Below are 72089 nucleotides of genomic sequence, written 5' to 3'. Positions count from 1 at the left end.
CTGCCTTTCATAAAAAAAATATGGGATCGAGGTATGTTGAAGCCCGAAAACTTCATTTTATTAAATTGAAGCAAAGGGACCAAACCATATCCGAGTATGAGGCTGGGTTATTAAGCCTGAACCGGTATGCACAAGGGGTGGTAGCTTCAGAGTAGAACAACTGTGTTAGATTTGAGAATAGGCTGAGGTATGACCTCAAGGTCCAAGTTGTCATATTGTAGGAGAGAGTCTTCGAGACTTTAGTAGACAAGGTGAAGATCCTTGAAAAGGTGAAATAGGATAAGCAAGATAGAAGAGATAAGACCAAGAATCTAGTGAAGAGAGATTTTGGTCTGGGAAATTCTAATCCATGCCCAGTGAAGAGGGTCCGTGAAAATAGACCACGTCAGTACCCTGCTATTGCAAGTAACAGAAATTAGACCCGCAATTATGCTTACTGTGGGAAGTCTCACAATAGGAAATGTTGAAAGAGCAAGGGAGCATGCTCTAGGTGTGGGGCGTGGCAATAACAAAATGATAATAGTGGGTGGAGGACAAATGGTCAAGGTACGAACTGCACTAATGTTAGACAGCCCACCTTGGTTTATGCAGCAAGGCACCAAGAGGACGGTAATGCGGCTGATGTTAACGCAGGTACTTTTATAATAAATTTTGTACAATACTTTGCTTTGATAGATATAGGATCAACTCATTCTTATGTTTCCTGCTCTATGACTGATAAATTGGGAGTTCTAGTGGAAATTAATGTTAGCGGCATAACTGTACTCAGTCCCCTAGGACAATTTATGTATGTGAATAAAATATTTAGGAGATGTCCTCTAGAAATTTAGGGTGAGTTGTTTCCAGCTGACTTGATGGAGCTGCCATTCAGTGAATTTGATCTTATTTTGGGCATGGATTGGTTGAAGGAGCATCGAGTTAGCCTTGATTGTGATACAAAGTCGGTTACTCTGAGGAATTCAACCAGAAAGGAGATAGTTATGATCTATAAGCACCAATATTACTTGTCCAATGTGATCTCTACTTTGGTAGCCGAGAAATTAGTTCATAAAGGGTGCGATGCCTATTTGGCGTACATTCTGGATATGAAAGCTGATGCCTCAATGTTAGAAAGCATATGTGTAGTGAAAGAGTTTCCTGACGTCTTTCTAGAAGACTTGCCAGATCTACCTCCAAAATGCGAGGTTGATTTTGGGATTGAGTTGCTACTTAGGATAGCTCCGATGTTTATTGCTCCCTACTAAATGGCACCTAAGAAGCTTAAAGCATAGTTGCAAGAGTTTTTAGACCATGGTTTTATCTTGGAGAGCTCCAGTTCTACTCGTGAGGAAGAAGGAAAATGGTATGCATTGAGTGTTAACTCGGTCTTCCTGGAATTTTCACAACATTCGTGCTGAAAAAATGTCTAACCTTTTGCCCTGGTAAAACTTCACTCCTTTATTTCTCGTTCCTCAACCTACACCTGCAAAAGCACCAAACACAACCCTACCACAAGCAATTAAAAGTACCTAATATTTAAACAAAGTCCAAGCTCCTAATGGAATGATGAAGATGTGAATGAAATGTCCTAAAATGCAACTAAATGTACCTTGGTGCAAGTAATTAGCTAGGCCTTAAAGCATGAAATATAAATTTTTTCAAGAGTTATCACACCCTCAAACCTGAGTTATTACTTTTCCTCAAGCCAAATACATATGAATGCATGAATCCATAAATTTTTACCCTTCCATATAACTATCTTATACTGTTAATCTATTAAAAGAACAACATATACATCAGTTCTCAGTAGTCTTCTTTCTCTAAAAGCTTTATTGAATGTCAAAGGTTCATTTCAAAAAAGGTAGTGTAGAAAATTTGTCCCTAAAAATAAATTTCCTAAATACTCATGTATGCTTTCTGGCCATAGAAAATATCTCCTAATGCACTCAGTCCATTTGTAACCTAAACTGTAACAGCCTATTTTTAGTGAAATCGAGACCACAAATCCTACGTGAAAATATTTATATTATTATTTTAATGTCTATGGCATGTTAATAGTGTCATTTGCATGCTTAATTTAGTGAGAATGGCTAAATTGTAAAAGGTGTAAAAGTAGAGTTCTAGTAGCTAAAGGTATCAAATAGCTATAGAACTTTAATGTAAGAGTACTTAGGTGGTAATTAGACCATTTATGTGGTAGTGGAAATTTATGGGTTTGGTTTTATTAACATTAGGGATACTTTTAAAGGTTTAAAATGTAATTAACTAAAAAAAGGTTAATATAATAAAAACAAAATAAAGAAATAAGATATCTTCCTATCTTCATCCTTAGCTGAAATATTCAAGGGAAACCATAGCTAGGTTTCAGTCAAGCTATATTCACCGGTATGTAAGTGGTTTTTGTTTCGTTTTAATGATTTCTATGTTTTTGAAGTTGTTGTAGCTTAATCTAGCTAGCCCAGGGACTAATTTGCAAAACTATTAAAGGTTTAAGGTTTTACCATGAATTTTCTTACATGATTTAAGAAGTTTGATGAAAGATTATGAGTCCTTGTGGTTAAATAAACAATTTTTGTAAAGTGATTTTTGATGAATTTGTCATTTAAGGACTTATTTGTAAAAGTAGTAAAATACCATGATAAATTTGTGAAATGTCGATTTGTATGAGGTTGTATGAGCCCCTAGGCAAATCAACTAGCATGATATGTGGATGAAATTGCATAAATGACAATTTACGAGCTTAAGGACTAAATTATAAATAAGTTAAAACATTAGGGGCAAAAATGTACATCTGCAATAGTATGAATTTTGGACTAAATTGAATAGTATGTGTATTAAAAAATATTGAATTTTCTTATTTAGATAAAGATAAACCTTGTACGGATTTAGATCGAGGAAAGGCTAAAGTCTCGGATTAGTGATCCTATTTTGACGTCTTTGTAATCAAGGTAAATTTGTATGTTTAAATAACATTATAATGTTATTTTGATATTTATGCATTGTAATATATATCATGTAAAGAAATTATGAGAATCCAATGACGTTACGATGACTATCGAGCTCCGTTTGAACCTTAGGAATATATAGGATACAAATGAAATGTCATTAAGGTTACCATGTTTCGGATGCTGGTCTTGAATGTCCTACCAATGGATGAGCTCTAGAATTTTTTGCTGATACTCACCAACTTATGTGAGTGGCATTGTGTAGCTACATTCTGATCGTCAACTTGTGTGAGTAGACCTATTTATGGCTTGAGTGAGCAATGATGTAAAGGAAAAGGAATGGTTTCAACCATATGTTTAGCACATTTTGTGTGAGCTTCCCGCGTATCCAATATTGTTCTAAGTGGTTCAACGGGTATGAAATGGGAAGGAACGGTAAGTGTTCCATTGACTACATTATGAACTTATGGAAAGGTATGAATTGATAATGATCAGAGTATACATAGTTATGTTTATGGAAAGTATGAATTCAAATGTACTATGTTCATGAAATTTACCTTACCATGTGATGCTTTTGTTGAGTTATGTGTTAAGGCACTAACTTATGTTGTTGATGATGCTTGGGCTTGTGTCAAGCTTATTTTGGATTGATTGATGTTTAAATTATGAGGTTTTGCATTGAAATGGTAAGCTATGTTCATGATTTACGAACTTACTAAGCATTATATGCTTACGTAGTTTTCTTTTCTATGTTTTATAGATTATCGGAAGCTCGTTCAGTTTGGAAGTTCGTTAGAGACCTATCATACTATCCGGCGATTATATCGGTAGATTTTGATGTTTTGGTCAAGGTTACAATGGCATGTATAAATGGACTTCTGCTTAATGATCTAGTTGTTTTGGAATGTATAAGTGTTATTATGGTTCATGTACTTATGGTTTTTTGATGCCTTGATGGTTGGTGTTATTATGGCCAAGATGTTGCATGTTTTGAATGATCAATTTGGTATGTGATGGTGTATTTTCAATGTGATCAATTAAGGTATGTTTTTAGTTGAAATAAGTAAAATGTGTAAGGTTGATGAATGGTCAAGTATGCATATTTTTTGTAGGTTTAATGGATTGTAATTAAGGTGTCTTATTGGCATATTGGTTGCATGGATTATTGGTATAGAGATTTGGTCATTTGATGTATGTTTTGGGCATGTTTTAAGGTCTTGATTATTTATGCAATTGGCTTGTAGGTACATGTCTAAATGGGTGAAAGAAATGGTTTGATTTTAGCCAATTCTTGTCCACACAGCCTAAAACACCGGCGTGTGTCTCAGTCTCTTGTGACACACGGCCATGTGACACGGTCGTGTGTCCCTTGTAGGTATTAAAGGTTTCAAGTCAGGCAGTTACACAGCCTAGCACACGTCCTGGTACACAGGCTTGTGAGGCCATTTCGAGTGTTACATGGCCTGGCACACGGGCGTGTGGCTTGGTCGTGTGACCTAACTTAGAGAATTACATAAGCACGAACACGGGCTGGGACACAGCCGTGTGTCCCTATTTTGATTGTTACATAGCCTGAGACATGGGCGTGTGTCTCAGCTATGTGAGTCATATGGCAGTGTGACCCCTGCAGTTTTGAATTTTCTAACATTTTCCTGATTTAGTCCTAAATCATTTCTAAAGTGTTTCTAAGGCCTCGAGGGTTCGAATAAGGGATGATATGACTGTCTATGAATGGATTATGCTATGATTATTGTAATGTTTGGAAATGAATGCTTTTAGGTTATGTTTATACAGTAATGCTCTGTAACCCTATTCTAGTGATGGATACGGGTTAGGAGTGTTACATTTAGTGATATCAGAGCTATGGTTTAGTTGGTTCTCAGACTGAACGTAGTGAGTACGAGTCTAAAAATACATGTCATTATATAACCTGTGATTGTGTGGTAACTCCTAACTCAATTTGAACTATACTTTTATATAGATAATGTCATCCAACCAAGTCGATTCCGATGAGGCTGAAAGTATCGCGCAAGCCTTTGTTCACGGAGCAGCGTTGAGTGGAACTAGACCCGTATTTAAGGTATGGGGAGGAGAGGCTAAGGAAACCTTCTTCCAGATGATGAATGAGTGGTTCACCAATTTTCTACGAACGAACCCAATGGCTCAACGACCTCAACCCCTACATATTCCCCAACCAATCCCTATAGTTCCTCAAGGTTTTGAACCAATACGGTTAAGCAAGCCTCCAGTTGATAAAATCCGTAAATATGAGGCTGAAGAGTTTAGAGCTACGTCTAAAAATGATCCAGAGAGAGTCGAGTTCTAGTTAGAAAATACAATCAGGGTTTTCAACAAATTATCTTGTACGCCGGTAAAATGTGTGAAATGTTTTGTTTCCTTACTGAAAGACTCAACCTATCAGTGGTGGAATACCTTGGTTTCTGTTGTGTCGAGAGAATGAGTAGACTAGGAATTCTTTCAAACTGAGTTCTATAGCAAATATGTGAGTCAGAGGTTTCTTGACAAGAAACGCAAAGAGTTTCTCAAGCTTAAACAAGGCCAGATGATACTATCTGAGTGAGAGACGGGATTCGTTTGATTGAGCAAGTATGCCCGAGAATGTATACTGACTGAGATTGCCATGTGTAAACGATTTGAAGATTTGCTGAATGAAGACATGAAGCTGTTAGTCAAGATTCTAGAATTGAAAGAATTTTTTATTATAGTTGACCGAGCACACAAAGCTGAAGAATTGAGTAAAGCTAAAAGAAAAGTTGATTATGAGGCTTGTGATTTGAGTAAGAGATCGGCGGGATAATCATCTCATTTATCGTCAAAGAAGTCAAAAGAATATCATAATCATTCGTTAGCTTCAGTGGGTCATTCTGGTAGAGATCGAAAAAAATAGCATGCGAATTTAAAACCTCAAGCTACTCTATATCAAGCCTAGCACACGGCCTAGCACACGGACGTGTGAGGCCATTTTGAGTGTTACACGGCCTGGCACACGAGCCGCTGGCTTCGCCATGTGACCAAACTCAGAGAATTACACGGGCATGGACATGGGCTGGAACACGGCTGTGTTTCCCTAATTTGATTGTTAGATGGCCTGAGACATAGGCGTGTGTCTCAGCCGTATTAGTCATACAGCCGTGTGACCCTTGCAGTTTTGGATTTTCTAACCTTTTCCACAATGTTTCAAATGTTCTTGATTTAGTCCCGAAACATTTCTAAAGTGTTTCTAAGGCCTCGAGGGTTCGAATAAGGGGCGATATAAATGTCTATAAGTGGATTATGCTATGATTATTGTAATGTTTGGAAATGAATGTTTTTAGGTTATGTTTATATATTAATGCTCCATAACCCTATTCTGGCGACAGATACGTCTTAGGAGTGTTACATAAACTCAAGTTACTTTGCTACCCTTGCTCACAACCTTTTCAAGATATTTATTTGTACTTGTTTTTTCTCTTCTTTATTATTATTATTTTCTTTTTCTTTTCTTTTTTCTTTTAGCATGTCACAAAATTCTTTGACTTGATATTCACAATGGAGCATACACTAAATTACCTAGCTCTCTATCATGTCATAATTTAAATATAAATCACTTGTGAAGCTAAGGCTTTTGACTAAAAAGATGGATAAAGTAAACAACTACCTTCTTAGCTACTCAGTCTGTTGCTATAGTGAAGTACCCATTTTCTTTATTACACACTATTACTTGGACTGACCTTTCTAGTTAACAGCACAGTGGAGCAAATAAAATGGTGCTAACTTACTCAACAATTTTAAGCATTGGAGTGCCTACTGTCCTTTATTTAAGTAATGTCATGGCAAAATGACTGAGTTTGGCTTCAAAAACCCTAAATTCATCAAAAAGCCCTTGCTATTAATCAAAAAGGGAAAAAAACTAAGTATAGGACATCTCATTTTTAAGAATTAATTTTCACGCAATCTAACCTGAGCTAAACTCGCCTCATCCACTATCACATGTTCTAGATATACTGAAGAATATAAGCTCATCATCGAATATCACAAGTAAAGATTGAATTTCTCGCAGATAAAACAGTATTTAATAATCACAAGGCATTGGAAAACAACTTAACTATACTAGGATGAACATACATACTAGATACGTAATGCAACCTAAATGCACAATACATCACCCCAAACTTAAGGGATGCATTATCCTCAATGCATGAATAGATATATGCAAACTATCTATGTACAGACAATGTCATGACAAAATATATGCTATGCAATATGTCTGAAATAAAACGAAAACTTTCCTTGCTTGGACTACATTGTAGATACTTCATTATGTCTGACGAGTTGATTTATGAGCAGCAACCTTGTACCTTTACTTCCTCTTCATCCTCACAGTCAGTCTCAATACTGACAAACTTTATTTTCTCTGGTTCTTCCTCTGATGCTTTAGGCGCATTCTCTTAATTGGTAGGATTTGTCAATGGGCTCTGCGTCACCGACCCCATCCCCTCTTGCAGTTTATTAAACAAAGGAAATAAATTAACTAAGAGAAATTTAAATCGAAAAAATAAAATAAAAATAAAAATAATTTTCAAGATGTTGAAGTTAAACATCTCAAAGATCAATAGACTATTTGTCTCACTCTACATAAGCACCCCAATAGTGTTGCAAGCGTTGTCCATTAACTTTAAATGTGTCCCCTATTTTCATGTACTTGACATCAACAACTCCATGTGGGATATATATGAGCTACCAAGCATTATTCATCAAAATTGAAAGGTTTATTTTGCTCCAGCAAAGTGTATAAGGGTCTCCGCTCAAATGAATCTTTATCACTATCAGAACTGATGTGGCAATATATCATGAACTCTTCCTCCACTACTGTTTCTATTAAGTCAATGGCATGGCATTCTTTATTATCATCAAAATATTTTTGTGCATTAAATACATTGAATGTGACCTATTGATCATTCATCCTCATGGTCAATTCACCTTTCTACACATCAATTGAAGTCCTGCCTGTAGCAAGAAAAGGCCTTCCAAGAATAATTGGCACATCTTTGTTACCTTCACAATCTAAAATAAGGAAATCAGCTGGAAAAATAAACTTATCTACTCTTACCAACACATCTTCAATTTTACCTTCTGGATGTGCGTAGGATCGATCAACCAATTGTACTGTAACTGTAGTAGGTCTAGTTTTTCCAATTCCCAGCTTCCTGAAAATAGACAGCAGTATTAGATTTATACATACTCCTGAATCACATAATGCATTACCAACATAATGATTTCCAATTAAACATAGGATAGAGAAACTCCCTAAGTCCTTCAACTTTGGAGGTAATTCATCAACATTGTTGTGCACCCTTAAGTGAAAGCAATAGTCTCAAGTTCTCCCATTCTGTGCTTCTTCGACAGTATATCCTACATAAATTTCACATAGTTTGGCATTTGCTCCAAAGCTTCTACTAGCGATATATTAATATGTAGTTGCTTCAAGACCTCCAAAAACCTTTTGAACTAAACATCTTGTTTAGAATTATGTAATTTCTGAGGAAAAGATAGAGGTGGTCGTCCTTCAAGTTTCTGATATTGTTTTCCTATAGCGTTTTTATTGGCAGCCTGATCTAGTTCTGCCACAGCATTCTTCTGCTTACCCTTTTCAAGTGTAATATGTTTTTCAGATGGCTTTGGGATCTTTACATGGTTGTTATTTGAGTTATCCTCTCCTACTGTGGCATCTTGAACAACATCATTTAACTGAGCTCCACTTCTGAGAGTGATCACTTTGCACTGTTCTTTCCCTTATGTTATCCAATTCTAGGTATCGTTGGCAATGCTCCTTGTGGCCTCAAATTTAAAGCATTTGTTATTTGCCCACTTGATTCTCAAGAGCTCGTAGGGACATAGCTTGACTAAGGTATCTTTCTTGGCCATAAATTATTTCAACAAGTCTTCAATAGATGGTGATGATAATGACTGGCCTTGTTGTACATTTTGCCTCGGCATAGGATGATTATAACTAGGCGATGCACTATCGGCATTCTTCTTGTAGCATTGTTAAAATTCCCCTCACCTTGATTATTCCAACTAAAGTTTAGATGTTGTCCCCACCCTAGATTATAGGTGTTGGAATAGGGATTATTATTCCAATTGAAATTACCTATGTAGCACACGAATGTTGGGTTTGATAGGCATTCATCCAACACGTGGTCATCACCACAATAAACACATGCTAGCCTAATAGCTTTCACCTCCTGAACTGTAGTTGGTATCTCCATCATCTTGATCATATTAGTTAAAGATGAAACATGGGTAGTCAATGAAGTGATTGTATTAAGTTCCATGGTACCAGCAGCTTTCTTACCCGTTAAAACTCTCGTGGTAGTATATTGATAATTATTGCTGGCAATCTTTTCCAAAATCTCATATGCTTCATTATAAGATTTATCCAACAAAATACCATTGGTGAAGGCATCAACTACCATCCTCGTATGCGCATTCATTCCATTATAAAATAACTTCATCTGTGTCTAGTGCTGAAATCCATGCATCGGGCACTTCTGAATGAAGTCTTTAAATCGCTCCCAAGCTTCATATAGCGTTTCATCATCCAATTGCTGAAAAGATGTGATGTCATTTCTAAGCTTGGCATTCATATTTGGAGGATTATATCGTAGAAAAAAACTCTAGCAAAGATCATTTCATGATGCTACTATTCAGTACGGCAGAGCATTCAGCCATGCTCTCACACGATCTCTTAAAGAATATGGAAACAGTTTAAGTCGCAAAGTGTCTTTAGGCACACCCTACTGTCTCTATGAGTCATAAACCTCTAAAAAAAGTCTTAAATGAAGTATTGGATCTTTATTAGGTAATCCACTTAACTGTCCTACTATTTACAACATCTAAAATATTACCAGTTTCAGCTCAAACTACTGAACTTGTATTTGTGGTCTGACTATCTCTGGATTCAAATCATCCAAAATTAGCACAACATGCTCTCAGATTGGTCTATCTCGGTCATCTATCATTCTACGAACATGAAGATTAGCATCCTGACCATTCAAATTATCATTGAGACTAGGATCATTTTCGTTTCTAGCATCATAGTTCTTTTCACCTTCTTCATAAAGTTATTTCGATCTTTAGGTTAAAAGGATACTCTTTGTTAGTAGGAATATCTTTTCTCATGTACTGATGGAAAACTTATAGAAAAATATAACTAAGTTAAATAAAACTAATGGAGCTAAGTGAAATAACAAAACCAATTTTTAAGAAATTGTCAATCCCTGGCAACGGTGCCAAAAAATTGTCGCGCGTGAATATGATATGTGAATCGTGCAAGTATACACGTTGGATCAAGTAATAAAGTGATAAGTGAGTATCACTCCCATGAGGTTCCAATTGAGGCACAAAAGTGGTCAAGTTATTATAATAGAGTGTTATTAATGTTATGGCAAAAACAACGATAAGTATAAAGGAGTAGTGATGTATGTAATATGTGGAATTTAATGAATACTTGGAAATGTTATGGCAAAACAAAAGTAGAAATGTAATGGAAATTATGAGAGTTACTACGGGAATATTATGTAAATGAACAAATAAATAACTAATAATGATGTGACAAAGATACTATGGCAAAGAACAAAGGATATACGATGTTGATTTGGAATGTTGGAATTATTAAGAATCTACCCTTACTGTCAGAGATGCCTCGAAAAAATCATAATTAATTTACTACTTAGAAGAGTTCTAAAGTGGTCTGCTTCTTTCGAGAGCAAAAGTCTCAAGTTACCTTACCCATGACAATAGGCCTTTAATACGGTACCCTGCACTATTTCTTTTTGTATGAATGCTGCTCTATGTCTAAAGTCTACTACAAGCATCTATTGAATACTTGCTCATATCATTCAATTTCGGTCCAACTAATCCAACCTTTTCAAAATTAAATTAGTTTATGTGCATGCTACACAATCTCTATGTCTAGGAATTGCACGCTTATAATTTAGAAAAAAATAATTAAATGAAACAGTAAATTAATTCAACTCTATGCTTCAACCATTAAAGAAAATAAAGGTTTCATCATGTAATCTCAACCCTATGAGATTTAGCTCATGGGTTGGCACATAAAATTTAAAACCAAAATAACATCCAACACCATTTTCATCATTCCATTCAAGGAAGAACAAAGTAAGAAATGTAGAAGACTTTGAGAATACAACTTTTTCATGTCATGTTCACACTCCAACAACATAGTGTTCCAGCGATGGCTAAGAGGGACTACTTTTGTCTTCCTCTTTTTGTCTCTACTCAGCCGCTACCCTCTATTTTTGCCTAAGGAGCTGTTGCTTTTTGTTCATCATTTAGGGTTTCCTCCTTTGGCTTTTTATAGCTTTTTCCCTTGGGTAAATCCAACAAATCATGTTTATCTTCTCCTCTTTTTAAAATTTTTTTTCTAGAATAAAAATCAAAATCCCAGGATTATCTTCTCCTCTTTTAGGTACATTTTTTTGGTAAAAATGCAGTTGGGCTAAAATTGGTATGCATTGAGTGTTGACTCGATCATCCTAGAATTGCCACAGCATTCGTGCTAACCAAATGTCCAACCTTTTGCCCTGGTAAACCTTTACTCCTTTATTTCTCATTCCTCAACCTGCACCTGCCAAAGCACCAAACACAACCCTACCATAAGCAATTAAAAGTATCTATTATTGATTTTTTTTGGTAAGTGGTAATAGGACTTGTAACTAATATAGTTTTGGAAAAAAATATGATTTTTTTTAGAATCTTTAAGGCATATTTTCGATTGGTAAATGAGGAGTTTTGAATCATAAAATTATGATTTTATGTTCTACCCCATGAGACCTTTACAACGAGATATCATATGCTCAAAATGGTTGAGTGATGAATGAGAAATTGATGCTCAAAGTAAGCTACTTGGAAATTATGTTGAGAAAAATGAAAAAGCATTAATCCCACATTTATTAGGAATCAAGTGTGGAACTTGATATATATGTAAACCAACTTGGTGGTTATTAAATGAGTAAACTAATGCTCTCCCTCGTGTGCAGGGGGTGCAAATCTAAATCCACTGAGGTTGGGGGCACACCCGCACGACATGGGCGTTTCCAAGATTTTACTCAGTTTGATTTAAAGGCTTCTTTAATGCATATTTGTATCTTTACTCATGGAAATTTCTAAAATTCCTCCACATTGAATGCTTATAAAATCCTAAATTCTTTAAAGACACACAACGAATTTATTTCACTCTCGAAAATTCTATTTCTTTTCTCTCCAAAATTTTCAAACGTCCGGTGATAGAAGAAGGCAAGGTTTGTTCGTTGATCACTGCAGATGTACTACTGCCGCAATCATTTTGTTATTGTATCCTGGGAGACAGATGATCAACATTTCTCTAAGTACCATAGGAGCAGCTGAATCTGTCTTAAGGAAACTGTGAAAACAGACCTCAGCATCTAGTAAAACTCGATTTCCTTATTCAATTTCTGGTTTTTCAAAATCTTGTTTATATAATTATTTTTTAGATTTGATGTTTTAAATAAATATAAATATTTATTTAATTTATTTTGTTTAGATCTGGTGTTTTTACACAAATATAGATATTTGGTTATATTATTTGTTCAAGATATTATATTTAATATAAATATTTACATTTATATTTGTTCGCTAACGTGTTTTGTCCAACAATCTTAAGATGATTTTTATTATTTTAAAATTCTCTAATCCGAGTAGAACGAGACACGAAGGCAAAAAAACATATTACATCTAAGAAAAATTAAATTGAATAAAATCTATTTCGGATTTATTATTGTCGTTCAATAGACTTTATTCCTTTTTATTTTGTTTCCAAACAAGAATTAATTGAATAATTCTATTTCGAATTTATTCTCACAACTCAATGATTTTATTCTATTTTATTTTGTTTCCAAACAATAATTAAATAAATAATTCTATTTCTAGATTTATTCCGCCATTTAATGATTTTATTTGATTTTGATTTTGTTTCCAAACAAGATTTAATTAAATAATTTTGTTTCGTGATTTAATCACGTTTACCAACAAAATTGATTTTAATTTTATTTCAAATTTTAACTCTTCCATTTAACAAAATCAAAGGGTAATATAAATTTTAAATTAAATTTTTTATTTATTGTGGCTTTAATTGTGGCTTTAAATTGTGAAAGCTTAAATTGTAGCTTCAAACTTGTGACATCAAAGAAAAAAAAAATTTATCAACGGTGAATTAAAAAAGACAATATGAGAGTGCATGTCTAGGATTGGTTCTTTGAAAGACTTGGTATTTAAGTGTGCCAAGTGCACCACCTCTCTTTCAGGGTTACCTACCTGGCACATTTTTTTTGTCTTTCGATTAGACCGTGTAAACTTTTGTTTCAAGTTTTATTAAATTCCTATCGTCTAGCAAAAGTTGATAATTTTTTTCTAATTTTGGTTTTGTTTCTGAAATCTTAACAGAAAATGGAAACTCCCACCAATGCTATGGAAGATATGGACTTATGTGCTGTGATTTTTGAAGTCAACATGGTTGACTCACATCCAAGAGAATAGTGGCTTGATACTGGTGCCACACGTCATATTTGTTTGACAAAGACTTCTTTTCTGAGTTGGAGCCTTGTGAAGATAGGGAGAAGCTCTATATGGGCAATGCTATGACTTCCAAGATCAAGGAGAATGGTACTATAGTCTTGAAGATGACTTCTGGCAGAGAACTCAAGCTTCAAAATGTGTTGTATGTGTTTGACATACGCAAGAACCTTATTTCTGAGACACTCCTTAGTGTACACGGTTTTAAGACGGTGTTTGAATCCCAGAAGCTAGTTTTGTCTAAAGGGTGAATGTTTGTGGGAAGGGGATATGTATTAAATGGCATATGGAAACTTAAAGCAATCTCTGTAAAATTAAAAACTATGAATAAGAGTGTTGTTTCTTCTTCTGTTTATATGCTTGAGTCATTTAATTTATGGCATGGTAGGCTCAGACATGTTGGTTATGATACTTTACATAGATTAATTAATTTAGAGCTCATTCCTTCATTTCACATTAGTTATAAACATAAATGTGAAACTTTTGTTGACGAAAAATTAACAATGCCTTCATTTGAAACTATTGAAAGAAATATAGAACCACTCGATCTAATACATAGCAATGTTTGTGACTTAATGTTTGTTCAAACCAGAGGAAGGAATAAATATTTTATTACCTTCATTAATGATAGCACAAAATATTGTTATGTATATTTGCTTCAGAGCAAAAACGAAGTTTAGAGAAATTTATTCTCTATAAACAGGAAGTTGAAACCTAACTTAATAAAAAGACTATGATGGTAAGAAGTGATTATGGTGGTGAATATGTTGAACCATTTAGTGAATACTGTGCACAACATGGTATTATTCATGAAGTGACACCACCATACACTTCTCAATCAAATGGAATAGCCGAGCGAAAAAATCAGACTCTAAAGGAAATGATGAACGCATTACTAGAAAGCTCTGGGTTATCACAGAACATGTGGGGGGAAGCTATTCTATGAGCTAATTACCTTTTAAATAAGGTTCCCTACAAGAAAAGGGACAAGACACCATATGAGTTATGGAAAGGTAGAAAACCTTCCTACAACTACTTGAAACTGTGGGGGTGTCTTGCAAAGGTAATGGCTCCATTACCAAAGTAAATGAAAATAGGTCTTAAAACGGTGGATGTATTTTCATAGGCTATGCAGATCATAGAAATACATATAGGTTTCTTGTGTATGAATCAAAGAATCCTGACATTCACAAGAATATTATATTGGAATCAATGAATTCTTCATTCTTTGAAAATATCTTCCCTTGTAAAGCTAGGGAAGTTGATTCAAGTTCAACAAAATGAACTTCAGAGACTATAGATGAAAATAGTCAAGACGAGGTTAAAACTGTGATAGAGCCAAGAGTAAACAAGTAACAGTGAAAAAATCTTTTGGGTCAGATTTTCTAACCTTTATGCTAGATGCTAAACCTCAAACATGTGATGATGCTATACGGTCATCCGAAAGCACTTCATGGAAAGATGCTATTAAAAGTGAAATTGACTCCATCATGTAAAATCATACATGAGAATTAGTGGATCTTGCTCTAGGAATTAAACCATTAAATTCTAAGTGGATTTTTAAATGAAAAATGAAAGCAGATGAAACAATAAACAAGTACAAGGTCAGATTGGTTATAAAAGTTTATAGATAAAAAGGAAGGCCTACTTTGATACTTTTTCTCCAATATCCAGGATAACTTCTATAAGGATGATACTTGCAATTGTCGCCTTATAGAATCTAGAAGTACATCAAATGGATGTTAAAACAACTTTCCTAAATTGAGATCTTGATGAAGAAATTTACATAGAACAACCTGAGGGTCATGTAATTCTAAGACAAGAAAGGAAAGTTTGTAAATTGGTGAAGTCTTTATATGGACTTAAGCAAGCACTAAAACAATGGCATTAAAACTGTTCGACAATGCCATGATGACAAATGGCTTTAAGATTAATGAATGTGAAAATTGTGTGTATGTCAAAACTACCGATATTGGATATATAATCCTATGCTTATATATTGATGACATAGTCATTGTTGGAAGTAACAATGAAATGGTAAAACGTGCCACAGACATGTTAAATTCAACGTTTGACATGAAAGATATGGGACTAGAAAATGTGGTTTTGGCATCCAAATTAAGAGGTCATATGAAGGTCTGATATTGACTTAGCCACACTATGTGGACAAGATTCTTGGGAAATTTAGCAAGGATGATTTCGGTATAGCCAAAACTCCAATAGCTACAAGCCAACATTTGTCCAAAAATAAAGGTGAAAGTGTTGACCAAGTGGAATATGCAGGGGTCATAGGTAGTCTAATGTACCTTATGAGTTGTACTAGACTAGATATTGCTATCACTGTGAGCAGTTTAAGCATATTCACAAGCAATCCAGGGGAAAACCAATGGAAAGTAATTGTGAGGATACTGAGATATCTTAGATATACTCAGGACTATGGATTGCATTATTCCAAAGATCCTATTGTTTTAGAAGGATTCTCCTGTGCCAGTTGGATATCTGATATTCAAGATACCAAAGGCACAAGTGGATATGTTTTTACATTAGGAGGAGGAGCTATGTCATGGAAATCCCCAAGACAAACGATTATAACCAGATCCATAATAGAATCTGAGTTTGTAGCTCTAGACAAATCTGGAGAAGAGGCTAAATGGCTTCGAAACTTCTTGGAAGATATTCCTGACTGGCCAAAGCCTGTGCCCACAATATGTATATATTGTGACAATCAAGCAACAATTGGTAGAGCACAAAATGTAATATATAATGGTAAGTCAAGACATATGCTTCGTTGACACAATACTTGTAGACAACTGATCTCAAATGGGGTTATCTCTATTGATTTTGTAAAATCAAAAGATAACATTGTGGATCCGCTAACTAAATGCTTAAATCGAGATCAGGTTAATAAAACATCGAAAGGAATAGGACTAAAGGCCATGGAAATTAAAGGCGCTATGTAAAGGAAAACCCAACCTAGTTGATTGGAGATCCCAAGATCTAGGTTCAAAGGGACAACCTAATTGCATAGGCCTTGTGAGGTCACTATAGGGGTTCTTATTCCAAGTCCATTCCTATGAAATAAACAGTGATTTAAAGTGAGATAGGTTAAGTAAAGCTTTTAATGACCATTGTGTGTTTCGGAGAGCCAAGCAACATAAGTCACCTATGTTAGAGTGAAGTGGGGCTGCTTCGAGGAGACTATTGTGCATAGGTCTCTCAAAATCTTGCAGAACCAGGAAATGTTCATGGTCATATAAACATACCTATGAGAACGAAGACCTTGCTAGGGAGGTAGTTGTGTAAGGAATATCATTGTTTACACAAACGATAGAACAGTTCAAGGATATTACGTCAACTAGTCAGCTAGTAAAATAAATATACTTTCACAAGGGAAGGTTCAAGGGTTGATGTTTGCCTATCATATACAACTATCAATCGTAGAATCTATCACCACATCCAGCCAATGTTTTTCATTAAACCTATCAATTTCATTCATGTGGGGTATTGTTGGAAAAATATGATTTTTTGGAATCTTTGAGGCATATTTTCGATTGGTAAATGAGGAGTTTTGAATCATAAAATTATGATTTTATGCTCTACCTCATGAGACCTTTACAACGGGATATCATATGCTCAAAATGGTTGAGTGATGAATGAGAAATTGATGCTCAAAGTAAGCTACTTGGAAATTATGTTGAGAAAAAATGAAAAAGCATTAGTCCCACATTGATTAGGAATCAAGTGTCACTACACCAAAATAGGCTTTTAGCAGCGTTTTTAGTGGCATTTGGATAAAAAACGCTGCTAAAAATCAAGCAATAGCAGCGTTTTTTTTAAAACGCTGCTAAAGATCCAATATTAGCGGCGTTTTTCGGAAAACGCCGTAAAAAATGAGCATTAGCAGCGTTTTTCAAAAAAGCGCCGCAAAAAATCTAAGCACAACGATGTCGTTTTTTGAGTTTTTGGGCCTTTAGCGGCGTTTTTTAAAAAACGCCGCTAATGTTCGAGGCTTTAGCGGCGTTTTTGAAGAAGCGTCGCTAATCCTCGGGGCTTTAGCGACGTTTTTGAAGAAGCGCCGCTAATGCTCTGGTCTTTAGCGGCATTTTTTAAGAAGCGCCGCTAATGCTCTAGGCTTGCTCTGGGCTTTAGCGGCGTTTTTGGAAAAGCGCCGCTAATGCTCTGGTCTTTAGCGGCGTTTTTGGAAAAACGCCGCTAATAATCGAGGCTTTAGCGGCTTTTTTGAAGAAGCGCCGCTAATGCTCTATTTTTAGCGGCTTTTTTTAAGAAGCGCCGCTAATGCTTTGGTCTTTAGCGGCGTTTTTGAAAAAAGCACCGCAAAAAATATTTTATCTCTCTATTTATTATTTAATTGGTTTGTTTATATTAATTAAAATTCAAATTAATTTTAATTGAATATTCAAAATCTTCACAAAAAACTAATGACACGTAGAAATCATTTGAAATAAAAACATAGAAAAATATTTGTTAAAAATGGAAAAATTAAAATACTATTATTTAAAATAATTTTAAGTTTTTTAGAAACTGTGCAAAGTGTATGCAAGCAGATAATGTTTATAATGCTATTTTGGTCGTTCAAAGAGCTTTTACAGCACCTGCAAAAGCAGCGATAAATGAAATTAATTCATACTTCCACATGGAAGTTTTTGAGGTGAATATAAGTTTAAATTGGTATAAATAAATATAATTTTCCTTTTAGCTCTCTGGGTTTTTGTTCTTTTGATTGTTTTATAACAGTTTTTTCTTAAAGGATAAGTGATAGACGAAATCCGGGAGTTGAATCCTAGAGTTGAAATCCAAGAGTTGAATCCCTTATAAAGGTACATTTTTTTTCCTCATTGATATATGTTTATTAGCATTTGAGTCATTTAGGTTACTTTTTATTGTATTCATGCATGCTTGCTTACTTCACATTTTCCTTCTTCCAGTTTAAATTTAATTCTTTCAGTGCTGGAGATGATGATTATGAAGGGTACAATTACCGCTTGTGTGGGCGACTTTCTGCTGTTCGAATTGTTTTTCTTTGTAGGTTTGTTCAGGAGGTATGATGGGATACAGTTTAAACTGTACAGTTTTAGCATTACCATCATCCTATTATGGTTAAACCTTAACATTTAACAATTGAAGTTCACTTTCACAAATAGTCAAAATTTAGGTCTATAAATTTCAAGAAACTTGGTTTGGCAGATAACAGTTTACTTCATGGAGCTTGCTACCCCACATACAGAAGAAATAATAAAACTTGTTGATAAAGTTGGCGATTTTGAGTGGTTAATTCAGAAATCTGAAATTGATGGGGCTGCTGCTTTGAAGCTGGATCTTACATTTGACACTCCAATAATTATAGTTCCTAGGAATTCAACGAGCACTGAGTATGTTTAACTTTCCATTATCTTAGACTTGCAAAGTAGAACAGAACACTAACTGTTTTAGTCCATTTTAATAGAAACTGAACTCTCCAGGATTTTTGTATTATTATTTAGTGTGAACATTACTAATGTATTTCCATATGACAAGTTTTGTTCAACTTGATGTGGGTCTTCTAAAGGTCAGAAATAAAATAAGTTGAGCATATTAGGTTTGTCACTTAAAGGGCTCTGCAGATTGTTTTAGATTGGCTTGATTTTTTATTCACTCAATATTTCTCTTTATCTCTCCATGTGATCCTATTCTAGTATCATTTAGTACTTGAGTGATCTAGAAGATGTTGATACATGTCTTAAGGTATAATTTTCTGTCAGTTTACATTAGAACAAGGTAGGTGCATTAGACCAAGGTGTAAATGAATATGATCAAGTGTATGTGTATTCAATAACAAGGACTATTAGGAAATCATGTGTATTGGCCAATGAAAGATTAAAAAATTTTTGCATGATTTTTAGATAAAAGGGACTAGTTGTTAGTGTTTGCTATCATATCTTAAGCTAATTTATATGTACACGGTCACACATAAAAACACAAATTTATATATATTGCCTCGTCTGTGGCAAGTGCTTTTTCCACACCTTGCCTTTTGAGTAATATAAAGGGTTCTAGTGCCTAGAATACCTTGTGCTCTTGGCAACATTTGGCTGGCCCTACATTTCTTAAATTTTTTTTCTAATTCAAATTCATATTTACTATTTTTTGAAGAAAAATTAATAATAATTTTGTTTTGTCATTTCTTCTAATATTAATAACTAGCTACTTATACTATATTAGAGAATCAAATATTCACCGAGTCAATGGAGTATATAATTTAAATAAATTATCCTTGAGATAGTACCGAACCAGTTTTCCTCTTTGAAATTGCTTTAACCAGTGAAATGCTTCGGTAGTTTGCTACCTTTGTGGTGGAAATTCTTGATGTCTATTTTGGACTTTGGAGCTATAATTTCATTTTTCTTATATGCAATTTTATTTTTATTATTTTTCTTTTATACAGGATTAGAACCGGTATACTACAGGAAGAGGAGTGCACAAAAATCTGAAACGTACAGAGAAAGCTCGCATTCTAGTTAGCAAATTGCCATGTAAGCTTCTAGTAGTAATCTTACATCTTGAAGTAGGTTTCTGTGACATATTAACTTAATCTTCTTTGTTAAATAGAAAACATGCTTTATTGCAATGCAATATTTAGTTGATTTGCTTATATGCTGGTTGTTTCTGAACTTGGTTTGGTTTTGTGTAACCGTGGTTTTTGAACTTGCATTCTATACTGTCCAAATATCTCGGTTCAGGTCAGTTTTCAATTTTATTATTTACTCCCGAGCTTAAGCTCCAGTTTGAATGAGATTTTCCAGTATAGTTAAAAGGTAAAAAGACCTCAATCAAACTCGTGTGATACTCTAGTCAAGCATTAAAGTACTCGAATTTGATCTGCTCAATAGCTCAAACTCGACTCAACACCATTCAAGTTGTTGTTGTTAATGGTTTTTATTTTAAACTTAAGTTGTGTCTGCCAATATGCTCTTAAATCATGGTCCTTCTATTTCTTTAGGTTGCTGAGAAGACTGCTCTTCTGCGGCCTATAGAACTTAAACTTGTTCCTGTGGCCTTGGAAGGTAGTGCATTTAAAAGCAAGTTTCTTGATACGGATGAACTTATGAGCTACTGTAGCTGGTTTGCGGTAAGAAATGACTCCTATTTCTATTTTATGGTACCTGGAATGGTTTAATACTTCACCGTCTATAATATTTCTATTGCCCATGGATCTTATGTTGTGGGTGTTAGTACCTTACCAATCTCATTAATGTCTTGTTTTATTCTTCCTAAAATTCAAGGAATCAGTTGTTTAAGTGTTTTCATTCAGTTTACATGTTTACCTCTGTTTCTCTGAGTTTCATATTTAACTAATCCATCTTAATTGGTGGTAAATTCATGTTTTAGGCACTAATCAATTTTAACCAAATTATCTAACTGTAATTTGTACTGCTTTCAGACTTTCAGTAGCATGATCCCAAAATGGCTGCGGAAAACCAAAATTGTCAAGAAAATTAGCCAAATACTGGTGAATCACCTTGGACTAAATTTGACCAAAGATGATCTACAAAATGTGGTTGATTTAATGGAGCCATATGGTCAGATAAGCAATGGAATAGAATATCTAAATCCTCCCCTTGATGTCAGTAACTAACTTGCTTGTCATTTTAAATATGCAAGTCAATTGCTATTAATAATTTTCTGTTGGATTCTTGGACTGAAAAATAATTGAATTGCAAGGTCATACATGCTGTTAATTTTTTAAGAGCTAATAAATGAGTATGACATAGTGCTCATAAATGTTCTAAGGATGTCTTGAGATGAATGGAATTGTCTGATAGTTTGAGGTTATAAATCTTTGTATTGATTTTTCTCAACAATCAAGCCTGTCATACTTAGCAAATATTTCGTGAGAATGGGTGTTTAAGAACTGTGAATTGTCTTGAAATATATGCGGTTGAGATGGTTGATATATTATCAAGCATGCAATATATATTTATGTCGTGACAAGTTTTTATAGGATTTATTTGAAATGGGTGCAATTTATCTCCTGTTACATGGAAATATATATTTAGCTTTAAAGTTAAAATTTTAATAGAAATTTTAATTTAATTAAATATTTTTATCCTTAAAAGTATATAGTTTAAAGTTTAAATTTTAAAACAAAACATAATATAATATTTATTATACAAATAAATATTATTTAAATAAAATATATTTTTTTAAATTTATGTTTTTAGCGGCGTTTGTTAAAAAGCGCCGCTAAAAGTCATCTTATTGTGGTTTGTTGTAGAAACGCCTTTAGTGGCGTTTTTAGGAAAAGCGTCGCTAAAGGTCATGGCCTATAGCGGCGTTTGTGGGAAAAGCGCCGCTAAAGGTCATGGTCTATAGCGGCGTTTGTGGGAAAAGCGCCGCTAAAGGTCATGGTCTATAGCGGCGTTTGTGGGAAAAGCGCCGCTAAAGGTCTTGGTCTTTAGCGGCGTTTTTGGGAAAGCGCCGTTAAAGGCCATGGTCTTTAGCGGAGTTTGTGGAAAAAGCGCCGCTAAAGGTCATGGTCTTTAGTGGCGTTTATTTCTAAAAACGCCGCTAAAGTTAGCGGCGCTGTCATTAGCGGCATTTTTTTCGGTGCTTCTCAAAGCACCGCAAATACTCTTAGCGGCGCTAAAAAGCGCCGCTAAAAGTCTATTTTGGTGTAGTGTGTGGAACTTTTATATATATGTAAACCAACTTAGTGGTTATTGAATGAGTAAACTAATGCTCTCCCTCGCATGCAGAGGGTGCAAATTCAAACCCATCGGGGTTGGGGAACACCCGCACGACGTGGGTAACGCGAAATGTCCGGATCGATCGGGCCCTTTTAGGCCTGCGAATATTTTAGCCCAATACGTATTTATTTTTTTTCTGAGCATATATTATACAGAATATGTTTTAAAAGAACAAATATCTCATTTTGATTTGATTCCAATCAAATTTGATTTTATTTTATTCAAATTGATTTAAAGGCTCCCTTAATGCAGATTTGTATCTTTATTCATGAAAATTTCTAAAATTCCTCCACATTGAATGTCTATAAAAGCCTAAAGAATATTGCAGAATTCTTTAGAGACGCACAACGAATTTATTTCACTCTCGAAAATTCTATTCATTTTCTCTCCAAATTTTTCAAATGTTTGGTGATAGAAGGAAAGGTTTATTTATTGATCACTGCAGAAGAACTACTCCCATGATCATTTTGTTGTTGTTTCTTGGGAGACAGACGATCAACGTTTCTCCAAGTACCATAGGAGCTGTCGAATCTATCTTACGGAAACAGTGAAAACAGGCCTCAACATCTAGTAAAACTCGATTCCCTTATTCGATTTCTAATTTTTCAAGATCTTGTTTATTTAATTATTTTTCAGATATGATGTTTTAAATAAATATTTTGGTTTTGTTTAGATCCGGTGTTTTTACATAAATATAAATATTTGTTTATATTATTTGTTCAAGATCTTGTATTTAATATAAATATTTATATTTATATTTGTTCACTAAGGTGTTTTGTCCAAACTATAGCTTCTCAATAATTGTCAAATATTATAGTGATATGCTTTTTCTTTCAATTATTCATATCTTCAAGATTAAAGGTTTACTTTAGTATTATTCTATTTATTGAGTGTGTATTAATGTTTTGTACAGGAATCCGTTGGATTTTGGTCTTGTATAAATTAGTTGTGGTTGTGGGTAAATAAATGTGTGTCGTTCTTCATTCTCCAAACATGCTGAATATAATTATTGGCATTTCAAGTGTGGCATAATATAAAACAATGGTTGGCTTCATCATAATCTGTTTGGAGACTAACGGGCCACACTTTGACCTCCAAATTTAGAAAATATTTCCAGAGTTGGAAATTGTAATTGTAATACCGTAATATTTGTACACCGCACTACACCAAAACAGGTTTTTAGCGGCGCTTTTTTAGGCCTTTAGGGGCGCTTTTTAGTGCCGCTAAAAGTATTTGCGGCGCTTTGAGAAGCGCCAGAAAAAACGTCGCTAGTGACAGAGTCGCTAACTTTAGCGGCGTTTTTAGAAATAAACGCCGCTAAAGACCATGATCTTTAGCGGCGCTTTTTCCACAAACGCCGCTAAAGACCATGACCTTTAGCGGCGCTTTCCCAAAAATGCCGCTAAAAACCAGAACCTTTAGCGGCACTTTTTCCACAAACGCCGCTAAAGACCAAAACCTTAGCGGCGCTTTTCTCACAAACGCCGCTATAGATCATGACCTTTAGCGGCGCTTTTCCCATAAACGCCGCTATAAGCCATGACCTTTAGCGACTCTTTTCCCAAAAACTCCACTAAAGGCGTTTCTACAATAAACCACAATAAAGATGACTTTTAGCGGCGCTTTTTAACAAACGCCACTAAAAACATAAATTTTATAAAATATATTTTAATTAAATAATATTTATTTGTATAATAAATATTATATTATGTTTTGTTTTTAAAATTTAAACTTTAAACTATATACTTTTAAGGATAAAAAATATTTAATTAAATTAAAATTTCTATTAAAATTTTAACTTTAACGCTAAATATATATTTCCATGTAACAGGGATATAAATTCGTACCCATTTCAAATAAATCCTATAAAAACTTGTCACGACAGTGATATATATTGCATGCTTGATAAAATATCAACCATCTCAACCGCATATATTTCAAGACAATTCACAGTTCTTAAACACCCATTCTCACAGAAATATTTGCTAAGTATGACAGGCTTCAGATTGTTGAGAAAAATCAATACAAAGATTTATAACCTCAAACTATCAGACAATTCCATTCATCTAAAGACATCTTTAGAACATTTATGAGCACTATGTCATACTCATTTATTAGCTCTTAAAAAATTAACAGCGTGTATGACCTTGCAATTCAATTATTTTTCAGTCCAAGAATCCAACAGAAAATTATTAATAGCAATTGACTTGCATATTTAAAATGACAAGCAAGTTAGTTACTGACATCAAGAGGAGGATTTAGATATTCTATTCCATTGCTCTTATCTGACCATATGGCTCCAATAAATCGACCACATTTTGTAGATCATCTTTGGTCAAATTTAGTCCAAGGTGATTCACCAGTATTTGGCTAATTTTCTTGACAATTTTGGTTTTCCGCAGCCATTTTGGGATCATGCTGCTGAAAGTCTGCAAGCAGTACAAATTACAGTTAGATAATTTGGTTAAAATTGATTAGTGCCTAAAACATGAATTTACCACCAATTAAGATGGATTAGTTAAATATGAAACTCAGAGAAACAGAGGTAAACATGTAAACTGAATGAAAAACACTTAAACAACTGATTCTTTGAATTTCAGGAAGAATAAAACAAGACATTAATGAGATTGGTAAGGTACTAACACCCACAACATAAGATCCATGGGCAATAGAAATATTATAGACGGTGAAGTATTAAACCATTCCAGGTACCATAAAATAGAAATAGGAGTCATTTCTTACCGCAAACCAGCTACAGTAACTCATAAGTTCATCCGTATCAAGAAACTTGCTTCTAAATGCACTACCTTCCAAGGCCACAAGAACAAGTTTAAGTTCTATACGCCGCAGAAGAGCAGTCTTTTCAGCAACCTAAAGAAATAGAAGGACCATGATTTAAGAGCATATTGGCAGACACAACTTAAGTTTAAAATAAAAACCATTAACAACAACATAAATTTCGCAAGCAAATACATGCAGACAGGAACAATAAAACCAAATATATGTAGGCAGTAAAAGCCAAAATACACAGCGGCAGTCAACAATTGTCTGCATCATATGCCCCCAGGTCTCCAGTTTCTTATCCAGATATGCAATCAATAGAGTTGATAAGTATCACCATTATTTCATACTTGGCAATAATTCAGTTATTATTTGTGGATCCTTTTCAGAAATTCTCAAATTAGACTTGTATGGTGTTGAGTCGAGTTTGAGCTATTGAGCAGATCAAATTCGAGTACTTTAATGCTTGATTAGAGTATCACACGAGTTTGATTGAGGTCTTTTGACCTTTTAACTATACTGGAAAATCTCATTTCAAACTGGAGCTTAAGCTCGGGAATAAATAATAAAATTGAAAACCGACCTGAAACGAGATATTTGGACAATATAGAATGCAAGTTCAAAAACCACGGTTACACAAAACCAAACCAAGTTCAGAAACAACCAGCATATAAGCAAATCAACTAAATCTTGCATTGCAATAAAGCATGTTTTCTATTTAACAAAGAAGATTAAGTTACTATGTCACAGAAACCTACTTCAAGATGTAAGATTACTAATAGAAGCTTACATGGCAATTTCCTAACTAGAATGCGAGCTTTCTCTATACGTTTCAGATTTTTGTGCACTCCTCTTCCTGCACTATACCGGTTCTAATCCTTTATAAAAGAAAAATAAGAAAAATAAAATTGCATATAAGAAAAATGAAATTATAGCTCCAAAGTCCAAAATAGACATCAATAATTACCACCACAAAGATAGCAAACTACCGAAGCATTTCACTGGTTAAAGCAATTTCAAAGAGGAAAACTGGTTCGGTACTATCTCAAGGATAATTTATTTAAATTATATACTCCATTGACTTGGTGAATATTTGATTCTCTAATATAGTATAAGTAGCTAGTTATTAATATTAGAAGAAATGACAAAACAAAATTATTATTAATTTTTCTTCAAAAAATAGTAAATATGAATTTGAATTAGAAAAAAATTTAAGAAATATAGGGCCAGCCAAATGTTGCTAAGAGCACAAGGTATTCTAGGCACTAGAACCCTTTATATTACTCAAAAGGCAAGGTGTGGAAAAAGCACTTGCCACAGACGAGGCAATATATATAAATTTGTGTTTTTATGTGTGACCGTGTACATATAAATTAGATTAAGATATGATAGCAAACATTAACAACTGGTCCCTTTTATCTAAAAATCATGCAAAAAATTTTTAATCTTTCATTGGCCAATACACATGATTTCCTAATAGTCCTTGTTATTGAATACACATACACTTGATCATATTCATTTACACCTTGGTCTAATGCACCTACCTTGGTCTAATGTAAACTGAAAGAAAATTATACCTTAAGACATGTATCAACATCTTTTAGATCACTCAAGTTCTCAGATTCAATGTATTCCGTGACAAAACCAAATTATAGTCCTCACTAGAAATATGCAAATTTGGGCTAGCTGCCCCATGATGCACGTACTGCTTTTGAACACAAAGAGAGCTGCTTCACCAAAAACTGCAGTTGCTTCTTCAGCAGCACCTAAAATAATCGAACACAAAAGAACATAACTTAAATATCAATGAACATATGAGACCAAGTACTAAATGATACTAGAACAAGATCACATGGAGAGATAAAGAGAAATATTGAGTGAATAAAAAATCAAGCCAATCTAAAACAATCTGCAGAGCCCTTTAAGTGACAAACCTAATATGCTCAACTTATTTTATTTCTGACCTTTAGAAGACCCACATCAAGTTGAACAAAACTTGTCATATGGAAATACATTAGTAATGTTCACACTAAATAATAATACAAAAATCCTGGAGAGTTCAATTTCTATTAAAAGGGACTAAAACAGTTAGTGTTCTGTTCTACTTTGCAAGTCTAAGATAATGGAGAGTTAAACATACTCAGTGCTCCTTGAATTCCTAGGAACTATAATTATTGGAGTGTCAAATGTAAGATCCAGCTTCAAAGCAGCAGCCCCATCAATTTCAGATTTCTGAATTAACCACTCAAAATCGCCAACTTTATCAACAAGTTTTATTACTTCTTCTGTATGTGGGGTAGCAAGCTCCATGAAGTAAACTGTTATCTGCCAAACCAAGTTTCTTGAAATTTATAGACCTAAATTTTGACTATTTGTGAAAGTGAACTTCAATTGTTAAATGTTAAGGTTTAACCATAATAGGATGATGGTAATGCTAAAACTGCACAGTTTAAACTGTATCCCATCATACCTCCTGGACAAACCTACAAAGAAAAACAATTCGAACAGCAGAAAGTCGCCCACACAAGCGGTAGTTGTACCCTTCATAATCATCATCTCCAGCACTGAAAGAATTAAATTTAAACTGGAAGAAGGAAAATGTGAAGTAAGCAAGCATGCATGAATACAATAAAAAGTAACCTAAATGACTCAAATGCTAATAAACATATATCAATGAGGAAAAAAATGTACCTTTATAAGGGATTCAACCCTTGGATTTCAACTCTAGGATTCAACTCCCGGATTTCGTCTATCACTTATCCTTTAAGAAAAAACTGTTATAAAACAATCAAAAGAACAAAAACCCAGAGAGCTAAAAGGAAAATTATATTTATTTATACCGATTTAATCTTATAGACTACAATATTTTGATTTGCATACAGATAAGCATCCATAGTGCAGTTCAGATTCAACTAAATTGAACAAAGTTTAAGAAATTTCAGACCCTAAAAAGTGAAAGTAAGAAGGAAAAAATATAGATGAGTACTTGAAACGATTCTTCTTTGTTTTTTTAGTCGACATCAGAGTCATCAAAATCGTCTTTGAAGTTGTTGAAGAAATCGGCATCGGCGAGCTTGTTGTCGGAAGTGATGACTCCTTCGTCGAAGATCTCCGGTGTGTCAACATCATCGGCTTCCATGGCTGAATCTTTCGGGAAATCTTTTGGGAAAATTTGGATTTTCCTGAAAAATACACCGACCGGATAAACGAGAGAAAAACAAAGATGGTGGTTGAGAAGAAGAGGAGCTTAACGATGATGATGAAGACGTGGTGGCGGAGAGAAACACCTAAAGGGTGTTTTTAGGATACCAATTTTAGGGGGGGAAATTAGGGGTTTTAGGGGGGAAATTAGGGAAAAAAAGGCGCAATTTTGAATAAAATGATACCGTTTTGTTCTGCTAAAAATTTCTACTATTTTTGTATTTATCAATTTTTTAAAATCTAATATTTAAATATATTAAATATTTTAGATTAAATATTTTTAAATATAAAAGCATTAATTAATTATATAAAATTTCATCATTTAACAAATATCAAGTAAACCTTAAATCCTAAACCATTTAATATATATAAAGTTTACTTATTACCTCTTAAATAATTTAAACTATAATCATAATTTTAATATATTAAAATTAAAATGATCTCTTTACAATTATATAAGAAATTATTTAATATATAAATTAAAACACTAATTAATCTAAACCCTAAACTCTTAACCTTTATCCCTAAACCTTAAATTATAAAACATAAACCCTTAAACCCCTAACCCTAAATCCTAAACCCTAAACCTTAAACCTCAACCCTTAAACCATAAATCATAAACAATAATCCCTAAACCCATAATCCCTAAACTATAATGATAATTAATTCAACATTTTAAAATTAATACTAACTCTTTTACTATTATATAAGAAATTATTTAATATATAAATATCAAACACGTCATAGACACTTAAAACTTTGAGATAGTTATAGTACTATTTTTTATTTCACTTATAGGAACCTCATATACTCAAGCACTGCAAGTCTTTTGTGAATTAACCAATGCTTATGAAGATCTACTACTTACGGTTATCAATGCCAGCTGGAATCACAAATATTAACAAGAATCAGACATAGATAGCAAAATTAATCAAGCACTTTCAAGGGACATCATTCTAGCAGTTCTTTAAAGAAATGGATTTCAATCCAGAATTCAGTAGTTCTGTAACTAGCCTAGCAGATAGATGGAAAAATAATATTTATTTTAGAGATCAGTCTACCTCTTAAGTGGAATAACTTTCTGTAAGCTTTAACCTTGTGAACTTTTTTATTAATATATTTCTTCTAATACTTCTTAGAGATAATCACAGACAAGAGATTCAACCATTAAGATTCAATGGATGGTTAATATAAGACCAAACAAAGACAATGCATCTAATTTAATAAGTTAAGCCATGCTCACGAACAAAGCAAAGAAGAATTATATTCACCTCAAAAACTTCCATGTGGAAGTATGAATTAATTTCATTTATCGCTGCTTTTGCAGGTGCTGTAAAAGCTCTTTGAACGACCAAAATAGCATTATAAACATTATCTGCTTGCATACACTTTGCACAGTTTCTTACCATAGGAACACCAACCTTTACTTCCGCAGGAAAGAAAACATAAATCTAGAGACAAAAATACCATCAGTACATCAACATTGAAGTTATAAAATTATTTGTAACAAAAAAGTAAAGAAAAAGGAGTTGCTCTTATTTCTAATATTAGAGTTAAAAACAATGACCCGTTCTAGCTATGCAATCTTTTACAACAAGAAAGTGCAAACTCATGCAGACAGTTTAAAGAACTCTAAACATTTCAAAAATTTCAAATATGGGCTTCTGATTTATAAACTGATGATTCTGAAATAACTACACAGCTTGCTAATTTGATATGCTTATTACCTTGTATAAGAAATTATTTAATATGTAAGTTAAAAAAAACTCAGTAATGTACCCAAAAAACTTAAAATTATTTTAAATAATATTATTTTAATTTTTCTATTTTTAACAAATATTTTTCTATGTTTTTATTTCAAATTATTTCTACGTGTCATTAGTTTTTTGTGAAGATTTTGAATATTCAATTAAAAATAATTTGAATTTTAATTAATATAAACAAACCAATTAAATAATAAATAGAGAGATAAAATATTTTAAAGACCAAAGCATTAGCGGCGCTTCTTCAAAAACGCCACTAAAGACCAGAGCATTAGCGGCGCTTTTCCAAAAACGCCGCTAAAGCCCAGAGCAAGCCTAGAGCATTAGCGGCGCTTCTTCAAAAACGCCGCTAAAGCCCAAAGCATTAGCGGCGCTTTTCCAAAAACGCCGCTAAATCCCAGAGCAAGCCTAGAGCATTAGCGGCGCTTCTTCAAAAACGCCGCTAAAGCCCAGATCATTAGCGGCGCTTCTTAAAAAACGCCGCTAAAGGTCCAAAAACTCAAAAAACGACATTTTTAGCGGCGCTTATTGGAAAACGCCGCTAATGCTCATTTTTAGCGGCGTTTTCCAAAAAACGCCGCTAATGTTGGATCTTTAGCGGCGTTTTAGAAAAAACGCTGCTATTGCTTGATTTTTAGCAGCGTTTTTTATCCGAACGCCACTAAAAACGCCGCTAAAAGCCTATTTTGGTATAGTGCCGCAGTGAACATGGACAATCATGTCATGATGCAGAACCAGAAAATGGTGCCAACTCTCCTTCTTCTCCCCCTCTTTCTTCCAAAACTATATCCTCGAATCCTCAAAAATGGTGACATCAAACTTCCTTTTGTTTATAAAAGGTTCACCCCTCACATTACAGGGTCCTGTTCGTATCTCAAGGCAATCAAACATGGAATCCATATATATGATTCTTCCCCAATCCTTGTTGTAGATTCTTTGGGGATACAAGCCTTTTTGTTTGTATTTAAATACAAAAAAGGGAAAATGAAAAGCGCCATCTACAACTGCATGCTAATGATTGCCAAAATCACTGTTTGTTTTGTCGGAAGGCTTTCAATCTTGCGGGGTCTTGAAGAGCCTGTTTCAGTAACTTGCCATTAATTCTCTCATACATTCCAATCCTAAAAAATGCTTCCATCTTTTAGCTGCAACAGTTTATAATCATCAGAAAGGTCTAGTCAGAATAATATTACCTTCTCCTTTTTAACAGTTTTTTTTTTTTAAATCATGCCACTACAACTGTAGCTGCGCTCATGTCAACAATTAATTCCTATAATCGACATCAAAATTATATGAAAGAATTAACATTTGGATACCGAGTTACCATATTTGAAGATAAGGCGAAAGGTAAAAACACAAAAGGCAAGCATGACCAAGCAAACAAGGTATGGACATTGATTTTTTTGAATCGGGAATGGCCAAATGGGACCGTGAAGAGGTGACAAAGGAGAAATCAGGCATTCACGGTTTCCATTGGATGAAATGAGATAAGATCACTGTGCTTCTTCCACGTGGCAGGTTGCCAAAGATAAGGCTTTACCATTCAAGAAAAGTTTCCACCCTCTTTGTGGTCATTATGGTTGTAATGTCATCTGATTTAGGATCCAACGGTCACCCTTTCTCCTAAACCAATCTCTAAATGTGGTGAGCTTAGGCCAAATTTAATGACTATATATAGGGGATTGCACCAAGGCAGTCACACTATTAAGGGATCAGTGAGACTCTTTTGTATACCTGTAGCATATAGTAATAGTAAGCAGTAATAGCAATGGCCTCCTCCATGATCTCATCGGCAACCATTGCCACCGTGAACCGCTCCTCCCCGGCACAGGCCAACATGGTGGCCCCCTTCACGGGCCTCAAATCTGCCTCTGCTTTCCCAGTCACCAGGAAGGCCAACAACGACATCACTTCTCTTGCAAGCAACGGTGGGAGAGTGCAATGCATGCAGGTACTTGGTGATGCATAAATACCACTTAAATTACCCCAAGTGTTTGAACACAACAAATTACATAAATTGAATCAAATATATATCTTGGCTTTTGAGTACAGGTGTGGCCGCCTCTTGGGAAGAAGAAGTTCGAGACTCTCTCATACCTGCCCGATCTTACTCCCGTACAGTTGGCTAAGGAAGTAGATTACCTTCTTCGCTCTAAATGGATTCCTTGCTTGGAATTCGAATTAGAGGTGTTTTGGAGCTCTAAATTATTCCATTCCTCCTCTTAATTTTTTTAGTGGGATATTTGAGTTGATTAAGTGTGTTTTATATGTATGTGCAGGAGGGATTCGTGCATCGTAAGTACTCGAACTTACCCACGTACTACGATGGACGCTACTGGACCATGTGGAAGCTGCCCATGTTCGGGTGCACCGACTCGGCTCAGGTGTTGAAGGAGCTTGAGGAATGCAAGAAGGAATACCCCAATGCATTCATTAGAATCATTGGGTTCGACAACGTTCGTCAAGTGCAGTGCATTAGTTTCATTGCCTACAAGCCTGAAGGCTACTAAGTTGTTTACTTCCCTCCTAGGAATTCCATTTGTTTCAAAGTTGTACTTAAATTAAGCCCCTCAAACCCCCCCCCCCTTTTTCTTTTTCTTTTTTAGTTGAGTTATTTGGCTTGGGGTCTTTCTCTTTGTTTTGTTTTTGGATTTCCAATGGAACGGCTGAGAACTAATGAATAAAAAGGTAGTTTCTTGCCATATTTCATGAATCCAGTTCTTCCTCCATTTTCAGTGCTAAGATATTCATGTTAAGATAGGATAAAAATTAAAAGAAAAAAAGGTGATTGGGTGGTCTGGCTTTAAAATAAGAGGATAAAGATTTTGTGGACAAGCAACGCTGTGCTGTTGGAGGCTCATTATCTTAGTACATAGGAATACACCAAACAAACCATTTATATTAAATTGTTTTATTATGACATCACAAGTTTCTATTATTAAAATAACAACTTAAAAAGGCTAAATTCAAATATATATATTCTGCATTCAATCTATTTCCTCGTTAAATATTAAAATCACTATTGGTATAGTGATAAATGATTTGCATTACATAAGTTTTAGTTGACATCTTCGAGCTTAATTTAAAAATAATAATAATAAATTTAATACATAATATATTTTTATTTTATCATTTTCACCCTAATTTTTTTAAAGTCAAATATTAGTTTGTTTTGAATAGAAAAATTGAAGAAACTGTTAAATTTTAATAACACCATGTGATAATTTATATGACAGTTTACATATATTTCATTGTTTATGTGGATAATTTTTAAAAGAAATTACAATTTTTAAAAATATTATTTTAATTTTATAAATTACATCACGCAAGCTATTGCATCAATGCCATTTAAATTTAAAAGATGTAGTCACTTTTTCCATCTAAAAAAAGCAATTTAACTAATTTTCAAGGTTGACGGTAAAATATCCAAAAAATAAAATAAAACTAAAATAATAAAAAGTATTGAATTTATTATTATTTTAAAAATAATAATTATGATTTTCTTTATTAGTTTTAACCCAACATGGAAAAGGAAAACCATAATAATGCTTAGTAATTATAATATTGAATAATACTAGTAGCTCTATGTTCTTAAACTCAATTTCATTACAAAAATTGTAACTCAAAGGGTTAGGATTTTTTGTTTTCTAATTTGTGATTAATTAGTGGACTATAATTTCCATTCTCTTTTTTATATAAAAAAAACCCTAATATTAAGGATAGCTACATTTGTGGAGGAACCAAAAGATAGAGAAATTCAGATAAGAATTGTCTCCTCTCCTCTCCCTCTCCCTCTCCCTCTCCCTCTCCCTCTCCCTCTCCCTCTCAGTCGAAGTGCGCCAATAATTGGAATAGAGCTCTAAAAATGCAATTCTAGAAAAAAAAATTTGCCTATCAGATATTAGTTTAAATATTGGTTAAATTGCGATTCGAATAAGTAATTAGGAATAGAAAATATAAAAAATGACACTAACGTAATTCAAAAAATTTCACCATTTATAAGGTTTTGCTCAAAAATTGACATTAAAAATTTGTTCGCACGGTTCAAAAAAATTTCCATTTATAAGGTCTTACTTAAACATTAAAATATAATTTAAATTCAACTCACTCTCATTAAATTTAAAAAAAAAAGTTTAGTTATAAACTAATCCATAAAAATATATTACTTACAAAGAATTTACACTCAGATAGATTTCTAATATAAACAGAATAAATACTCTCTCAACTCCTCTAAAAAATCGAAAATACATTTAAATAGGCATTATGGTAATTTTAAAATGGTAATGTGATCAAAATGAATATGGAAATCTCATTTCAATTAAATAACTTATTATAAAATATAATAAAAGAGATTTTCTTAAATCAATCTCTTTTAAATGAGGTAGGCATATTACATAAAGATTCTTTGAAATTTTCACTTCATTCAATTTTTTCAATATTGTAATTTACTTAAAATATATAAATATATACATGTTAAGTAAATTATAATATTTTGTCGACTTTGGCCTTTCCTTAAGTCGCAACTAACATTATAACTGATGTTAACAAAATTCATAACTGTTTCTCTACCATGTGTAGCCTAAAAATGTTAAGATTAGAGAAGCAATACGTAAAAGATAAAGAAAAGAACGATAAAAGTCATTGTTTTTTTTAATTTTAAGATATGTTTTAAAAAAAGAAATTAAAGTATTTATTCTGTTAAATTGGATAGTAATTATCTAAAATTTTAAATACACATTAAAATATTCTCAATCATTAAAATTTTTATTTACATCTTACGGCCAGTTTTGTATTGCTTCGAAGTATTTTTAAGATAAAATGTATTTTGAGATAAAATATACTTTAAAATGGTACTTTCTTTACCAAAAGTAAGAGGAAATTTAAACTTTAACTCAAAAGAATTTTTTAACCCAAAGCGCTTTTAAAAAGTATTACTAAATTAGCCTTGCTCTCGTAAGTACAAAAAATATATATCAAATTTGAAAAATATATATATTTCGCAGGTTACTGAAATATCTTAAATATTTGAGAAAAACCAACCAGAATAAATCCATCCAATGGAATACTGAGAAAAAATAAAATAATAGTTGTAAGAAAATGAGTGGCGTCACATTTACACTAATGGTTTCCCAAGGGGTACATGAGAAGTTTTTAAGGCTCCTATAAATTTATTTTCGGGACCATAAACGTAGACCTACCAATAATTGCATTTGTTTTCTTTTTATACTTTTATAACTCATAATATTGTATATTTATATAAATCCCAATTTTTTCACTCATATAAAATATAGTGTTAAATTCGAATGAAAAAAGATGCTAAATTTGTGTTGGGTAAAAATATAAGAATTTTATGTTATTTGCAAAATATTCCGTGGTATTTATGTTAGAACCGTAAATAATATCTAATATAAATTAAAATTGCAAATTAGGATCTGTCATGTCAAATTATCAAGAATATAAATCAAGAAAAAAATTAGATGCGGGAGCGTACTTAAATTTACCGATTTCTTGAAATCTATGGATCTTGGAGTTTTGATCTTCCAAATTAGCATACAAGTAATCTAAAGAATGTGACTCTCTTTTGGCATAGACAAAAACATCAAAGCAATTCACGCATATACGTGTATGCAAAATCAGATAGAAAAAACTTATCATGCATATACCATGTAAATCTAAAATTGTATTAATGATTAAACAGAGATTTGCATGAATACTTGAAAAATACATTCAAGCTAATAAATCTCAAAAATAAAATCATAATAGTTGATATATCCCATAGTTCATATTGTAGACCATATCAACATAATTTAACTAAATATTTGGAACCATAAAATGCCAAAACCTAATGTTGTAGAACCAACCTTAAAACCAAATTATTTAAACATGTACATAGTTTATATGAATTTGCATCAAACACCCGTCAAATTGAATATATAACCATAACAGAAAAAAAAATTAACAACGTCAACGATATCCATCAAAACTTAATGTCACCAATTAAACTATAAAATGTATCTTATTGAATAATGGTTATAAACACCTATCCACGCAAACTATAATCATGTATTAATCCTCAAAATCATTGATATGCATAATATATATATATATATACAATATAATAATAGAAAATAATACTGGCTTGCCTTACATATTTTATGTAAACTCAAATTTATATATAAAACTTATTTATACGCACAAACACTTAAAAAATCCATAACCACCAAATATAAAAACAATCCCAAATTATATAAAGGCCTTCATATGCTAACTATTTATAAAATTTATAGCCACCATATAAAAAAACCCAAATATTTTAATTTTAGTTTGGTTCCATAAGAAACTTATATAAAATAATTATAACGAAACCAAGTAATCATTCGTATATATGAATTGAATTCAATCGTGAATATAATTCATCATGAATAAAGACAAAAGATGATAATTCCATATACATTCAACCACAAACAGAAAATTTAAAATAAATAGTGCAGAAAAATATCTTAACAACATTTATTTATTCGATTATCAAGTGAATTACTATTCAAAACCAATTATACAACCCAATTGAAATTCTTCAATTGCAAAAAGTTGTAAGTCTGTAACTTTAATCTAATAATAACTTTAACCAAAATTTATAAAATAAGTGTGCGAAAAGAAGAGAAAGAAATCTCACAAATCTATTTTTATCAATTGATTATAAATAAATAAATAAACCTTCATCTTTCGAATAACATATGCAAATATTAAATTAGATTATATTTATAAAACCCTAAACTTTATTTAAAGAATCAAAACCCAAAAATTTTATTAAGAATCTCAAAGATTTAACATAGTATATAATTAAAATATCAAATCCATAAATTTAAAAAAGAAAAATGAATCAATCCAAAAATAATAAAGAATCAATTCATTCCCTATTATTCAACATGACAAGCTCTGATGCCACTTGTTAGAACCGTAAATAATATCTAATATAAAATTAGAACTGTAAACCAAGATCTGTCATGTAAAATCATAAAAATAAATCAAGAACAAAACTAGATGCGGAAGCAGAGCTGAATTCATCGATTTCTTGAAATCTACGAAACTTGGGGTTTTAGTCTTCCAAATTAGCACACAAATAATCTAGAGAATATGATTCTCCCTTTTCTAAAGATAGGATATTAGAAATGTTACATTGTATGTAATTTGGAAACCATAACCATAATATATATATAACTTTGGCACATTAGCCCTAATTTCTAATCAACTCATCATCAATTAAAAATTAATTACTAGAGTATCTACACATATTTGACACATATTTTTTTAATAATTAAAGCCCAATAAACCGTAACTAAATTAAATCACTTTTAATTTAAACTAACCTATTAAAATAATAATAATAACATGTAATTACCCTTATTATTATATATAATAATATATAATACTATTATTATTATATATGTAATGTCCAGATTTTCAATCTATTTATATAAATCTCTCCTAAATTATGCTTTCACGAACTTGTAAGAGTCAAAACTGTTGAAAGCTGCTTATGGGGTGTGGCTGTATAATAGATCGATCAAGGTAGTGCTGAGCGAGTTTTTGTTTTTGTTTTTCTTATATATATACTCTATACAGTTAGGTTGATACACACGTGGAAGGAATATGTTAGAAAAATTAAATACTAAAATAAGAAATAAAATAATGGTTTAAAACATGTAAAACATTTTTCTTAAAACTTTAAAATATTTTTAAATTACATCAGCACTTCAAGTAAAATAATAAAAATATTAATAAAAAATCCATTTATATAAACATCCAATAGGTGATATATTAATAAAAAAATTTGAAAGTATTTTAAAATTAAAAAATAAAATATATATATTTATTATATTCGGGCCAGGCCGGGGCCAAAAAAGTAGTGCCCGAGGCCCGGCCTGTTTTTTAAACGGGCCTCATTTTTTTTACCCAAGCCCATATTTTGGACCTATATTTTTATCCGAACCCTCCCATATTTCGGACGAGGCATCGGGCCGGGCCGGGCATGGTCAGGTCTACTATATATGCACACCCTCCGTTCAAAGAGTGTTATCTAAATAAAAATTTACCCAATTCTTTAAATCTAAAAAATTATATAAATCAATATCTTTTAACCACTAAACCAAACATAAAAGTTAACGGTGGAACAGTGAATTGAGTTGATTATATTTAGAACATCACATCACAACCACATCAGCTTCCAAAATAATATGAAGAAGAGTTATCCAAATGTGAAGCTACCAATGTCCCGACCCTTAGCTGCTTCAACCATTCCATTACTATCTCCCAACCACCCTGCCTTTGCCTCCCCTTTCTTTATTGCTCTCGTTCGCTCGCTTAAATTTTAATCCTACTTTTAATTTTATATTTATTATATTAAAAATTCCATTGAAAAATATTTCAATAATTAATTGAATTCTCAAATAGGATAATACTCAATTGAGTTTTTAATTAAATTTAACTACTCAATTGAATCCTCAATCGAATTTAAGCAATTAATTAAATTTTCATCTTTTAACATCGTTAATTTGTCAATGACTTCATCACGTGTTATGCCAGGGTTGTGCCACGTAACGAAATTTGGTAATTTTATTATATTTATTTTAAAAATAATAAAAATTTAAAAAATAAAAAGGCATTTAAAATTTTAGAACATTAAAAGAAAAATAGACTTTAAAAAATTATTAAAAATTATAAAAATAGAATTCATTAAAAGCATAATTTTTTGAAATTTTAGAAAATATTTAGAAAAATAGAATTTAGAAAAATTATAAAAAATCATAAAAATTATAAATATAATTTTTAAAATTATAAAAATGGAAATATTAAAATATTAAAATAATAGAAATCATTTAGAAAATAAAATATAAAATATTTAAAATTATAAAAAATTTAAAAAATTAGATATTTTAGAATTTTTTATGCTTTTTAATGATTTTACAAAAAACATTTTTTTAATAATTTTTATAAATTGTATATTTTTAAAAGTTTCAAAAAATTTAAATTTTTAAAAATATTTTTTTATGATTTTTTATAAAAAAATTAAATTACCAAATTTCGCTACGTGGCACAACTCTATTGTGCCACATGGGGGAGTTAATGTTGTGTAGGGGCTTTTGAATGATTAATTGAGTGCTTAAGTTTGATTAAGGACTCAATTGAGTGTTGCTTTTGATTGAGAGCTCAATTGTTTATTGAATTATTTTCAAGTGACTTTTTTATATAATAAGTATTGTGGGGTGTGCCTCGCATTTATCGGACAGTTTGCAGACACTTACCAAAGTCAGCCAGCAATGTCACGACGAGAAGCTTCCCGAAGTTGCGATGACGAACGACATTATGATGACGTAAATGAGGACGTTGCGATGTGACAACGTGTTTCCCACAAACACCGAATTTCTTTTCCTAATTAAACTATGTTATCTTTTCCCAGTCGAACTCTAATTACTCTAGGGATATTTTAGTAATATTATGACTTTAATATTAGCCTATTTAAATGGTTTTTGTAACCCTATTTTAGAGAGTTAATATAGAATATCTCTTATGTGAGATTTGATGAAGAGTTTTGGGGAGAGTTTTGGAAAGAGCTTTGTATTTAGGTTTTTGAGTTTTGCTCTTTTAGGATTATTTTCTTTATCTTGTACTCTCGTATGTTTACTCATCTAGTGAAAAGTTGAAGTCTCATTTGCCCGTGTCCTTTTTATCCTCTTAACTGAGGGTTTTCCACATAAATATTTGTATGTTTGATCTTCTCTATTTTCTTGTTCGTTGCTTATATAGGTCGATCCTCAACAAACTAGTATCAGAGCTAGGTTATGTTTTTGCAATCGACCCGTTCAAGTATAATGACAACGATTTTGATATTGAAAAGTTCGATGAAATCATAGATTTCATATTGTAACAGTTTCAGATAAAGTAAAGTGTTTAAAGCAAGGTTGGTCGCAAAGGGTGACAGTCAAGTGGAGGGAGTTGATTTCCTCAATGCTTTCTCTATTGTTGTGAAGCACACATCCGTTCAGGTATCATTGGCATTGGTTGCATTATACAACCTTGATTTGAAGACTAGGAGTCTTTCGGTTTCCAAGTTCGAGAACGGTTTGGGCTTGGTTGACATTCTGCAAAGATCGAGTTCTGCCTGTGGCGGGACCTGGAGAAGAAGGTACGATAAATACGAGTCAAGGTGGAGGTTTGTAGGGTGTGTCTCGTATTTATTGGATAATTTGTAGGCACTTACCAAAGTCAGCTGACGACGTCACGATGAGAAGCTTCCCAACGTTGTGACGACGAACGACTTCATGACGACGCGAATGATGATGTTATGACATGGCGACATGTTTCCCACAAACACCGAGTTTCTTCTCTTAATTAAACTCTGTTATCTTTTCCTAGTCGAAATTTAATTACTTCTGGGATATTTTAGTCGTTTCAACCTTTTAAACTTAGTCTATTTAAAGGGGTCATTGTATCCCTATTTTAGAAAGGCAATTAAAGATGTAGTACTATAGAGCTCCCTTTTGGGGACGACAATATGTAGTTGCAAATGAGTTTTAGTGAGAGTTTTCGTAGTAACTATGGAGAGAATTTAGTTCCCAAGTTAAGACTTTGTTTTCAAGGTTTGGGTCTGTACATTTAATACATTTAGGTTTATTTTTTTCATCTTATACCCTCGTTTGTTTACTCATCTAGTAAAAAGTCGAAGCCTCCTTTGCCCGTGATTTTTATCCTCTTAAATGAGGGTTTTCCACGTAAATATTTATGTGTTCGATCTTCTATAACTTTTCTATTTCGATATTTATACAGGTCAATCTCTAACAAATATTAATTCTAGGAATTTAATAATTGAAAATCAATTAAAATATCATTAAAAGAATGTGAGATATATAACATTTTAAAATACTCATGTATCTAATATTGCAAACATAAATAAGCAAAAAACATTAAATGTGGAGTTATAAGGTTTCGATTCTAAATTAAAGATGATAAGTTTCTTCAGACTCTTTCAACGAAAGAGATTAAAAGTTTATTATTATTTATTTATTTATTTTGCTTACATGATTTCTACGCTTCTTTCAACCAGCCAAATGAACCATTTTCATTTTAAAATGGCATGTTATCTAATTTAATGAAATTCCTTAACCGCCTTATTAACTGAATTTTAATTATTAAATTTTAAAAAATAGAATGAGTAATTTAAAAAAAAAGAAAAAGAAAAAGCACTAAATTTCAAAAGTATAATTAAACTAAAAAGTGACACAAAAAATCATGTTCAATCATAGCTGCTGCTATAAGGGATTCGGAAGGTTTTGCAATGGGTTCTTGTGTAGCTGCTAAGGTCAAAACCAGTCATGAAGCAAATGGGAATTGCTCTCCCAATGGGAATTACAGAGGGGATGTGCATGCAATGACCATCATCAGGAACCATGTCGGTTGCTATCATATGATAAAACATAAAGATGATGCTCAATATGTCATAGGAAGAAAATTTGACAATTATTGAATCATAAATTACAGAACAAAATTCAATTACCAATAGGATCTATACACAATTTCCCTTCCTCTTCTCCATGGTGATTTACAAAATCAAAATATCAAATCATTTATATTACGATTCATCATCATTTGCTCAATCCCCTGAAAATTCAATCCTTTCACATTGCCTTCCCTTCCATCCCAGCAATCAAATAGATTTTACCAGACCAAAAACCACATCATATATACACTACTACACACAAGTTAATCTCTTTCTCCCCAAAAATAATCCATATTTCCCTAATTCATCCCTACTTTGTCCTCCCGGACGGTGGCCTTCTATGTACACTGTAGATTTAAGCCATAGCAGGGATTCTGGAATTTTGGCTATCCCTGTTAAGGCAATCAAATCCTTCTACTCTAATTGCCGCTGGTTTTAGCCCAAACGACATCCTAACAAATCCCCCTTTATGTGCCGATGGCGACGGAGATGGACTTTGCGATGCTGAAAGGGCTGCAACTCTTTCGTCACCAAATCGAGCATCTTGCACAACTGGGTTCGTGGCCCTACTTGGGGGCGAACCACAAAAAAATGGGGGTGAAGATGCTACCTGTGCTGCAGATTGCTCTGCCCATAAATCACCCTACAAAAACCGAAACAAAACAACACGATAAAACAAGTCCATCCTAGAAACAAAAACATTAACACACATAACTCAAACCTCAGAAATGCAAACATCCAATATTACTCCAAATTGGAAGTAAAAATATATCCGACTTTTAGAAGCATTTTCATATAGTCGTTTATTCGGATAGAAGTGCAAGACGCAAATACTTTTAAGAACCATAGCAACTATCAAAAAGCAATATGTATATAACATTAGTATTTTCACTTCTTTAAAATACTTGAGATTCAGTGATTACCTTGTTGAGGATGATATCTAGAAGTTCTGCACTGGCTTTCGATTCACTTACATCGGCTTGGTGACTGGAATTGAAAACCAAAAATCAAAATTAATAAAAGCAAGCAAATCAAATCAACCAAAATTCCAATTAGAGAAAAGGGGGAAAAACCCAAAGGAAAGAGAAAAGAAAAACAATACCTCATATGCAATCTAAAAGGCTTGATAGGGTTATTGGTGAGAACCCCAATTCGCCGAGGCTTAGGGCAAACAACGGGGCCGGCCCTATGATGCTCCGATATTGAAGAGATAAACCCTCCCATCTCCTCATAAGCGGAAACGGCAATGGGATTCTGCTGAAGATTGTAGTGATTCATCTTCCTCAAAAATCTAACATTCAAATAATTAATTACAAAAAAGAAGTCAACAACCAGATCTAAGAAAAATGATTCAATTAAGACATAGAAACAGACAATTTTTTTTCCCCTTTAGTTTCCTTCATTTTCACAGAATCCCCCCCAAAAAAAAGGTCAAACCCAAAAAGGAAAACATAAATAGAAACACAGATCTAGGCCCAGACCTTAAAAATCAGTGATCACGGGTTGCTGTGGAGGTAAAACTGTAATAAATTTAGGATTTATATGCCTGCGTAAAAAATATTATAATTTACATTTATATATATCAGATTCAGAGAGTTAAAAAGAAGATCCGAAATATCAGGGATTAATTAAGACGTAACAAATAAGGATGAAATACCCAGAAGGGAAATTCAAGTGTTACAGCTAAAAACTCATCATAAATATTGAATAGACACTTTGAAATTTGACTTAAAAACAGAATTGTTCTTAACAGCAAAAAAATAGGAAGAAAAAGAAAAAGAAACAGATCTAAAATATATTTTACAAAATATATACAGAGAAGTGAAATCTTATATATGATTAAATAAGTTTAAAAAAGGGAAACTTGATTTTTGAGATTTACCTGAAGGAATCCCTTTGAAAGAAGAAAAAGCAGATAAATGGTGAATGAGACGAGGAAGGAAAAGGTCTTAATGGAGGCCAGGAGGGAAATTATATAGAATGCCCATTTTACCATTGTAAAACAATCTCCTCCACTTTTTTTTAAATATAATTTCTTTTTGAATCTTGGGAAAATTATTTTAACTTCGGTCAATTAAAATATTAATTTATCAATAAATGCCAAAAAAAATTACGTGAATAGATCAATTTTTTTAAAAAAATTATGGGAATAAGCTATTTTTTGGAAATCACTTCCAATTTGCAGGAAAACTTGGAAGCGTTTTTAGCATGTTGTATTGAAAACGCTTTCAACTAGAATCGCTTTTTGCTAAGTCACTTGAAAATGCTTCCAACTGGAAGCGTTTTCAGCATATTGCATGGAAAACGCTTCCATCTAGAATCGCTTTCTGCTAAGTCACTTGAAAATGCTTCCAGTTGGAAGTGTTTTTCCCCCCAACGGTAAAAAATAACAGTTATTTAATTAGTCGTTAGACACCCCCAAACAGTCAAATTTTATTTTCCTATAACCCTCTCCCATTTCATTTTTTCCAATTCAATCTCAACTCTCTCTCACATTCTCAATACCCACTTAAATTCACTAATTTTTTTTGCTCTCTCAATTTTATTTCTTTTTTTATTTAAATTATCTTAACATTTTCTTAAATTATTCTTCTAATACGAATTATTCAGTTTTTTTCGAAATTATCAATGGCAAATTCTCTAATTCGTTATGATAAGAACTATATTTTCGTCAATCAATTGCAAATGATAATAATATTTCTTATTATATTTTAATGTTGCATAATTTTTATATTTTTTTATATTTGAATTTATTATTTTGTATATTTTTTCCTTAAATAGGCAGAGATTGAATTTTGCAAGCCAACATTCGTAATCTACTCGCTCCTCCATCACCCTTGATCAAACCGTACTTGAGAGAAGTCGATTTTTCGCACGTGGCCCTTATAGGTAAGGGGTGTAAGTTGGACCCAACACTCGTAAGCGCGTTAATGGAAAGGTGGAGATCGAAGACGCACATTTTCCATCTTCTATCTGGCGAGTGTACTATCACTTTGGAAGATGTGCAATTACAACTTAGGTTACTAGTGGATGGGTCTGCAGTGACTGGGACTGTTCACGCAACCAATTGGAAAATGGTATGCGATGAACTTTTGGGGTTGGTTTCGGAGACAATTTTTGGAGGTCGGATAGAAATGGCTTGGTTAAGAAGAAATTTCAGTAAGCTTGATGAGGATTCAACTGAAGTCGAAAGAGAAGAACACATTCAGGATTACATCCTTATGTTAATAGAGGGTATCATAATGCCGGATAAGTCACGAAATTTCGTCCATTTAAGGTGGTTGTTGAAACTCGTCAATATTCGTAATCTACTCGCTCCAACTTAGTTGGGGGTCCACCGTGTTGGCGACCTTGTACCAAGAGATGTGTCGAGCGACGCAACCACGAAAAATTAAAATTGGTGGTTGTATGCTACTACTGCAGTCATTGGCGCGTTATCAGCTGCCATTTTTGTCCTGAAGCAAACTACCTTTACAAATTCATTACATAATTTATTTATTGCAATAAAATAATCTAATGTTTAAATTATTCTGTTAACAAATTATTTCAATAGGTGGAATAATGGGTCAAGTTACGTGAGAATATCGAAAGAGCTATGAGATATACGACTTCTGTTAGACCAACGATCTGAAGCAAAGGTAAGTATTTTTTTAAATTTGAATTATATAATATTAATGTATTTGATTTGATATTTAATAGTATATATATAACTAATTTTTTATTATTTTAATATAGTTTGAATGGACACCATACAAGGATCTGACAATTCGGCAATGCATCCCATCCGAAATCCTGGTGAATCCCAATATTTGACATGTAAATGTGCCATTGGTAATGTACGCTATCGTGTATATGCATGAGTCGGATAGGGTGTTGCAGCAAATCGGGTTCAGACAATCGATTCTAGTGGTACCTTAGGACCTTGATCATCTGCATCCTATCAACTTGTGGGGGAGGTCGAATGAGAATTGAATTAGATTCCATATTAATATATATACACATGTGGAATAATCGATATGAGTTTCTACCTCATCGCAATGCTATTATCGCTCTAGAGTTAGCTTGCGGTTTGGATTACATGCCTTGATTTAGGCTTTTTGGCAAGCCATGCTTGTTGAGCGAAGAATATAGGAGTTGGCAAACGCATACGAGGAGGCCACGACGACCGTCAACACATCCAAGGTTTGGCGAGGCAGGTCCATCGGTTGCACCTACTCAAGAGCCGACATCGGTGCCCACACCACCCCTGATCAGTATGTGACGTCCTATTCTGATTTGTATGCGAACACCGTCATTTTCACACAAGCACCATATATTCGACCACATTTTTCTGCTTTTACTTTGATGTTAGGTTTTGTTTTCAAACCTTGGTCCCTAGTATATTACACGTCGATGCCATCCATAATTCTGGCGACGATGATGCCGATGACGACGTATAGGCCATCCATGTTTCGACCACCGACCAAGAGTCCAATTGTTATGTCACCAATGTACGAAACACAATATAGTTATACCCTTACACTGATGGTGATGCAAACACCTCCAGGATCATTGTTCTATCAAGGCGAATCATCTTCCCAACCACCTACTGCTAGACCGGAGGATGCACGATGGCAACCAAGAAGCAACTAATCGCAATCAACTACGGATGAAGGCGAAGAAGAGAAAAGGCCTATACCACAACCTATGTCAGAGGTTTAACCAGAGTTTGGAAAATCGATCGCAATTGGGTTTGGAAAACGCAACGGAAAATAAATTTAGGAAAAAACCAGAGTTTTAAAAAAATCCAAAATAAGAATTTGGTTGTGATATCTAAAGTAATAAATACTCAATCAAAATTGTACAATTTTGATTCCTCTAGGATGAACGCTTCAACCTAGTAGTCTTCTCTATTATCCTTAAGCTCACGTTTACCGAGTGTGGGCTCGCTTCAAATAAAAAAATTATAAAAATTACTAGTGCAGTAATTTCGTAATTTCTCTGAACTTTTGGGGTAAGTTATAAATAAGAAAAATATCTCTAGAAATTTTCTAAAATAATTTCTTTAGAGAATTTTCTCTACAACTTTCTATTGAATTCAAGTGTGTGTAAATAATAACCCAAGACTATATTTATATAAGGAGGGTTTAGAGAGTTCAACTATAATTATACTTAATCACTTTAATATTAATTTTAATATTAAATCTTATTAAATTAATAGAATATTTATCTACAAGATAAATATTAAATTAAATTTAATATTAAGATAATCACTTTGATATTAAATTAATAAAATATTATTAAGATAAGTATCAAATGAAATTTAATATTAAATCTATTAAAATAATATTATTATTTTAAATAGTTAATCAAAAATCAAATTCTTTGGTAGAGTCTCAATAGGAGTGTAATTCTTCCATTGCTTAACCACTGAAGAACCACTGCCGCTAACCATTTTTTGGCCATCGAAATCTTTGTCAGAATGCTTTAAGCTTGAAATGGTTTGGTTTCTATCAGTTCCATCCGGACCACTAACAGTCCGATAGGTCCGATCCAACCACCAGTTGGATATCAACTTAGTTTCACATACCAGACCTGGTTAGACCAGTTTTTGGGTCTTAATCTCGGTTTTGGGATCCTAAGCCCAATTTATGATCTCAGGTCTAATTTTCAAATTCAATTACCCATTGGGCCAATTGTCTGACTTGAAAAATTAATTTTCAAAAATATCATATTAATTTTAATTAATTTGATTGATTTAATTTTACTTGTTCAAAATTAATTTTCCCAAAAATCACTTAGATTTTCCAAATTAATTTTTCAAGAAAATTCTTTAATCAAATTCTCTAGTTGAACAATTCTTACGACCGTCCAACTTAATTCCACATCGAATAAATTGACTCAGTTAAATTATTTCCAAAGTCGTAGAATTTACTTCTAATTCAAATGGAGTCCGATTAAGCCTTTGTTGAGCTAGCGGAGGCACCAATCGGACATATACAATTATGTTCTAGTAATTGCAATTATGTCCAGAAGCATCGTTCCTATAATTCACAATTACTTAATATGGAGTTAGGCCACAAAAAGTACCATGATTGAAAACTTCTTATTGTATACTCTTTACGAAAGTAATTCATCCAACTACTTTGTCCAATGACCTCGTCATGTGTGTGTTACCCTCATATGATATCCTTGATTCCTTTGAGTTAAATTCATTCACTCAATACAATCCTATTTTATCCCATTGTCGCCATCTGTCTTCTTAATGATTAACATGATCAATGTCAACAAATGGATGTGATAAATTACTCATTCGAGAACAAGCAACCCGTGGCCACATTCCGTATTTATCAATCCACACAATGCTAATGAGAGGATATCATTAATTCTTTAATTGAGCTATGAATTTCACTGTTTCTAGAAAAACCATGCCATACACAAGTCATGTACCCAACATATCGGCTATTGGTTCGATCATCTTTAGAGCATAAGCCTCTACTTATATCAAAGCACATGAGTTACATATGCATGGTCATTGACTAACTCAGGATTTTGATAAATCATAGCATGAATGTCACAAGTGAATTAATTCAAAAATGAATTCAGAATTAATTCATCTTGGGTCTAGTTCAATGTATCATTCTGCCAATGAATACATTTATGTGTCTACCTGTAGAGTCAACTACTCCGATAGCCAAGACTAGTCATCCCCTCAATTGGAATTATAGACAACATAATAATCATTCTCAGTATTTGAATTAAATAATCACTTTGATTCTTTTACGAAATTACAAACTTGTTTAGATTATCTAGTGAAGTAAGTTGTCTTTCTCGTAATGCAAATGTTCTTACAATGCCACTTATCATCATTTTGAACTTAGACAATCAATGAGCTAATTTTTGCTTGTTACAAATTCGCTATGCATGCAAAATATGAAAGCCAGAAATACAAAATACATAACAGTGAAATGTGAAATTTATTTATTCATTGTTCAAATTCATAGAAAACAATTACATGTTTACTACAATATGTGCACATTTCCTAACAATCTCCCACTTGCTCTAGTGAAGTAAATGTGTCATATTTCACATTCCCAAATCCTCAACTTGTTTGTTAAAACTCTTAGTTACAAGAGTCTTAGTAAACAGATCTAAAAGGTTATCTTCATAAGCTACTTTCACCACATCTATAATTCCTTCGACTGCTGCCTCTCATATCAAGTGATACTTCTGATAAATGTGTTTATTCCTCTTGTGACTTTTCATTTCCTTAGTATTAACTATTGCAGCACAGTTATCACAATACAGTGTTATAACTTTTTCCATACCATGAATAACTTCAAGATCGGTTAAGAACTTTCAAAGCCATATTGCTTCTTTGTTGCTTCAGAAGTAGCCACATACTCGGCCTCCATAGTAGAGTCAGTAGCGCAAGTTTGTATTACACTTCTCCATACTATGGCTCTACGGCCTAAGATGAATATATTTTTTGATGTTGATTTCCTCGCATCTTTATAGGTTTGGAAGTCTAAGTTTGTGTATCTGATAGGAGTAAAGTTCTCCCTAGAATATATAAACATATAGTCTTTGGTTCTTTTAAGATACCTTAATATATGCTTTCAGCTTGCCAATGTTTGAAACCAGGATTCGTCTGATATCGAGTAACCATTCCCACTGTAAAACAAATATCTGGATGTGTGGAAAGCATCGCACACATAAGGTTTCCAACTATCGAAGTATATGGAACCCTACTCATATGGTCTCTTTCTTCTGTTACCTTAGGACAGTTATATAAAGAAAAATGAAAACCTAATGAGGTCGGCTGAGTGCCTAACTTCACATCAATCATTGCAAAATGTTTCAGTACCTTATAGATGTATGAAGCTTGTGATAGAGTTATCGTTTTATTCTTTCAATCCCTAAGGATTCGAATTCGAAGAACATAACTAGCTTCACCCATGTCCTTCATGTTAATTGTTGAGCTAACCACAATTTAACTGATGACAATTTTCTTACATTATTTCATACATTAATATAAACTTAACAAAAATTATTCATTCACATACACATCATCCCTAAATTGATCCTCCAAGGCCATAAAAATACATTAAAAAAATTCGAGACTAAATTGGAAACATTTCGAAAGTTCAAGAAAAAGTTAGAAAAATTTAACTGTAGGGGTTACATGGCTGTGTGCCTTACACGGCTGTGACACACGCCCGTGTCTCAGGCCATGTAATAATCAAAATAGGGACACACTGTTGTGTCTCAACCTTTGTCCTTACCCGTATAACTCTCTAAGTAGGGTTACACGGCCAAATCACACAACCAAGTCACATGCTTGTGTGCTATGTTGTGTAACTCTCAAAATAGCCCCACAAGCCCGTGTGTCAAGCCGTGTGTTAGGCCGAGTAACTTTCTGACTTATATGCAATTGAACCTAAATGGGACACATAGCCATGTCGCCAGGCCGTGTGTCAAACACGGTTGAGTCACACGCTCGTGTCTCAAGCCATATGGACATGAATTTGCCAAAAAATAAGCCATTTCCATCACCATATCAAGCATATACCTAAAAACATTTTGTGCACATAATCAAGACATCAAAACCTTACCAAAACATGCATATAGTAACCAAAAACTTAGTAGAGTCAAAAGGTATTTTCTTATATGACACTAAAGTTGTGCATATATATGAGTGCGTTGACCCAGGGTCAATCAAAGCATTAACATTAGTATCAAAAATAAAAAATGTACCAGTGATAACATCTGGAGCTGAAGCTTCCTCTCGAGCACAGATCGCATAAGCTTTAGTCGGCACTGGTGCCTCAAATCTCACAGTAGAGCCTTTCATTCCACTACGACTATTACCCCCTCTCGAGCACGGATCGCATGAGCTTTAGTCAACACTGGTGCCTCAGATCTCACAGCAGAGTCTTTCGTTCCACTACGACTATTACCCGCATTACCAGTGTTCCGGGCTGGTCTCCTTCTCGAAGCTGTATTACTCAGTCGAGTAGTCTGAGCCTTTTCTTTGTCGGGCCTTTCAAGGCAATCCTTGAGATATTTTTATATGAACCACATTTAAAACATTACCCGTCTTTCAATCTGCATTCACCAAAGTTTCGTTTATTACATTACTGATATTCGGGCTTGTTGTTTCTGATATTGCCCACACTTGTTGTAGACGTAGCCTGAGGTTTTGAGCTCGAATGCTAATTTCCTCAATCTTTCTCAGAATAATCCACTGAAGCTGACGAACGACCATGACATTCTTTCAACTTCTTCGATGGCGATGAGTATGACTTTTCCATAGGGCTCTTTCCCGAGTCATGAGCCTCATCGGCTTTTCTTTTTGCTTTGCTAAGTTCTTCAGCTTTATGCACTTTACCAACCAGAACTACAAATTCTTTCATCTCAAGGATCCCGAATAACACCTTGATATCTTTGTTTAACTCGTCTTCAAACCTTGTGCACATAGCAAACCTTGTAGGTATACATTCTTTGGCATACTTACTGAGTCGAACAAATTCCCTTTCATACTCTAATACAGGCATACGACCTTGTTTCAACTCAAGGAATTCTTTACGTTTCTTGTCTAAAAATATCTCGCTCACATATTTCTTTCGAAATTCAGTCTAAAAGAATTCCCAGTTTACTTGATCTCTCGGCACAACTGCAACTAAGGTGTTCCACCACTGATAAGCCGAATCTTTCAATAATGAAACAACACATTTCAAGTATTTCGTAGGAGTACATGATAATTCATCGAAAACTTTCACCGTGTTTTCTAACAAAACTCGGCTCTCTTTGGATCATCTTCAGCTGTTCCTCGGAACTCTTAAGCCTCATACTTACGAATTTTATCAACTAGAGGTTTGCTCGTCCGAACTAGTTCCAAACCCTGAGGAACTACGAGGATCGATTGGGGTACAGGTGGGGGTGGAGGTCGTTAAGCCATTGGTTTCATTCGAATAAACTCGAAGAACCATTCATACATCATCTGGAGGAGATCGATACCGTCGTAACATCGAAACATGGAATACATTGTGAATATTTTCTAACTTTAACGGCAAAGATAATCTATAAGCTATTGGTCCAATTTTTTCTATGATCCCATACGGCCCAATAAATCGTGGACTAAGCTTTCCTTTTCGACTGAATTGAAGAACTTTCTTCCAAGGCGATACTTTTAGAAATAATCTGTCGCTTACTTGAAATTCAATGTCTTTTCTTTTCAAATCTGCGTAAGATTTTTGTCGATCCGAAACTGCTTTCAGGCTATCACGTATCACTTTAACCTTTTCTTGAGTTTGTCAAATTAAATCAACATTGAATAACTTTTCCTCACTCAGATCAGTCCAGTATAAAGGAGTTCGACACTTCCAACCATACAAAGCTTCGTATGGTGCCATTTTAATACTCACTTGATAACTATTGTTGTATGCAAATTCAACCAACGACAGAAATCTCTCCCAGTTACCTTCGAACTATAAAACACAACATCGTAGCATATCTTTGAGTATCTGAATCACTCACTCAGATTGACCATTTGTTTAGGGATGAAATGTTGTACTAAAATACAGTTAAGTACTAAGAGCTTCGTGTAACTTGCTCCAAAATCGAGACGTAAACCGCAAATCTCTTTCAGAAATAATAGAATCTGGCACACCGTGCAATCTAACAATCTCAGTAACATATAACTTTGCCAATCTCTCGAGTGAAAAATCCATACGCACAGGAATGAAATGCGTGGACTTCGTCAAACGATCAATAGTGACCCATACAACATATTTTTTTCTCGGAGATAGAGACAAACCCGATACGAAATCCATCGTGACACATTCCCATTTCCACTTTGGAATCATCACAGGTTGTAACAAACTAGAAGGTACCTGATGTTTAGTTTTAACTTGCTAACAAACCAAGCATTTCGGTACGAACTCTAAAATGTCTTGTTTCATACCTGACCACCAATATATGTGTTTCAAATTGCCATACATTTTATTGCTACCAAGATGAATAGACAAGCTATTACTGTGAGCTTCCTGTAAAATTTTCTGAATAAGATCAAAATTTCTCGAAACACAAATTCTTCCTTTGAAGTACAAACTGTCATCGGAACCAACATGAAAATTTGATGCAGGTGTCATCTCAATCTATTTCTGTTTAGTGATCAAAACATCGTCACATTTCTGAGCTTCGCAAATCTGTTGCAGAAACGTCAGTCTAACTTTTAATTCTGCCAAAATTGATTCGTCATCAATCAACGTCAATCGTGTGTTCAATGCTCGTAAGGCAAACATGAACTTTCTACTCAATGCATCAGCAACAACATTAGCCTTTCCAATGATCAAGTCGTAATCTTTCAATAAATCGAGCCATCTGTGTTGTCTTAAATTCAAATCCTTTTGTGACATCAAATACTTTAGGCTTTTATGGTCCGTGAAAATATGACATTTTTCTTCGTACAAATGGTGTTGCCAAATCTTCAAAGCAAACACAATGGCTACAAGCTCTAAATCGTGAGTCGAATAATTCTTTTCGTGCAGTTTCAACTGTCTAGAAGCATACACTATTACTTTGTCTTCTTGTATCAAAACATAACTTAATCCATTCAATGAAGCAGCGCTATAAATCACAAATTCTTTACCGGACTCTGGCTGAACGAACATAGGTGCCTCGGTTAATAAAGTTTTCAACTGATTAAAACTGTGCTGACATTTCTCGATCCATTCGAATTTAACATCTTTTTACAAAAATCTCGTCAACGGCATAGCAATCATCGAGAATCTCATGACGAACCTTCTATAATATCTGGCTAAACCCAGAAAACTTCTGACTTCAGATACATTTCTCAGAGGTTTCCAGTCTACCACAGCTGAAATTTTACTTGGATCAACTCTAATACCATCTGCTGATACCACAAGTCCCAAAAATCCTACTTCTCGGAGCCCGAACTCACATTTGTTGAACTTAGCGAGCAGTTGTTTTTTCGCGTAAGGTTTGTAAAATAGTTCTCAAATGTTGGGCATGTTCTATCACATCTCGTGAATAAATCAGGATGTCATCAATAAACACAACAACAAATCTATCTAAATATGGTCTGAATATTCTATTCATCAAGTCCATAAACACAGTAGGTACATTAATCAAACCAAATGGCATCATAAGAAACTCATAATGTCCGTACTTAGTTCTGAACGTTGTTGTCGACATATCAGACTCTTTAACCCATAACTGATAATAACCAGGATGAAGATCGATCTTTGTTAATACCGTCACACCTTTCAATTGATCAAACAAATCATCAATATGTGGTAATGGATACTTGTTCTTGATCATGACTTTGTTGAGCTGTCGATGATCAATACATAGTTGCATGGATCTGTCCTTTTTCTTGACAAATAACACAGGACGTCCCCAAGGAGAAAAACTGGGCTGAGCAAAGCCCCTATCTGATAACTCTTGCAACTGAGCTTTCAAATCTTTTAATTTTATAGGTGTCATTCTATATGGAGCTATCGAGATCAGAGATATTCCAGACATTAATTCAATAGCAAACTCAACTTTTTTGGTCGATGGTAACCCTGGTAATTCTTTTGGAAACACGTCTGCATACTGACATACAACTGGAACTGATTCTAACTTAAATTTTAAAACTCCAGAATCATATATATAAGCGAGATACGTTTCAAAGCCTTTTCTAACATGTTTTTGTGCCGACATAACCAAAATAACATCAAATGCACTATATAATATGTCTGATTCAATTCGAAGCTTTTCACCATTCTGACATTTTAACATAATATACTTTCGTCTATAGTTCAAAACAACATCAAGCAGAGTTAACCAGTCCATACCCAGAATCACATCAAACTCATCAAAGCGTAGTAACATCAAGTTAGCCGGAAAGTTGCAACCCCGAATAATCAAATGGCAATTTTTAAAGACTTTATCAGCTAACACAAACTGACCTAAAGGGTTCATTACTTTAACCAAAAACTCAGTAGAAGGTATTTTCTTATTTGACATTAAGGTTGTGCATACATATTAGTGCGTTGACCCAGGTTCAATCAAAGCATTAACAATAGTATCAAAGATAGAAAATGTACTAGCGATAACATCTGGTGCTGAAGCTTCCTGTCGAGCATGGATTGCATAAGCTCTAGTCAGCGTTGGTGCCTCAAATCTCATAGTAGAATCTTTCGTCCCACTACGACTATTACCCGTATTACCAGTGTTCCAGGGTGGTGCTCGTCCTCTCGCAGTTGTATTACTCGGTTGAGTAGTCTTAGCCTTTTTTTGTCGGACTTTTCAAGGCAATCTCTAAGATAATTTTCATACGAACCACATTTAAAACATGAATCATCTTTCAATCTACATTCATCGAAGTTTTGTCTATTACATTGCTGATATTTGGGCTTGTTGTTTCTGACATTGCCTACACTTGCTGCAAACGTAGCCTGAGGTTTCGAGCTCGAATGCTAATTTCCTCAATCTTTCCCAGAATTAACCACTGAAGCTAACGAACGACCATGATATTCTTTCGACTTCTTTGATGGTGATGAGTATGACTTTTCTATAGGCTTCTTTCTGGAGTCATGAGCCTCATTGACTTTTCTTTTCACTTTGCTAAGTTGTTCAGCTTTATGCGCTTTTTCAACCAGAACTACAAATTCTTTCAACTCAAGGATCCCTACTAATAGCTTGATATCTTCGTTTAACTAGTCTTCAAACCTTGTGCACATAGCAACCTCTATAAGTATATATTCTCGGGCATACTTACTGAGTCGATCAAATTCCCTCTCATACTCTACTACAGATATACAACCTTGTTTCAATTCAAGGAATTCTTTACGTTTCTTGTCTAAAAACATCTCGCTCACATATTTCTTTCAGAATTTAGTCTAAAAGAATTATCAGTTTACTTGATCTCTCGGCACAAATACAACTAAGCCGTTCCACCACTAATAAGCTGAGTCTTTCAATAATGAAACAACACATTTCAAGTATTTCGTAGGAGTACATGATAATTCATCGAAAACTTTACCGTGTTTTCTAACAAAACTCGGCTCTCTTTGGATCATCTTCAACTGTTCCTCGGAACTCTTAATCCCCATACTTATGAATTTTATCAACTGGAGGCTTGCTCGCCCGAACTAGTTCCAACCCTGAGGAACTATGGGGATCAGTTGGGGTACAGGTGGGGGTGGAGGTCATTGAGGCATTGGGTTCGGTCGCACAATCTTGGAGAACCATTCAGACATAATCTTGAGGAAGGCTTCCTTAGCCTTTCCTCCCCAACCCTCAGATACGGGCCTATTACCACTAGACGCTGCTCCGTGAACGAAGGCTTGCGCGTTACTTTCTACGTCATCGGAATCAGTTTAATTTGATGACATTTTATCTATTTGAAAACATAGTCTGAGAACCGACTAAACCGTAGCTCTAATAATACTAAATGTAACACCCCAAACCCGTATCCATCGTCGGATTAGGGCTACGAAGCATTACTGTACAAATAGAACATTACAACATACATTTCATACATTAATATAAATTTAACAAAAATTATTCATTCACATACACATCATCTCTAAATCGTGCTGCCAAGGCCCTAAAAATACATTAAAAAATTTGGGACTAAATTTGAAGCATTTGGAAAGTTCAAGAAAAAGTTAGAACAATTTGACTGTAGGGGTCACACGACCATATGCCTCATACGACTGAGACATACGCCCGTGTCTCAAGCTGTGTAGCAATTGAAATAAGGACACACAGCCGTGTCCTTACCCATGTAACTTTCTGAGTAGGGTCACATGGCTGAGACACAGACCTGTGTGCCAGGCCATGTGCTAGGCCGTCTAACTCCCTGACTTGTATGCAATAGAACCTAAATGGGACACACGGCCATGTTGCCAGGCCGTGTGTCACACATGGCTGAGTCACATGCCTGTGTCTCAGGCCGTATAGACATGAATTTTCCCACAAACAAGCCATTTCCATCACCAAATCAAGGAAACACATAATCAAGACATCAAAGCCTTACCAAAACATGCATATTCAATAGCTTTAAACCATTAAACCAATATGCCATTTCAAGGCACCTCACAAGCAAACACTAAACTTACACATTTGATCACATTTCCACAATCAAACATAATTCATCTTCCTACAAATCATACCATAATTATGACCATTAGCATTTCAACATAAACTTACCGTTTGAGCCATGCCCTTGATGCATCATATGTACAAAAGTGACACAATCCAACCAACATCAAATGGTACCAACACAACTTATACATGCCAAAATCATCAACTCACATTCAACTAGATACCAATACAAGTCCACCTATACATGCGATTATAACCTTGGCCAAAATATAAAAAACTACCGATATTTATGCTTAGTATGATTGATCTCCGACGAGCTTCTAAACCGATCGAGCTTCCGATTATCTATAAAACATGGGAAAGAAAACTATATAAGCACATAATGCTTAGTAAGTTCGTAAAACATGAAACATAACTTACCATTTCCTTATATAACATTAAGTACAAGTATAATGTAATCAAACACAAGCTTGGCACAATCCTAATCACCATCATCAATACACAAGTTAGTGCATATATACATAATTCAATTGAATTTAACATATGGTAATCCATTTCCATGGAAATATACATCATTTGATTCATTCTTCATTTTCATGAACATAAGCATACTTCTATTTGGAAACTTACCATTTCAATCCTTTTCTTAAATACATGATATAGTTCATTTTGAACACTTACCGTTCCTTTCCTTTTCATGCCCGTTGAACCATTTAGAATATCATCAGATACACGAGAAAGCTCACACGAATTGTGCTTAAACATATAATCGTAACCTTTCCTTTACATTGTTGCTCACACGAGCTGGGAAATAGGCCTGCTTATACGAGTTGTGAAATGGGATTGCTCACACGAGCTGTGGGTCAAAATGTATGCTAGACGATGTTGCTCACACAAGCTGTGGAGTATCTAAAACAAATGCAGGACCTCAGTATTGGTATGACATTCAAGACTAGCACCTAATCATGAAAATCCTAATGTCATGTCATTTGTATCCTATGAATTATTAAAGTTCAACTGGGACTCGATAACCGTCGTGGCATGATTTTGGATATACATTGTTCAATAGCATTTTTAATACATAATAACATATAATTAGAAATCATGAACATAATAATCCGTACATACAAATGCTAGACGAGTAAGGCGTAAAAACGGGATCTACTAATCCAAGGCTTTAGCTTTTCCCCGATCTCGATCCGTTCGTGGCCTATCTTGATCTAAATAGAAAATATAATTCATTAAATTTCCCTAGCATTCAATTTAGTCCATATTTCATATTTATACAAAATTACTATTTTTCCCTTAACATTTTAACTTTTTGCAATTTAGTCCTTAAGCTGATAAATTAAAATCTAAGCTTTTTCATCCTTTTCTCAAGTTAGCCGGTTTCTTTAGGGACCTATATAAACTCATACAAACCATCATTTCATAGGTTTAACTTGAAATTTTATCTTTTTTACAAATAAGTCCCTAATTACAATTTTCATAAAAAATCACCTTATAAAACTTGTTTATTTATGAACAAGAACTCATAATCTACCATTAAACATAAAGAATAATGAAAGAACATTCATGGAAAAACCCTAAATCTTTAACAATTTTACAAATTGATCCTCGGGATAGCTAAGTTAAGCTACAAAGATCTCAAAAACATAAAAATCTTTAAAAACGAGCTAAAAATCACTTAAATGCAGTACTTGAACATAGCCAAACCTTCAAGATGAAAAATGGATGTTTTCCTTCTTTAATTTCGATGGAAACATGAACTAAAGAAGATGATACTTTTATTTTATGTTATTTTTCTTTACTTAATTATTAAATTACCTTAACAACCTTGTTAATTAACTAAATAAAACACCTAATTCATGCCCATCCTTTTTCACTAACATTATGAATGGTCTAATTACCATTTCAGTCCACTCACATTTAAGCTTTGTAGCCATTTGACCCTTTTTACTAATAGAACTCTATTTTTTCACCTTTTATGATTTAGTCCTTTTCACTTAATTAAGCATGCAAACATTGAAATTTATTGACAAAAATTTTATACGACCTTACTAACATTCCATAAACATTAAAAATAATTGTAAAATAATAATTTACTTGTCGAACTTGTGGTCTCAAAACCACTGTTCTGATTTCACTAAGAACGGGTTGTTACAAAGATAGTCATTAATAAATGTTGTCTTGATATCCATTTGCTAGATCTCGTAATCAAAAGCAGCGACAATGGATAAGAGTATGCGAATAGAATTGAAAATGGCTACCGGAGAGAATGTCTCATCGTAATCGATGCCTTCTTGCTATGTGTAGTATTTCCCTACAAGTCTAGCTTTATGTGTTTCCACTTCCCCTTCCGCATTTCTCTTCTTCTTGTAGATTTGCTTACACCCTATAAGTTTTAATCCCAACCAGTAAGTCTACAAGTTCCCACACCATATTGGATTTCATAGAATCCATCTCGACATCCATGGTTGTTTCTAGATATTTGAATCAAGGTTCTGCATAGCCTCATCGTAAGTGAGTAGATCATTATCCTCATGATTGACTTCTATATTATAAATACTACAATCATAGATGAAGAAGTCTAATTTCTTAAAAATTCTCCAACTACGACGGATTCCCCTATGTTGTTGATTGTTTGCAGGTCGTTCTACAACTATCTCGAGAATTAAACTTTGTTATTGTTCTACAACTCCCTAAAGTTCCTCGAGTACCACTTTACTTCGAGCCTTAGAGTTATCCATGTAGCTTTCCTCGAGGAAAATAGCATGAGTAGAAACTTTGATCGAATTATCATTTAGATTGTATAATAATTCACCCTTTGCTCATTCTGGATATCTTATAAACATGCACAATTCTTTCTGTACATCCAACTTCTCTGCATCCTTATCCAAAACGTGTGCTGGACAATCCTATATTCTAAAGTGATTTAGAATTGATTTCTTTTCATGCCACAGTTTATAAGGTGTCTTACAAGCAGACTTGGTTGGCACATCATTCAGAATATAGCAAATTATTTGTATCGCATATCCTTAGAAGGGAGTAAGGAGTTTTGAATAGCTTAACATTGAATGAACCATGTTAAGCAATGTTCTATTCCTTCTCTCAGCTACGCCATTATCCTGTGGAGTGCTCGGCGTAGTCAACTGGGATTAAATCTCATTCTCTATGAGGTATCCTAAGAACTCGTCAGACAAGTATTCCCCACCTCGGTCAGATTTAAGATTCTTTATGGATAAACCTAATTGCTTTTCCACTTTTGCACGAAACTCTCGAAATTTATCAAATGCTTCACTTTTGTGGTTCATTAGATACATTTATCCATATTGAGAATAGTCTTAAATGAAAGTCAAGTAATAATCATAACTTCCTCAGGCACTGATGCTCATGGGACCACATACATTAGTGTGCACAAGTTCTAAAGGTTGGTTGGCCCTTGTACCTTTCGCATTAGAAAACTACTTAGTCATTTTACCTTCCAAGCAAGATTCACATTGTGGAAGACTAACTTCCTTAAGCATACTTAAGGGACCATCTTTCATGATTCTAGTGATTCTTTCTTGGTTAATATGACCGAATCTTAAGTGACATAGGTATCCCTCATTAGAGTGAGGCGTTTTAAGTTTTTATTTTCCATCCATCCATTACAAATTAAAGAACAATTTTTGTGAATAATAATCCCTTTATTAAATGTCACTGTATAACTGTCGTAAAATAAACATGCTACAAATAATAAATTCCTCTTAAAATAAGATACATAAAATATGTTTTTTAAAATAATCTTCCTAAAATTATCAAAATGTAAAATAACTTCTCTCACTACTTCGACTGAAACATAGCTCCCATCTCCAATCTGCAATGAGAGGCTCTTGTCACGTAAACATCTCATTCCACTGAACTCCCGTAAAGAAACATATACATGGTTAATGGCTCTAGAATCAATAAATCAGTTGTCTATTGATTCTTCCCTTAAGCAAGTTTCAACCATAAAGAGTTCCATACATTTGCCATTTTCGGCTGGGTAAATCAAATACTCTTTACAGTTTGCTTTGAAATGCCCTGTAACACCCATATCCCGTCTCTGTTGCCGGATTATGGATTGAAGTGTTATAGAACCAAACCAAAACAATTTATCTTAATTCCATAACAAGTATTCAATTAATTTAAAAACACATATCATATTATATCATATCAATACATATCATATCATATCATACCATATCATATAATAAATATGCACATGAGCCTTTTTTCGGGTTTGCAAGGCCTTAAAATTAGATTAAAAATAATCATGGATCAAATTGAGACAAATTATAAATTTTTGAGATAAACATGAAAATTTGATATGCAGGGGTCACACGGCCATGTGTCCAGACTATGTGACATAGCCCAAACCGTGTGGGAATTCGAGGTTGGGACACACGGCCGTGTCCCAGCCTGTGTCTCTATCTGTGTAACTCACTGACTTTGATCACACGGTCATGTCATAGATTGTGTGTCAGGCCATGTAACTCTCTAACTAAATACACACGGCCGTGTGCTAGATCGTGTATGGCACACGGCCGTGTGGCAGCTCGTGTGCACCAAAATGAACATTAAAGATCAAGTTTACCAAATCATGCTTACTTGAACACTAAACAATCCAATTACTAGCCATAACCTATTCAAAACACAATTAAACATGCTCAAAACATGCCAAAACAATCATCTTAAGTGCCTAACCAATGTACCCTCTTTAGTACCACATTTTATATTTTGTAATATATTAATAAAACATTAAACTAAAATATATACCAAAACATTTAGATAGGCTAACCTACCAAAACATAGTCTCAAAAATAATGAAAAAACCTCCCTATATATGTCATTACAAAATAAAGCATCACACCAGAACTCTAAACCACATCATTCAACAATTACAGATCAAGGTATTCATCTATGCATTACATATATATACACTTGTTCCATCATTACAAAATGCACTCTAGTAAAACGCAGATCTCACTCATTAACTAAATCTATCAACATTCTCAAAACTCATATATTCATCAATATATACATGCCACTACCCAATTAAGATGCAAAAGTACCGACTTAGATTTATAGTGTGAGCTGGTTGATTGATCATTCCAAAAAGTCAGCAACGATTATCTACAACACTTTCGATTTAATCACAGGGATCTATTCTGTAATTTTCCCTTTTCCTCGATTTAAGTCTTTCTGTCCCGGTTCTTGATATGCAAGCAATGGAAATGGCCAAACCTAGCTTTAAAAGAAATGGCTTTCTTCTCTTCTCAAATTCAGCTAAGGATGGTGGAAGATGACAATGTTTCTTTTCTTATTATTTTACTTTAGTTTTGTTTTATTATATTACCATTTTACCCTTAGAATTAAGCTTATAATTTAACAGCTAAAAAGGCCCTTAACTGTCTATCCAAAATCACATGGACTAATTACTTTATAAGTCCTCTTTTATTTGATAGTTAAGCTATCAAATCATTATAATTCAATTATGTCTAGATTTTGAACATTTTACAACTTAGTCATTTTTCTTAATTTAACTAAGTACAAATTAAAATTCTTTCACTGAAACTTAATACGACCCTAATGTAACTCCACAAACATTGAATAAACCATAAAACACAACTTCATATATTGATATTTGTGGTCCCGAAACCACTATTCCATTACCACTAAACAACGGGATATTACATGCCCTTTTCTATTGCAGAAGAAACATTTGATCTTTTTAGGATATTTTGACTTCTTAGCCTTCTTCCTATCCATACGAGGCGGAATCGAAGACTTAGTAGGTTTATTCTTTCTTTTAGCTTTTTGCTTTCATTTAGAGGATGAAAGACCCACTGCTAAGTTTGCCTCAGGTTTCTCCTGAACCGACTTTCCACCATTCAACATCAACTAATAGGATGGTAATTCCTTCATGAGCTGAGTCAAGGTAAGCGCCGTGTTCCTTAAGTTATAAGCAACCTTAAAACCAGCAAACTCCTTAGTTAAGGATTTGAACACTATTTCAATCTGAGTGTTCACGTCTAGTTCAACCCCATTGTCTTCCGCTTCCGCAAAGATTCCCATAAGCTTAAGCATATGTTTTTTGACTGGAGTGCTGGATTTTTGTTGAGAGTTCATCATATTTGTAATAGCGGATTCTCGAGCCAATGCGACTTGGCCTCGGAGCAAATCCTCTAATTTTTCATAATCTTTTTAGTAGTACGAAAATTCTCATGTTGCTTTTGTAACACACTACTCATGCTTGTTAACATATAACATCGAGCAAACGAGTCAGAATCTCTCCAACAATTTCTCGCTTTGGGCTAAGCTTTAAAAGGGTATATTTCGTCAAGAACGAATTTGTGTTTTTCACAGCTAAGAACTATTAGCAAGTTTCGTTTCTATTCTCGAAAGTTATCCCTATCCAATTTATTTTTAGTAAGAATGCTAATAAGAGGAGTAAGAGACATATTTGAACTGAAAAATAAAGATTCACTAATTACTATCTTTGTATTAAGCAAATATTTTCATTTCAGAAACATATCAAGAATGCAATATGATGCATGCGTCTTGTATTAAAACCTTGAAAAACCATTTTTCTGTTGCTACGATCATTCTCATACCCATCAACCATGTCATCTTGGGGTCCCATGATTAACTAGAAAGAATACGAATTACATCCATTTAGTTCGTGAATCTTAATTCTCAAGACTCTACACGAACCAATGACCATTTTGTTGGATCGCCAGCACCCCTACGGCGCAGCGGAAAAAAAAATCGGCGACCTTAACCATGGATCCATGTGTGAAGAACGAATCGGGGTGAAAAGATTACGAAATTACCTAATATTTCGATTGAGAAGACAGTAACTTCTCGACAATGTGTAGTCTGATCTACAGTCAAACCAAGTCGCAATCTATCGAGACTCCGACCTCTACGTAATCCACCCAGTTGACTACGAACGAAAGAAAATCCCCAAAACAGTTTTGAGAGTTGTATTTCTTTGACGGCTGCTGGACCTTAAAAATAATGAAAAACGGGATTCTAATATATCCCTTTTATTTTTAGGGTTTTTTAGGAATTAAATAAATAAAATAATATTTTAAACCAAAAATTATAATTACATTAATTATAATATAATTTCGATAAACCATATATTTATTTAAATTCATATGCTAATCACATTCATGTCCTCATTATGCGTACAACAACCTTGTACATAATGTGTTGGAAATTTGATTACTGAATTAAATTAATTCTATAATTAATTTAATTCAAGTGACACCCAAAAATAAAACCAACTATGGTTTATTCCGTTCATTTCAACTATAGGGTGTGACCCTGTAGGTTCCTGTAACGTTAGCAGTAATACTAGAACGATTCCAATGTTACAAACAATGAGTGGCATCTAGCAATGCATCATTGCTACCTAAGTCACAAGAGATCATGATTCGACATAACCTTTTATGATTAACCTTTTATGCAATAATCCTTAAGTCCTTTATCTCTGGATTGGAAACAAGTCATGGAATAGTCACACTTGTATAGTCCATTCCATGTTCCTTGATATCTTAAGCAGGCTACGATATACAAATAAGTATGACATCTCATATTAACTTATTTGAGCATGGCCATGCATTTCTAGTCTCACTTAATCAAGTGGCCTAAGATATTACTCCCATTATGTAGGAGGGACTTATTCTATATCGACCAACCATATCCTCTACATCGATTGTGATATATCCAACATCGCCTTTATAGAACAAACGATTACGGTGTACGCTTAAGCGTATCAAAATATACTACTCACGATGTTGGGATTATGATGATCTCAAGTCCGAGGATCATATACATATTAATCACTATGAGTAATGTCGTGACAATTACATAATAATCCAAGAGACATACTCATAATGGGTCACCCAATGTTGTTCTCTAACACACATATTCATGCATCGATTCGACATTCCATATCAATGACAACTCTTTATCATCAATCAACTACATGTTAGTCTTAATGCATTATCGTTGTCCTATCCAACAATAATACTTGACTAAGGATCTTTTAAGAATAATCATATTATTCTTAGGACATTATTATAAAACGACTTATTTATACACACAGAAAAGAAACTTAAATAATAATGGTAACGCCTTATATTAATAAACATGATAAATCAAGTATGTTATTACAACCATCTCATGATTGGTCTTTGGGCATACTCTAACACATTTAACGTTTGGTCATCATCTCTAGCTTAAATATAATTTTTTGGGAAACTATTTAATAAGAGAATATCTTGAGTGTGTAACCATTGTCTCAACATCCATCATGAACACACTTTCATTTGTGAGTCATCTTGGGACAATCTCATAGAGAGTCATGCATGACTAGTTTTCCTGAAAAGGAAATCTCATCCAGTGAATTCACATGATAAAATTTACATTGGGGTGCGGCCAAGGTAGGAACCAACTCAAAATTTTATCATGCTATCACTTAGGGACCATTAATGGCGGTCATAGGTTTTGTACAATAACTTTCTCCCACTCAATATTTTAAAATAACATGCAAGGTTTTTTATCCCATATGTCAAGAATGATCATGCAATAGTCCTAGTGGCATTCTTACCTAATCTATATGTCATGCTTCCAATATATGCATGGTATGCTATAAAAATTTTATAATATTTACATTCTTTTATTCACAAGAATCAATTAACCAAAAAACAAACAATTTTGATTCTCCACAGTTTTTGTTTTGAGGGAAAAACATGAGAAGTGAATGTAAACCATGCACTAGGTAGGGTCCTAGGAAAGAGAGGCGAGTCAAATTTGACCGCTTAAAAACCAAGTATTTCTTAGCTAGAATCATTCCTAGACATGCACATTCTCATTACCACACTCCTCACAGTAATCGAATAACCTAAAGAAGTGACTAGAACAATACAACACAAGTATTTTCTCATTATCACACTTCTTATTTTGTATTCGATCAACTACAGATCATCTCATATATATCACAATTATAACATTACATAATATAAATATTATAAACAATTATAAAACAGTGTCCATCAATGTTTCTATGGTTCTATTTCTAGAATAAATGAAAAAAAATAAAATTACATAATTTTTCGCCACAAGGCATTCCTTGGGCCTTCAACTGGCATCGCTCCATCTTCTCCTCATTATGGACTTCTTTTAAAAAAATTACATTTAAGTCCTATATCCGTTTTCGGCTCACAAGAATTTTATGAACTAAAGAAAAATTCTTATGTGGAGATGATAGTCAACAGTCTATTTCCTAAGAACCACAACCTTGGAAAACAAAATTATATAACAAATATATAATATTACATCCATTCCCATATACAACTCAAAACATGCATAAGATCTAAAGAATATCACTTTATATGTAATCAAATCATTCAAGAAGAAGAGAAATTTATATTGATTATCTGCTTATACTTACAGATAAAACACAAACTGACTCTAATACCAATTGTTGGAAAATCGAGTTTGGAAAATGCAATGGAAAATAAATTTAGGGAAAAATTAGAGTTTTAAAAAAAACTCCAAAACAAGAACTTGGTTGTGATATCTAAAGTAATAAACACTTAATCAAAATTGTATCTTTTCGATTCGTCTAGGATGAACGCTTCGACATAGTAGTCTTCTCTGTTATCCTCAAGCTCACGTTTTCCGAGTGTGGTCTTGCTTCAAATCAGAAAATTTTTCACAAAAGTACCAGTAGGGTAATTTTTCAATTTCTCTAAACTTTTGGGCTAAGTTGTAAATAAAAAATATGTTTAGAAATTTTCTTAAATAATTTCTTTATAGAATTTTCTCTACAACTTTCTCTTGAATTCAAGTGTGTGAAAATAATGACCCAAGACTCTCTTTATATAAGGAGAGTTTAGAGAGTTCAACTATGATTAAACTTAATCACTTTAATATTAAATTTAACATAATATTTAATCAAGATAAATATTAGTCTAAATTTAATATTAAATCTTATTAAATTAATAGAATATTTATCTACAATATAAACATTAAATTAAATTTAATATTAAGATAATAACTTTAATATTAAATTTATAAAATACTATTAAGATAAGTATTACATTAAATTTAATATTAAATATATTAAAATAATATTATTTCTGGAATAGTTAATCTGCAATCAAATTCTCTAGTAGAATCCCAATAGGAGTATAATTCTTCCACTACTCAACCATCGAAGAACCACCGTCGTTGACCATTTTCCTACCACTGGAATGTTGTCGTCATAGCTGTCGACGCCTCGAGTTGGTTCGATTTCTAGCGGTTCGGTCCGAGCCAATGATAGCCAGATCGGTCCGGTCCAAGCAGTTTTCACATCCAAGCCCGGTTCGACCAGTTTTTGGGTCTTGGTCTTGATTTTGGTCTCCCGAGCCCAATTTACGATATCAGGTCCAATTTTCAAGTTCAATTACCCATTGGTCCAACTGTTTGAGTTGAAAATTAATTTCCAAAAATATCATATTAATTTTATTAATTTAATTTTACTTGATCAAAATTAATTTTTCCAAAAATGATTTAGATTTTCCAAATTAATTTTGCAAGAAAATTCTTTAAACAAATTCTTTAGTTGAACAATTCTTACAACCACCCAATTTATTTCAACATCGAATAAATTGACTCAATTAAATTATTTATAAAGTCGTAAAATTTACTTCTAATTCAAATGCAGTCCAGTCGAGCTTTTGTTGAGCTAGCAAACGGACCAATCAAACATTTACAATTAGGATTTATTAATTGTAATTATGTCCAGAAGCACCGTTCTGATAATTCACAATTACATAATCATGGAGCCAGTCCACAATAAGTACTATGATTGAAAACTCATTATTGTATACTCTTTACGAAAGTAATTCATCCAACTATTTTGCCCAATGACCTCATCATGTTTGCCTCATATGATATCCTCCATTCCTTTGAGTTGATGTGTTCTCGGGTTTGCTAAATGGCTGAAACCTAAGCTGCCATTTCCATCCTATTTGGGACTATGACTCAGGCTAAAGCTAAAGGATTCAAATAAGTGTTTGTGGGCTCTTAAGGCCCTAACCGTCCACTTTATTTTATTTAATTAATTCCACAATTTATAATTTTAATTTTATTTAGTATGTGTCATGATTGTGTCGTTGTTATTACATCGTTTTAAATAGAGTCTTAAGAATGTCTAGTTTTCTACGTGTTTAATGTGTCTTAAAATATGTTATGGTGTCATTATTATGTTCCATTTTATTACAACATTGTTATTATGTTTATTGTGTCCTAATGGTGTGTTTAACGTGCCCTAGGGAAATCTAATGGCCTTCTTAAGAAGCTAAGGGATTTTTCGCTTGGCTAAAAGAGATCAAGCGCGTTCACACCTGTTCAATTCAGCTTGAAAAGTGACCATTCAACCAACAAGTGCTTCATTAAGTGCCACTATCCAAATGAGGGCTGAATATGGTTGTTGGAAACTTTTCTAGAAAATGTCTATTGGGTTTTTCCATGCCTCATAAAGCTGCCGTTCACCAAGGGGGAAGTATGAGCCTTTTGAAGAATTGCTTAGCCATTTAGCATGGTTGAATTCTTCCCCAATGTAATTAATGGCAACCTCTATATTCAATGCTAAGATGCATGGATGGCTAAGGTCATGTACTTGAGTTTAAAGTAACATTTCATATCTTTCAAATTAAGACCGAATGTGGCCATTAGCATACCTAAGCCTATAAAGATTTTAGTCATGTTGTTTTGTAAGGTTAGACATCTTTGAATCAATATTGTGAGATTATTCTCTTGTTCCTTAAGAACTTATTTCTAACTTATCAAGAATTCGTTCTTGTGGCATTCTCCCATTTTTGATCTTATCACACCCCTTCTTATCTTTCCGGAGTGTGGCAGTCAACCCTATACCTTTGGTTCTTATCTCTATATAGAAAAAGGGTCAAGGTTCTTCTTTCTTTCTAAGCTTCTTGAGTTTTAAACAACCATATAGAAATTGGGTCAAGTTATTTTATAACGTTGGTTCATTTTTTGTTCATTTTAAGTTCGTGAGTTATATCTTGTCAAGAACGAATGGGAACTTAATAATCATGACTCGTGATTTCAATACGTAACAAGGTCCATGTCATGAGTTAAATCCGTTCACTCAATAAAATCCTATTTTATCCCATTGTCACTATTGTGTCTTTTTAATGATTAACATGATCACTGTTAACAAATGGCTATGATAAATTGCTCGTTCGAGAACAAGTAACCGTGGTCACGTTCCATGTTTATTAATCCACACAACACCAATGAGAGGATATCGTTAACTCTTTAATTGAGCTATAAATTCCATTATTGCTAATAAAGTCATGCCATACACAAGTCATGTACCCAACATACCAAGTAACGGATCGATCATCTTTACAACATAAGCTTCCACTTATATCAAAGCACATGAGTTACATATGCATGGTCATTGACTAACTCAGGATTTTGTTAAATCACACCATGAATGTCACAAGTGAATTAATTCATCTTGGGTCCAATCCAATGTATCATTCTACCAATGAATACATCTATGTCTCTACTCGTGGAGTAAACTGCTCTGATAACCAGGACTAGTCATCGCCTCAATTGGAATTGTAAACGACATAATAATCCTTCTCAGTATTTGAATCAAATGCTCACTTTGATTTTTTTATGGGATTACAGACTCTTTTATATTATCTACTAAAGTAAGTTGTCTTTCTCGCCACGTAAACATTTTTATAATTCAACTTATAATCAGTTTGAACTTAGATAATCAATAAGTTAATATTTGTTTGTCACAAATTCACTATGCATGCAAAATATGAAAGGCATAAATACATAAGACATAATAGTAAAATGTGAACTTTATTTATTCACCGTTCAAATACATAAAAAATAATTACATATTTACTACAATAACATTTCCTAACACAACCAAGAAGGAATCTGGCTCGCGACCGTCGAACACCCGGATGTGGCACACATTTTGACACGGGATAATAGTTGATTTACTTTATTATTGTACTTATCATGTTAACATTTCAATAAATATCAAACATGTTTATTGCATCGATGTCAAACATCTTTATTTTTTAAAATAAAAATAATTTTTTCATTAAAGTTGGCCTTTGTTATAAATTATTAATTTGTATTGTGTAGCAAAAATGTTTTTTTTTGCAAAGTACAATAAGTTGATTACAATAAACAATTTAATAGGTCTATTCATGAGGTGTTGTAATTGTACCATCCCTTCGGTGTGGACATGATGACATTGTATGCCTCGATTGCCTTCACCACCCACATAACGTTGGTTGGTGTGGCTTCTCCTGGATATCGATGTTATCGCATATCCAAGTGGACGTCGGTCGACCTTTTGGTTTGTGACAAAATAATCTATCGGGTAACAACTTGAATAGAGCGTTAGATACAGATGGCCACTTGCGTTCATTAGGGACCTATAGGAATACATTTCTCCACACGTTGTACATGTTTACCTATTTGTAGACTTCATCCACAAAGCTTATTAGATCCAAACGTAGACTGCTACATGCTACAATTACATGAGCGCATGGAAATCGAAGTGCGTCAAATCTCCCACAGTCACAGGTTCAATATCTGAGGTGTACACGGTACGCTCCCCCAACAATCTTTTGGTTGGGTCTTTCGAATTCTATTACCCAAAACCATAGGTCTTCACGCGAGTGACACACTAGATGCATACAATTCACTCGTGTTGTTGCCTTCCTAATTTCTTTTAGTATGTCCTCGCTCCAAACATGGTCGCCCTGTATCTGCCCAACATAATTCGCCGCTCGCTTTGGAAAAATTTCAGCCAAATAGAAGTATGTCACTTTGATAACCGAGGTTACCAACAAATGATACGTTCTCTTCAAAGCAGAATTGATGCATTCTGCCAGGTTTTTTGTCATGTGCCCAAACCATAGACCCTCATCATAGGATTGTGTCCATTGTTCAAAGGGTATGTTACCGAGGTAGTCCTCCCCGTCATCATTAATGGCCTGTAAGTTTCTCAGCATTTCACAGAAACAGTCTTTGAAGAACTCATACCCTATCAACAAAAGTGAATAATAGTTTATCCATAATGCCCAACATTTTTTCACTGGTTAAATATCAAAGAATAATTAATAGTGGCAATTATATACCCATGTTGATCACTTGTGCTCGTGAGCAGTAGAGTCGTATTATCTGTGGTAAATCGATGAACATGCCTTAGACAATACCTATGGTATGTGTGGTCCCAAAGGCTTCCCTGTCGTCCAAATATGGCTAGAATTTTAGACCCTCAATTTGAGATGATGCAAATATCGAGTTGGGGGAAAACATGCCTCATCAACTTAGAAAGGAAGAATCCCAATCATCTGTTGACTCTCCAAGCTTGATTGCAAAGGCAATCGGTAGGATTTTTCAATTGTCGTACTGTGCCACACCCAACAACAACCAATGGGTATATCTCTTGTACATAAAAATACCTTCGTTTGTACAAGTGGCTTACAGTATTGGAATGCCTCTCGACATTGCATGAAAGTCCAAAACAAATGTTTGAACACTTGGGATCCATGGAGCAACCGATTGTTGTAGTACGCAACCTGATACGTACATCTTCAAGACCCGACATCACTGCCATATCTCATTGTACGACGCATTCCACCCACTATGCCTTCTCCAATGTCTTCTGCTTTATGATCCACGCCTTGCAGTACGAAGACGTGTAATCGAACTGGCTATAAAAATTTGCAATTAGAACTAGCATAACAATTTTAGGACTCGTTTTGACTACAGGTAGTATTATATCTGCGATCATCTTTGAATCCAATTTCGAATGGTCCCGTGAAATACTTGCAACAACACGAGTAGGTTAAGATTAACAATTCAACCGTGTCATACACTAAACCAGTATTAGTGCAGTATCTGTGACAACACACGTATACAGAGCGAAAAATTTCTCTATCGTTCACAACCCCGTCTTTCTCTTAACAGATATCATGATTTTCCATGCATATCTGCTGTCTCGCATTGCGCACTTCACCTTGAACTTGTCAGATCAGGATTTAACCACATAGAAGTTTACCCCGTTCTTGATTTTGTATCGCTTCACTGTAACGATAAAACCATCTTCAGTTGAGAACTCTTTCCCCACTTCTAAATCACCCAAATCCATCGAAGAAATTGTTTGGCCCGACCTTCTGGGTGGTAATTCTGCAAACTCCATTCCATCATCTATAAATAGGTCCACATTATGCATGTGGACTGGAGGTGAGTACGCCGTGAACCATGGATCTTTTTCAGCATCGTCACTGAGACATTTACCATTTGAACCCTCTATCTCTTAGTTCGGTTGGAATCAGTTCTAATTCAGAAAATAATGCATTTTCTGAACCATCAACAC

At 33.7% G+C, this 72089-nt stretch overlaps 3 protein-coding genes, 1 long non-coding RNA gene and 1 other non-coding gene across 21 annotated transcripts; 3 read left to right on the top strand and 2 right to left on the bottom strand.

The window, feature by feature from the left end:
• The first annotated feature begins 9455 nt into the window (after positions 1-9455).
• LOC128042736 (small nucleolar RNA R71) lies at positions 9456-9562 on the top strand. The gene has a single exon (XR_008198248.1). It is a non-coding gene; the product is annotated as a small nucleolar RNA R71 (small nucleolar RNA).
• Positions 9563-18091: 8529 nt separating this feature from the next.
• On the top strand, positions 18092-21317 carry LOC105800947 (uncharacterized). 5 transcript variants are annotated; one of them, XR_001135887.2, is made up of 6 exons: positions 18092-18207; positions 18307-18376; positions 18485-18598; positions 19981-20068; positions 20536-20664; positions 20977-21317. It is a non-coding gene; the product is annotated as an uncharacterized LOC105800947 (long non-coding RNA). The 5 variants fall into 5 exon arrangements; XR_008197617.1 differs by having other exon boundaries at positions 18744-20068; XR_008197616.1 differs by having other exon boundaries at positions 18485-18928.
• A 3042-nt stretch (positions 21318-24359) lies between these two features.
• LOC105800962 (small acidic protein 1-like) lies at positions 24360-28408 on the bottom strand. 10 transcript variants are annotated; one of them, XR_001135890.2, is made up of 7 exons: positions 27755-28072; positions 27534-27647; positions 27204-27388; positions 26641-26829; positions 25854-25941; positions 25025-25153; positions 24360-24711 (listed from the first exon to the last, which is right to left on the bottom strand). XR_001135890.2 is itself a non-coding variant. In XM_052633551.1 (7 exons), exon 1 carries the CDS (start codon positions 28200-28202, stop codon positions 28074-28076), a length of 129 nt encoding a protein of 42 aa, XP_052489511.1. In that variant the 5' UTR covers positions 28203-28408; the 3' UTR covers positions 24360-24711; positions 25025-25153; positions 25854-25941; positions 26641-26829; positions 27204-27647; positions 27755-27837; positions 28050-28073. The 10 variants fall into 10 exon arrangements, 4 of the variants coding, with proteins under 4 accessions (XP_052489511.1, XP_052489513.1, XP_052489512.1 ...); XR_008197864.1 differs by having other exon boundaries at positions 27534-27627; XM_052633551.1 differs by having other exon boundaries at positions 27204-27647; positions 27755-27837; positions 28050-28408.
• Positions 28409-31714: 3306 nt separating this feature from the next.
• Positions 31715-32740, top strand: LOC105800954 (ribulose bisphosphate carboxylase small subunit, chloroplastic). 2 transcript variants are annotated; one of them, XM_012632310.2, is made up of 3 exons: positions 31715-31978; positions 32080-32216; positions 32310-32418. In XM_012632310.2, exons 1-3 carry the CDS (start codon positions 31796-31798, stop codon positions 32416-32418), a joined length of 429 nt encoding a protein of 142 aa, XP_012487764.1. In that variant the 5' UTR covers positions 31715-31795. The 2 variants fall into 2 exon arrangements, with proteins under 2 accessions (XP_012487764.1, XP_012487760.1); XM_012632306.2 differs by having other exon boundaries at positions 31718-31978; positions 32080-32214; positions 32307-32740.
• An 8777-nt stretch (positions 32741-41517) lies between these two features.
• On the bottom strand, positions 41518-43529 carry LOC105801007 (uncharacterized). Of its 3 annotated transcripts, XM_012632366.2 has the most exons (5): positions 43404-43499; positions 43003-43067; positions 42624-42812; positions 42445-42508; positions 41518-42164 (listed from the first exon to the last, which is right to left on the bottom strand). In XM_012632366.2, exons 3-5 carry the CDS (start codon positions 42797-42799, stop codon positions 41877-41879), a joined length of 528 nt encoding a protein of 175 aa, XP_012487820.1. In that variant the 5' UTR covers positions 42800-42812; positions 43003-43067; positions 43404-43499; the 3' UTR covers positions 41518-41876. The 3 variants fall into 3 exon arrangements, with proteins under 3 accessions (XP_012487820.1, XP_012487809.1, XP_012487813.1); XM_012632355.2 differs by lacking the exon at positions 43003-43067 and having other exon boundaries at positions 43404-43529; XM_012632359.2 differs by lacking the exon at positions 43404-43499 and having other exon boundaries at positions 43003-43281.
• Positions 43530-72089: the final 28560 nt, after the last annotated feature.

Source organism: Gossypium raimondii, chromosome 7 (genome assembly GCF_025698545.1).
Source record: "Gossypium raimondii isolate GPD5lz chromosome 7, ASM2569854v1, whole genome shotgun sequence".
Lineage (NCBI taxonomy): Eukaryota > Viridiplantae > Streptophyta > Magnoliopsida > Malvales > Malvaceae > Gossypium > Gossypium raimondii.
The sequence above is the reverse complement of the archived record's forward strand: the minus strand, read 5'-3'. Positions and strand labels throughout refer to the sequence as shown.

Coding starts and splice junctions, on each gene's coding strand:
- LOC105800954 (XM_012632306.2), top strand. CDS start 31,796: ATGGCCTCCTCCATGATCTCATCGGCAACCATTGCCACCGTGAACCGC. Junction 31,979..32,079: donor GGAGAGTGCAATGCATGCAG/GTACTTGGTGAT, acceptor TTTTGAGTACAG/GTGTGGCCGCCTCTTGGGAA. Junction 32,215..32,306: donor GCTTGGAATTCGAATTAGAG/GTGTTTTGGAGC, acceptor ATGTATGTGCAG/GAGGGATTCGTGCATCGTAA.
- LOC105801007 (XM_012632355.2), bottom strand. CDS start 42,799: ATGAATCACTACAATCTTCAGCAGAATCCCATTGCCGTTTCCGCTTAT. Junction 42,509..42,623: donor CCTTTTAGATTGCATATGAG/GTATTGTTTTTC, acceptor TTTCAATTCCAG/TCACCAAGCCGATGTAAGTG. Junction 42,165..42,444: donor TAGATATCATCCTCAACAAG/GTAATCACTGAA, acceptor CGGTTTTTGTAG/GGTGATTTATGGGCAGAGCA.
- LOC105800962 (XM_052633551.1), bottom strand. CDS start 28,202: ATGGAAGCCGATGATGTTGACACACCGGAGATCTTCGACGAAGGAGTC.